Source organism: Triticum urartu, chromosome 1 (genome assembly GCF_003073215.2).
Source record: "Triticum urartu cultivar G1812 chromosome 1, Tu2.1, whole genome shotgun sequence".
In the NCBI taxonomy this organism is placed as follows: Eukaryota; Viridiplantae; Streptophyta; class Magnoliopsida; order Poales; family Poaceae; genus Triticum; species Triticum urartu.
Window position 1 is genome coordinate 471,318,109 of NC_053022.1, and position 72,089 is coordinate 471,390,197.

The window sequence follows — 72,089 nt, forward strand, 5'->3', positions numbered from 1 at the left end:
CGCAGGCTGCCTGAGGTGCAGGAGGTGCTGACATCTGGGCGGCACAGCGCGGCGCGGCAAGATTCGGCAGACCCTTGAGGTTCGAACACTGGGGTGCACGCGGAGATCTCTCCCCTACCGATCTACGTCCAATCTCCTCGCGTGATCTAAGCTGGAAACAACGAACAACACAAGGGACACGAGGTTTATACTGGTTCGGGCCACCGTTGTGGTGTAATACCCTACTCCAGTGTGTGGTGTGGTGGATTGCCTCAGGGGCTGATGATGAACAATACAAGGGAAGAACAGCCTCGCGAGAGGTGTTCTTGAGCTGGTGCGATGAACTGCTTGGGTGAGTTCAGTCGCCTCTCTCTCTCTCTGCTAGGGTTCTATCAGATCTCTAGCCCTCTGGTGTGTTGATCTCTCCCCGGGGGTCTCTCTACTTTGTGGTGGCTAGCTCTATTTATAGAGGCCCTGGGCCTCTCCCCAAATAATGAGCGGGAAGGGCGCCAACAATTGGCCATTTTGAAGGGGAACATCTAGTACAAGTTATCCTGACCAAAGGTGGTCTTCGGCTGCCAAAACTGGTGATGACGCCGTCTTGGGCTCCACGGTGACCTCCTCCTGCCGCTCTGCTGGTCTTGGTCTCGTTGCACCGGAATGGTAACCTTTGCCCGATGCCTTGGCCTGTGCTTGCCCCCTTTGCACCAAAGGGGAAACAAGGACACTGCGCAGGCCGGCGCCCGCCTGGTCTCGATCGTCATGGCTTGCGTCACGGGCTCCTCGCGAGGTACCCCTGCCTTGATCTCTCCGCCTCCTCGCGAGCCTGCCTGATGAGGCTGCCTCTGAGGAAGCTTCCGGTCGTCCGCCCCGCGAGGCTTGGCCCCTCGCGAGGGTCTTGAGCTTGAGCTGATGAAGATGGGCCGCGCTGGGCCCCCACTTGAGCCACGCCGCAGGCCGCAGGCAGCAAGTCTGGGGACCCCCGTTCCCAGAACACCGACACAAGGCCTCGCGGGGCGGACGACAGGAGCTTCCTCGGAGGCAGTCTCGTCAGGCAGGCTCGCGAGGAGGCGGAGAGATCAAGGCAGGGGTACCTCGCGAAGAGCCTGTGACGCAAGCCATGACGATCGAGACCAGGCGGGCGCCGGCCTGTGCACTATCCTTGTTTCCCTTTGGTGCAAAGGGGCAAGCACAGGCCAAGCATCAGGCAAAGGTTGCCATTCCGGTGCAACGAGACCAAGACCAGCAGAGCGGCAGGACGGAGGTCACCATGGAGCCCAAGACGGCGTCATCACCAGTGTTTTTGGCAGCCGAAGACCACCTTTGGTCAGGATAACTTGTACTATATGTTCCCCTTCAAAATGGCCAATTGTTGGCGCCCTTCCTGCTCATTATTTGGGGAGAGGCCCAGGGCCTCTATAAATAGAGCTAGCCACCACAAAGTAGAGAGACCTCTGGGGAGAGATCAACACACCGGGAGGGCTAGAAATCTGATAGAACCCTAGCAGAGAGAGAGAGAGAGGGGGGACTGAACTCACCCAAGCAGTTCATCGCACCAGCTCAAGAACACCTCTCGCGAGGTTGTTCTTCCCTTGTACTGTTCATCATTAGCCCCTGAGGCAATCCACCACACCACACACTGGAGTAGGGTATTACAACACAACGGTGGCCCGAACCAGTATAAACCTTGTGTCCCTTGTGTTGTTCGTTGTTTCCAGCTTAGACCACGCGAGGAGATTGGACGCAGATCGGTAGGGGAGAGATCTCCGCGCGCGCCCTAGTGTTTGAACCTCAAGGGTCTGCCGGAACCCGAAATCCGACAGTTACCCTGCTGCTGACCCTTGCCACCGCCATTTTTCTTTCCCCTGCCAGTCTGATCGTTATCCGGGGTAGGATCCTTCGTGGTATTCAACTCAGCATATCTGGTAAGGACATCCATGAGTTCGCCCATGTCTTGAACCGTCCGCTTGAGTCGCCCGAGCTTCTGAACGAGGGGGGGAAATGACAGTTTTTCTCCAAGATCAAGATGGCTTGAGCTTCTAATATGCTGTCTGAGAAGTGGGTGATATCCGTGACTCGGCAAGACTAGTGATGAGTTGATTCTCCCTTGTGCTAAGCACAATGCGGCAGATCGACAATGGTCATATTGGACACTTGCAGGATCCCTGGAAATGTTTGATGAAGGGCGCCTTCAACTCTACCCAAGTGTTGACGGAGTTATGGGGCAAGTTTTCAGCCAGGTACGAGTAGGACCTTCTAGCATCATAGTCAAATACTTGGCGCAAACCGCATCGCTGAGGTCCAACATGTACATGGCAATTTCATAACTCTCAATCCAAGCTGCCGACTCAAGGTTAGGCGTGTAGTTGGAAACCTTTCGAGGTCCCTTGAAATCCTTAGGCATATGTTCATTGTGTAGAGCCGGTACCAGGCACGTGATACGTCTCCAATGTATCTATAATTTATGAAGTATTCATGCTGTTATATTATCATTCTTGGATGTTTTACAATCATTTATAGCAACTTTATATCATTTTTTTGGACTAACCTATTGACCCAATGCCCGTTGCCAGTTGTTCTTTTTTGCTTGTTTTTTACATCTCACGAAATCAATATTAAACGGAGTCCAAACACTGCGAAACTTTTTGGAGATTTTTTATGGACCAGAACACCCATGATGGGACAGAGCAGCACCTGGGGGTGCCCCGAGGGGGGCACAACCCAACAGGGCGCGCCTGGGGGCCCAAGCGTGCCCAGGTGGGCTGTTCCCACCTAGGTGGCCTCCCGCACCCCCTCTTTACCCTATAAATTCCCGAATATTCCAAATACCCTCGGGGTTAACCTAGATCATAAGTTCCACCGCCGCAAGCCTCTGTAGCCACCGAAAACCAATCTAGACTTCATTCCAGCACCCTGCCGTAGGGGGAATCATCTCCGGTGGCCATCTTCATCATCTTGGCGGCCACCATGATGAGGAGCGAGTAGTCCACCCTCGGGGCTGAGGATTTGTACTAGTAGCTATGTGTTTAATCCCTCTCTCTCTCATGTTCTTGAGATGTCACAATCTTGATGTATCGCGGGCTTTGTTAATAAAGTCGGCTCATATGGTGTTTTCCCCTCTCCATCTTGTTGTGATGAATTGAGTTTTTCCCTTTGAGATTTCGTTGTTATCGGATTAAATACTTTTATGGATTTGAGAGCACTTGATATATGTCTTGCAATTGAATACTCGTGGTGACAATGGGGTATCATATTGATTCACTTGATATATTTTTTGGCACTCAACTCGCGGATTCCCGAGGTGACATTGGGGTAATCTATGCATAGGGGTTGATGCACGTTCTTGTCTTTGTTTCTCCGATAGAAATCTTGGGGCACTCTTTGAAGTTATTTGTGTTGATTGAGTATTATGAATATGAATTTGCTTTGGTGTTATTTTAGTACGAACTCTTGAATAGATCGAACGGAAAGAATAGCTTTGAGGTAGTTTCGTACCCTACAAACAAATTATTATTATGTTCTCCGCTAGATAGGAACTTTGGAGTGATTCTTCATCGCACTATGAGAGATAGTTATATTATCCAATTATATTAGCATTGTTGAGAGGTTGCACTAGTGAAAGTACGGACCTTAGGCCTCTTTTTCAAGCATTGCAATACCCTTTTTGTGCATGTTTACTATTTGCTACCTTGTTGTTTTTATTTATTCAGATTATAAAGATATATTTCTACCATCCATATTACAGTTTTCTCATCATCTCTTCGCCGAACTAGTGCACCTATACAATTTTCCATTGTATTTGGTGTGTTGGGTACACAAGAGATTTCTTGTATTTGGTTGCAGGGTTGTTTGAGAGAGACCATCGTCATCGTACGCCTCCCACGGATTGATAAACCTTAGGTCATCCACTTGAGGGGAAATTGCTACTGTCTTACAAAACCATGCGCTTGGAGGCCCAACACGTGTCTACAAGAATAAAGTTGGGTAGTAGACATCAAGCTCTTTTCTAGCGCTGTTGCCAGGGAGGTGAGTGCTTGAAGGTATATCTTTATATCTTGCAATCGAATCTTTTAGTTTCTTGTTTTATCTCTAGTTTGGTTTATAAAAAGAAAACTACCAAAAAATGGAATTGAGGTTGCATCATATTATTCATCTTTATAATATCTTTCTTGAAAATGATGGTTCGGAAAATTGTGCTCAATCGATAGAAGAAGAGTTCTATAAAATGCTTGGTATAAATGTTGAGCACGATTCAAATATTGTTAGTATGAATTTTTGAATATCCATGATGCCAATGATATGCAAAACCATAAGCTTGGAGATGTTACGTTTGATGAAGATGATATTTTTAGTCCCCCAAGTTTTGATCAGAAAATTTATTATAATGAAAGCATGACTCCTATTTATGATGATTATATTGATGAAAGTGGATTTAGAGAGGTAATGCATTTATTTATTGATGAATCCACCATTTTGGACGAGGCTTGCATTGACTATGATAACAAAGTTGATATCTATGATGATTATTGTGATGACATATATGCTATAAAGAATAATTGTAACCATGAAACTTGTCATCATGATTTTAATTTTCACTCTTATGATTGTTATTTTGTTGTGTATGCTCCCACTACTATTGATGAGAAGAAATTTTCTTATGTGGAGAGTAATAAGTTTTCTATGCTTTTGTGTCATGAAAAGAATGATTTATGTGATGGTTATATTGTTGAATTTCTTCATGATGCGACTAAAAATTATTATGAGGGAGGAACTTATGCTTGTAGGAATTGCAATAATACCAAGTTTCCTCTCTATGTGTTGAAAATCTTGAAGTTGTGCTTGTTTTGCCTTCATATGCTAGTTGATTCTTGTTCCCACAAATTGTTTGATCAGAAAATCCCTATGCATAGGAAGTGGGTTAGACTTAAATGTGCTTGCCATGTGCTTCACGATGCTCTCTTTGTGTTTCAATTCTTATCTTTTATGTGAGCATCATTGAAATCATCATGCCTAGCTAAAAGGCATTAAAGAAAAGCGCTTGTTGGGAGATAACCCAAAAATTTTACCTACTGTTTTTGTGTGTTCACATGATTGTAATACTGTAGTAATCATGTTTTATTGATTTTGTTTTAATAAAGTGCCAAGTAAGACCTTTGGGATTGCTTACGGTGATAGTTGATTTGATCTTGCCCAAAAACAGAAACTTTTGCACTCGGTAAAACAATTATCATTTTTAACAGAAGCATGATAAAATGTTGATTCTTTCTGCACTCGGTAAAACAAATTTCCCAGGTTTTCCTAATTTTTCAGAATTTTTGGTGTAGCAGAATTATGGTTGGAGTACAGATTACTACAGACTGTTCTGTTTTTGACAGATTATGTTTTCAATGCATAGTTTGCTTGTTTTCTAGATTCCATGGGTTATATTACTCAATATAAATTATGGAAATGATAAGCTATAGTAGGCATTGTGTTAGAACAATTATGAATCTTCTCTTTGACAGTACCAAAAGTGAAATGGTTTGCTCTTTATCATACTAACCTATCTCACAAAGTTCCGTTAAGTTTTGTGTGATTGAAGTTTTCAAGTTTTGGGTGAGATGTCGATATGAGGAGAATAGGGAGTTGACGGTGTCCTGGACTAGGGGGTACTCACCACATCGTCTCTCGACCAGGTGGATCGGGCCGAGGACCCCCATGGCGGTTCACTCAAGGGCCACTTCGGGCAGCCCATGCCGCATAAAAGGGGTATTCCACAAGACTTGGTGATAAAGAGAAGGACTCCTCTCCACCAATGTATTCGGCTAGGACTCTTGTTATCCTAGGCCTCTGGTGCATTATATAAGCCAAGGACAGGCTAGTCGATCGATGATTACCATGGTCATACAGTCTAGGATTTAGGTTTAGCCATTACGATCTCGTGGTAAATCAACTCTTGTAATACTCATATTCATCAAGATCAATCAAGCAGGAAGTAGGGTATTACCTCCATAGAGAGGGCCCAAACCTGGGTAAACATTGTGTCCCCTGCCTTCTATTACCATCGACCTTATACGCACAGTTCGGGACCCCCTACCCGATATCCGCCGGTTTTGACACCGACATTGGTGCTTTCATTGAGAGTTTCGCTGTGTGATCGGCAAAGAATCAATGGCTTGACTGCAGATCAACTGCGACGTCAGCCTCTTCGTTGCCGGCTCAACTGGTCACATTGGCTTGACCGAGGACTGCCCCCTACCTTCGATCATAATTTTAGGATGAGGGCTTTCATAAACATCAACTCCGATCTCTATCAAGATCATGAAGGAATCATCCATGGAGCTCGGGGGCTCAACGTCAACATTGCCCTCGGGCGACCGTGTTGTTTTACTAGACAGCGAACTTGTATCCACTGCTACCACCTCCTCGAGTGTTGGTTTAACGATTGCTTCAGTGGAATTGCGCGGAATTGAGTCTACAACAACCCTGGGAAATTTCGTCAAGTTCCAATGGAGGAATCTTTGGCAATCTACGATATACTGGAGCCTTGTCAAATCTGGACGGGAATCTGGACGAGTTTAGGGCATGATCACCAGAGCCCAGCTCAGAGGTCCTTTGGAAGATCCAACCATTCATCTGCTACGCAATTCCCATATCTACCACCCCTCAAAATTTAAGCTCAATCCGATCGTCCAAACTTCGGGAACCTTCCGATTAGTGCATCACTTTTTAGATCTGTTTTCTGCGCGAGAACAAATCTGACCCGAGTTCATCTTTTTTATGAACGGGATTTCGGACATCCTTTTTGAAGGAAGTTTTGTATGGGGTATTGTGTTTTGTTCCCAAACACATCCCTCCAAATTTAAAGTGTTTTTCAATATGATCTTCACCATCGTGTCGGTGGCAAACCAGCCCGACAACGTTGCTATACGGCTTCCGACTTGCGCTAGACACGTCGTCGCTTTGTTGAGCCGAGCTCAACTTCTTCGGATCATCATCTCTGCGAGCCGAACAAGAGTTCGGCATGGCGAAGAATAAATCATCACCAACATCGCCACCCCACGGACTACACAAAGCGGGCACACTGGCATCGCAGCACGGTCAATTCATCAAGCCGGCATTGACCATGTCATGAGTTACGAGCTGCACCGATGACCGCACTATTGCTTATTCAAGCCGATATCCATCACGCCGACCTACTTCAACACCTCGGCTGGACCGGGGGCTCCGCTATTTCTTCTTCAACCTTCTCCGGAGACTTCGGCATCACCAGCCGACCAACTTCGTTACGTTAGCTGGACCGGGGGCTTTGGCTCGGCGAGACAATCTTTGCCAGCATCGCCATGCCGTCGCTTCATCACCCATCAGGCAATGGGTGTGCAGATCGAGTCCCAATTTTTGTTTGTTTGGGAGTAACCTTTCTTCGAACTGCTACAACAAATAAACCAGGTGCTATTAATCCTAGCAATTTTTATTTGTTTGGGTTCATCTTTTCCAAGCAATTATTAATCTGGTTTGTTCCATCATCTGTACATAGGTCTATCAAATGGTGGTCATATTAACGACGGTCGCGTGGTGGTTCGGTCAGTTTCCGTACATAGTTCGGCGAAAGCCGCATCCGGAGCTCGGACCGACCTGTGAATTCGGCTTTGCCATGCCTTTACCGCATCATGCCGACGCCCTGCATCGAGATTGACTTCGGCGCCAGGCCACATATCTTTAAATAAATTATTTTTGTGAAAAGCAATTACGCAAGGATTATATATATATTATCATGGGGTCACTTTGGCAAGCCAACGTCATCGTCCCAATTGGCATAAATCGGCTCGCATGATCATCTTGTTGGTTGAATTGCCACACCGATATGCTCGGTTGCCTCGGGGACTTCGGCATCATCAAGAGGGTCCTACCTCGTCGTGTGTTTGGCGCACGGGCCATATTTCTTTTATTAATCACTTTGCATGAATTACTAATCATGCAACCTTTTTTATTACTGTTATCTCCAGCTTGCACTATCTTCTATGCATAGGTAAATGATCCGAATTGGGCAGCACTGTCACCTCGGCTAGACTGGGGGCTTCGTCATCACTTCATTAACCCACGCCGGGGACTTCGGCGTCACTCTGCCGGCCTGCATTGGCTCAGCCGTGTCACTACCTCGGAGTGCCGAACTCCTTGCTCAAACACCTTGGGCTTCGAGGCTGGGACATCGGCCATGCCGAGGACTGCGAACCTTGTCGGATCTGTCACAGATCAATGGGCATCTTCGTCCCGCCACAAGCCCGAATCGCGTCATCAACACCGATTACATTAACCAGCTAAGTCGCTTTCATGATAAAAAACTTTCAGTTTTAAATTTTGTTCGGTTCGACCAAGTATTATAGTTTTTGGCAAAAAGTTGTTTGTGAAAAATTCAAATACCCCGTTTATTTAGGGGCTTCCTTTATGAAGTGTTTCCTCTTGCATATGATTATACTTGTATGGCTTCGTTCCGTCTCCGTGTATTACACCACAATATGCACCGTGTTGACTTAAGTGTTTCACAAGCTGGGTTGCCTGGCTCATGTGCTTACCCCTACGTTCCCGATTGTTCGGCTAGGTGGTAAAGGGGGAACCTCTGTGATTGTTACTACCGGGTCATCCGATTTAGTACCTCAGAATAGGTGAAGCCGAAAGCTAGCGCTCTTATTGTTTTCAATAATGGTCGGCAAACAATGGAACTCATGAGTACAAAAAATCTGTTGCACAAGTCTCATAGTAACAATCAACAACCGAAGAAAGGTATCAGCGGGGGTACTATTTTCTTCGAAGATGCTTCTTACACTTTGTCAGTAATATAGCATAAGTTCCCTGAGCGTGCTTTTTCTGTTACAACCTTATGGCCTGATTGCTTGGTTATCGAAAACATCGTTCATATTCTCGACAGGTGGAGTACATAACACTTTTCGTCCCTTGACCGAAGACGGAGAAGTCGACGGTCGGTTAAGACGCGTTTAAAGTTCGGGTGAACACAGATATGATATAACTACTTCGGTACATACAATCATTATACATAAAATACTCTTACCCAAGTCACTTGGGGGCTCTTAAAATTTTTATGAGTTGTTTTATAGTAAATATTTTTTCTTCTTGGTCGTTGCAAAGTCTTTTTCTAAACTGACCTCAGAGAAGTACTCTGCCTTCGGGATAAGGAGCCTGAAGCCGTAGGTGGACCCGCGTGAAGTCTCGAGATCGGATGTGGCATGTTAAAGCAGGACAGAAGCACATTTTTTTCCAATTTTCGGATTGGCACCGAACATTTGATCTTGTTCAGATGTCAAGCTTTTACTGACGCTTTTTGGTTTTCCAAGCTTATGGCACTTTTAAACTATTTGTGTGTTTCCAGCATAAGTCTCGCAGTGCAACGCCGGACACCTTTAGAGATTCGGCAAAAACATTCTCGGATATTGCTATATATGCATCGTTTCAAATTGTGTCTTCGGTCAAATAGTTGGGTTTCCCGGCTCCTATGCTTGCCTCCTACGTTCCGCTTTGTTCGGCTAGGTGTGCAAAGGGAGAACCACTATGATTGTGCTTCCAGCTCGCATTGTTAAGCACCTCAATGGAGAAAGACGAAAACTGACTGTCACAATAAGCGTAAGCTGGTCAGCGATCCGATGACTATGTTAAATGATGGGACATTCATAACATTGGCCGAAGTGTTTACGGCTTGACCTCGGCTGTCGCCGAACACTAACCGGGGGCTCATAGCCAGCTTCCCCAGTTTAAAGCTTCTATAACTAAGTAAAAGTTATAAAGCCCGCATATCTGATTTCCTCGTTTCCGCTAACACAACCGCCTTCGGGCACCGAGACATCGACTAAGGGTTGTCTTGTTATTGCGGAGACACCCTGCGTAGTATCGACAAACGGGTAGAAGCCGGTGATGGGCCACTTTCAACTGATAAACGGTCGCAACGGAGTCAAAATAAAAATATCATCGTCATTCGAATTTAATATACAAGGGCTGCCTTCTGTAATCATCGTTATAAAGCCATAAATATGCATCAATTTGACCTAATTTTTTGCCAAGCTGGGTTGCTGGCTCCTGTGCTTACCCCTACGTTCCCAATTGTTCAGCTAGGCGGTAAAGGGAGCACCTCTGTGATTGTTACTACCGGGTCATCCGAGTTAGTACCTCAGACTGGGTGAAGCCGAAAGCTAGCGATCTTAAAGGATCACTTTGGTCGGCAATGATGGAAGTGAAAATTTTGGTTCATTAATACCATAGAGTTCGGGAACTTTCCCCGAACTAAATCCTCAATATTTTCCTCCCACATTGATCGAAGGTGAGGTTTCATGATCATGATAAGCATGACGACCCAAAGAAAGGAACCGATAGCAGGACTATTTTCCTTGGAAGATGTTTCTTAATATCACATATCTCTCCGCGTACCTTTGTTTATCAAACCGTATGACCGGATTACGTTGTTTGTCGTAAATCTTTGCTCTCATGAAGGCTTTATAAAGAAGGAAAAACACTCCCCGGCTGCTGGCCAAGGAGGTGCAAGCCGATGGTCGGTCAACAAACTTTTGTACAATGTGGATCCGAGCATTAATGATGTAAAATACTTGGATACATAGGATCATAAATTGCGAAGTCGATTTATTGTAGCTCATCTTTTAGACACCAAGCGAGCAACTTACATAAAGCTCTCCTAAATCCCAAGTGGCATCGATTTCCTATCTATTAAGCCCCTTGGGGCCAACCTTGGCGAGCCCAGCTTTCGCTGGCTCTAGCTCGTTTAAGAGATCTTTATTCTCTTTTCGAGAAGTTTGTGTTAAACACAACAAAAAAATTCAGATGGATCTTGATCCTTAATTCGGCCACCCATGCCAACATTAAGGCTCGAGGGCTACTTAGCTTTGCGCTCATTATTTATAAATACTAAAGGGGCACATCGATCCCCTGATCTGGTGTTGCCACCCGACCAGTGTCTCGGGGGCTACTGTGTTGCCTGTTTAGTGCAGAAAATTCAAGGTGCTTAGTGTTTGGCTCGACCGAACTATGGGCAAATGCGTCTTCGGACAACAATAGGTAACATCTGGACCTATCTGGCATCAAGCTGATATATTGCGGCAACTTCTCAAAACCCTCTCTCAAGGGCCCGTTCACCAATCACTATTATCTCTAATATATTACACTGCGTTTGTATTCCTACATATGCTGCCGAGCTAGGAGTTGATCCTTAGGGCGATTTTGCAAATCGACCTAAGTCTCAGGGGCTACCAGGATCAGCAGTTTTATGTTTTCCTTCAGGTGCACCTCGGGTTTAGACCGACACACACCTTCAGGGCTACTGGATATACATATACTGGCTACATATCTCTGCAGAGAGTGAATTGCACCAATCAAAAATATTCACAAAAATCAGCCCGCAGTCGGGGTGGTGCACCACCTCAGAAGCAGTCCGGCATAAAGCTCGGGTGCCAGTGGCTGGCTCCATAGAGGGCATTCTGGCATTAAGTTTGGCTGAATTCGTTCAATCTTTTAAAAGAACGAGGTAGTTTACAACACCTCGGACTCTGACCATCGTTGGAGCTCAAAAGTGGTCCGGCATAAAGCCTAGATTCGAATGGCTCATTCCATAGAGAACTTTTCAGCGTTAAACTCGGATAACCTCCTTCAAACTTTTTCAAGCCAAGGTGATCTATGACACCTCGGATATAGTGCGGCGTTGGTGCTTGGCTGCAAAAGACATCTCGAATGCAGTCCGGCGTTGGAGCTCGGATGCAAAAGGACACCGTCGCACAGGAACAACTTCAAACCCGAGGTGTGGCGTAAAAAATAATCCTAAGGCATTGATAAAGGTCGAGAACTTAAAGGGGATCCTCAGATAACCGATGTGTAAACCCTTCGGATTCACTTCAGCGATCCTCAAGATCAAAGACGAGAAGATTTGTCGAACCAGTTTTCAAGACCAATGACCGAAGATGAAGAACAGTTCGGAAGGATCATGGAGCGTCCCCAACTTGAAGACCGGTTCAGGGGGCTACTGACGGTGTCCTGGACTAGGGGGTACTCACCACATCATCTCCCGACCAGGTGGATCGGGGCGGACCCCCTGGCGGTTCACTCATGGGCCACTTCGGGCAGCCCATGCCGCATAAAAGGAGTATTCCACAAGACTTGGTGATCAAGACAAGGACTCCTCTCCACCAACGTATTCGGTTAGGACTCTTATTATCCTAGGCCTCTGGTGCATTATATAAGCCAAGGCCAGGCTAGTCTATAGATGATTACCATAGTCATACAGGCAAGGCTTTAGGGTTTAGCCGTTACGATCTCGTTGTAGATTACTCTTGTAATACTCATATTCATCCAGATCAATCAAGCAGGAAGTAGGGTATTACCTCCATAGAGAGGGCCCGAACCTGGGTAAACATGATGTCACCTGCCTCCTGTTACCATCGACCTTAGGCGCACAGTTCAGGACCCCCTACCCGAGATCCGCCGGTTTTGACACCGACAGGAGTGTCGGGGTAATTGACCACGGGTACCCCGAAGACGGCAAGACAATATTTCAAGACATCGGGGCTAGCAAAGCCCCTCAGTCCGACTGGTCAGGCCGCCCAGGAGGCCCCCTGTCCGACTGCCCCGGCCGACTCGCCACCCGGCCTGCTTCCTGTCCGGCTGCCCCAGCCAGCCGACTGCACCAACCAGCCGGCTACGTGAAGTCGACCACTGCACCGACAAGACCCCGACAAGATGGTCGTACTGTGACATCATCTACAGTGTACTTGTCCCCTGGCACTATTTTATAAAGTGTGCAGGGGACAACCAGCCATGCCACCATGCCTCACACATGGCTTGGTTTGTAAGCTACGCCAAGTAGCTTACAACCAACGCCATGTCACATGCCTACCTAGCTTACATCCTAAGCTAGCCACACATATATATATATAAGCTAGCCATCCATCCACTCCTCACTCTCACACGCATGCATACATGCTCACGCCACACCCACACTTGGCCGGCCACAATGGCTTCCTGGGAGTACTCCACTCCCACTTGCTAGCTAGCTCATACACACATATAAGACATACACAACGCCAGATGCCTATGGCACTGAGCTCAGATACAGCTCTAGGAGCACTCTGTACTGTAGATATACCACATATATTCAGACATGCTGGAGTAGGCGTATTATCTCTCCGGAGAGCCCTTAACCTGGGGAAACCAGCGCGTGCTACTCGCATACCCGTCCCCACTTGCTAGCTAGCTCATACACACATATAAGACATACACAACGCCAGATGCCTATGGCACTGAGCTCAGATACAGCTCTAGGAGCACTCTGTACTGTAGATATACCACATATATTCAGACATGCTGGAGTAGGCGTATTATCTCTCCGGAGAGCCCTTAACCTGGGGAAACCAGCGCGTGCTACTCGCATACCCGTCCCCGGATATTCCAGTAGCAGTCTTGCCCTCACCTCAAGCCACCCTATGACATCTTCCGCCCCCCCCCCCCCCCCCCCCCCGTGAGAATACCACGACAGTTGGCGCCCACCATGAAGCAAGCTGTTGTTGGAATCGCAGTCCGGGCAGGACCATCTTCGTCTTCACCGCCGTGGCGTCGCGCCGTCTCTCCGGTAGCGTTCGGGGGCTCGACATCGACACGCCCCCGGAATGACCGCACGGGACGGCACATCCTCGTCGTTGGCATAGCCCTTTTCGTCACCATCGCCGTGGCAGTGCCGCCGCCCCTCTGCCTGTGGTCACCCCCGAGGCTGCATGCCTCGTGCTGTGTCTCACTCCGGGGTGGTCATCCGCGCGCCTCCAGTCGTTTCGGTCACACGCCCGCGGCCGCCCTCTCCTTGACCACACCTCCACTCGTGGCCGAGCTGGCCAACCTCCGGTTCCCGCACATGCACGTATTCATGCATGGCTACCTAAGCTAGATAGTACACCCCATGGATTGGGCTACGTGCATGCTAGCTTCACTAGCAAACCCAATGGATGGTCCATGCATGCCTCAAGCTCGCCTGGCCTCGTCGCGCTCCGCCAACTGCGTGCTGCTCTTCTCCGCTCTGCGCTCGTGTCAACTGCTCTGCGCCGTCCACGTGACCCGAAAGGCCGGCTCCCGCCACTCGAATGGCCGGATCGCGCCCGCTTCCTGGACGGCCGGCTCCTGCCACCCGGACAGCCTGGGTCCTCACGCCCACTACCCGGCTGATCGTCAAAAGGAAGTGCCCGGGTGTTAAAAGAAAGAAAAATCAAGCCGGCTAAAAAGAAAAAAACTGTACGCCCGGCTACGTGGGCGGACAAAAGAGAAGAAAAGGAAAAACGTCCGTCTGTCCTTCCGCTTGCTTCGCCACTCGGACGGCCAGACGCGACCCGGACTTCCTGCCTGCGTTACAACCTGGGCCGGCGAAGAGCGTCGGCCAGGCCTCCTGTCGCCACGCCGCCTGTTTCGGTCGGACCCGAACAACCGGCCGGACCTCCTGTGAGAGCGCCTGAAGGCTCAGACCCGACTGCCAAGATCACCCTCCACCACAACTGCGCCAAAAGAAATGTGAGCTACCCTGATTTGGCGTGATTTGGCACCATGCATTACACGGAGTAGGCCCGAGCAATGCTCGCGGGCTATCTCACATTTATTTGCCTTAACCACTTTCGCCCCGCCAGGTGGGCTGTCGGTGCCGCCAAGTTGGGCCATTCTCTCTCTGGCGTTTGTTCCCACACACGGCTTAGTAGCGTGTGCGGTACCAAAGGCTCACTCTTAGTCACAGACCGCAGAGCAGCTGTCCGGCTAGCAAGCGTGAACGCTGGAGGCCACCTATGCAAAAAACGTCCGGGAAGAAAAACGGTTTGGGCGATCCGGCCATTTCCTTTATGAGTTTCTGCTCAGTCGAATCTGCTCCCAGAGTCTGAGTATTGTATGCTCCACTCCACGGCCCACTCTCGGCCACAGACCGCAGAGCGGCTGTCCATCTAGCGAGAGCAGAAGCCAAAGAGCGGAGGGGACATGAAAAAGATAGAAGGGGGCTCGGATGAAACCAAGTCGGCACCCTCCGCATAAAACTTAAAATGCTAAAAGTAGTCATTTGATACATCTGCGCAGACTAACTTTGTCTTTTGCATGATCATTTCCGTGGGGAACCCCCCCCCCCTCCTCGCTCGGAGGCTCGGAGGCTACACCGAGCGGGTGCGCTTGTGCGCCCCCACCGGAAGGCAGCCGACCGTCATCGACATCTTCTACATCAACACCCGCTAAAAAACCTCCGTCCAACTTTGCCAAGTTGCCCGGAGGCTCGGGGGCTACTGTCGGGGTAATTGACCATGGGTACCTCGAAGACGGCAAGACAATATTTCAAGACATCGGGGCTAGTAAAGCCCCTCAGTCCGACCGCTCAGGCCGCCCGGGCGGCCCCCTGTCCGACTACCCGGGCCAACTCGCCACCCGACCTGCTCACCGTCCGGCTGCCGACTACGCCAACCAGCCGGGTGCCCGAAGTCGACCGCTGCACCGACAAGACCCCGACAAGACGGCCGTACTGTGACATCATCTACAGTGTACTTGTCCCCTGGCACTATTTTATGAAGTGTCCAGGGGACAACCAGCCATGCCACCATGCCTCACACATGGCTTGGTTTTGTAAGCTACCCCAGGTAGCTTACAACCAACGCCATGTCCCATGCCTACCTAGCTTACATCCTAAGCTAGCCACACATATATATATAAGCTAGCCATCCATCCACTCCTTACTCACACACGCATGCATACATGCTCATGCCACACCCACACTTGGCCGACCACAATGGCTCCCTAGGAGCACTCCACTCCCACTTGCTAGCTAGCTCATACTTACACACATATGAGACATACACAAAGCCAGATGCCTATGGCACTGAGCTCAGATACAACTCCAGGAGCACTCTGTACTGCAGATATACCACATATATTCAGACATGCAGGAGTAGGAGTATTGTCTCTCCGGAGAGCATGAACCTGGGTAAAGTAGCGCGTGCTACTAACATACCCATCCCCGGATATTCCCGCAATAGTCTTGCCTCACCTCAACCCATCTTGTGGCAATCTGTCGCCTCCCAACCCCCCCCCCCCACCCGCCCCCGTGAGAAAACCACGACAGGGAGTGACAAGACCCTAATCTTGGAGATGCCCAAGGCACCCCAAGGTAATATTCAATGAATATCCAAGCAACTAAGCTTGGGGATGCCCCGGAAGGCATCCCCTCTTTCGTCTCCAACATTATCGGTAACCTTACTTGGAGCTATGTTTTCATTCGTGACATGATAAGTGTTTTGCTTGGAGTGTCAATTTATTTTGGTAGGATGTGCTTGCTGTTATTTAGAATAATGATTTGCATATTTTATTTCAATAAAAGTGGCAATTATAGCCTTTGCCATGCTTATTTTACAAGTCTACATGTTGCTGTTTGAAAACAGAAAGTTTACCGCTGTTGCAAAAATTCCCTAGAAAATTCAGGATGTGATAAAATGTTGAAACTTTTGGAAAATTCAGATCTGATAAATTTTGAACAGTTTGGTATTTTTTTCATAATTTTTGGAGTATAAGAAGTATTGATACTCTTGCATTCTTTACAGACTTTACTGTTTTGGCAGATTGCTGTTATGTTTGCATATGTTTGCTTGTTTAATGATTCTATTTGAGTATAGGAGTATTAAATATGCAGAGGCATTTAGTGTGCAATGTTTAATATTAATTTTAGTGATTTGCTACAATAGGTAATGATAAGGTTTGGCATGGTTTATTAACTAACTTATTCAACGAGTTCTTGTGGAGTTTTGTGTGAATGAAGTTTTTGAGATTTAGGAAAACCGTGATATGAGAAGAATTAAGGAGACACAAAATCTCAAGCTTGGGGATGCCCAAGGCACCCCAATACAATATTTCAAGAAGTCTCAAGCATCTAAGCTTGGGGATGCCCAGATTGGCATCCCACCTCTCCTCTTCAACAATTATCGTTTAGTATCGGTAGAGTCTAAGTTTTTCCTTCTTCACATGAGTTGTGCTATTCTTAGAATTTCATTTCATTTTCATTTTGCTTGCTGTTTTAATAAAATACTTAGATCTGAAAGTTTTTAAATAAAATAGAGTCCTCAAATAGTAGCCAGGGAGGCTAGGTAAGCGGCATTCACATCCCATCAAAGAAGCTCTTTTCTATGGAATTGCTCTAGTGCTGCACTTATATATTTTTGAGCATGGTGTGCTTTAGTATTTTTGAAGAAATTCTCTCTTTATTCACTTAAATTAATTTGAGAGAAAGAAATATTATGCTCATGATCTTCACTTATATCTTTTTGGAGTAGCTTGTCATTTACTCTTGTGCTTCACTTATATCCTATGAGTAAATTGTTGAATGAATTGAATATCATGAAGTTTAAATCTTATCATGCCTAGTGGTAGCTTCACATTGGGTTTAGAAAGTGAAATCTTTTGAGGCTTGACAATCACAATATTGGTCATACAAGCAATTCACGAATAATTAGTATAAGGAAGAGCACTTTCACATGCAAATACACTATCATGGAAATCTTTTGTGATTGTGAGCCCCCATCAAAATATAATATGCCAGAATTGTTAACGTTGGACAAGGAAGACAATGTAATGGTTTATGTTAGTTCATATTCACATAGAAGTTATATTGTCATAGATCATTCAACATGTGGTTCTTGCCTCCCAACTTTGCTAGCCAAAAATTCTGCACCAAGTAGAGATACTACTTGTGCATCCAAAAACCCTTAAACCCAAATCTTATTTGCAAGAGTCCACCATACCTACCTAAGGATTGTGCAAGATCCTTCAAGTAAGTTGTCATCGGTGCAGTAAGGCAATAAAATTGCTTCTAAAAGTGTTAGATCATTTAGTGTAATAGAAATTTGAGCGTTGTACGAACTTGTGATGGCAAAGAATAAAAGCGACAGATAAAGGTTGCTATCATAAGGGGCAATATAACGTGATGTTCTTTGCAGCTCTCTCCTCTTTTCATACAAACAAATAAGCGCATGGCAACATCTGCTTCCCTCTATGAAGGGCCTATCTTTTACTTTTCAGTATTTACTTTTATGCAAAGTGTCAAAGTTTTTCTCTCTATTCCTTTTTATTTTTCTCTTTTGGCAAGCATCATGTGGTGAGGAAAGATCTAGGCACATATATCTAGTTGGATATGGGTAGCATGAGTGATTATTGTTGACATCACCCTTGAGGTGAATACGCTGGGAGGCAAAATTTTAAGCCCCTATCTTTCTATGTGTCCGGTTGAAATGTTTTTCTCATGTGTATGCAGTGAGTGTTAGCAATCATAGAAGACTATATGATGGTTGAGTATGTGGAGCTCTTACTTAGACTCTGTTGAATAAGTTGAATTGCAATTTCTTGGTGAATGAGAACATAGGTTGTTGAGTTTCAAGAGAATTCATTGTTTGAACCTTAACATGTGAATTGGTTGCTACTTTAACATCAGAAGTTTTATAAAAAAGAATTGATGTTATGATGCTAGGAAAAGTGGTTGAAATTATCATTGATCAAACTTATGAACTTTGCTAGCATTCACACTTCATAAATTATTTATGAACTATTCATGTTGTTATACTATCATTATTGGATGTTTTATAATCTTTTTATAGAAACTTTATATAATTTTTTGGGACTAACCTATTGACCCAGTGCCCAGTGCGAGTTGCTGTTTTTTACTTGTTTTTTACATCGCGGGAAATCAATATCAAATGGAGTCCAAACACCGTGAAACTTTTTGGATATTTTCTATGGACTAGAACACCTAGGATGGGCTAGAGCAGCACCTGGGGGGTGCCCCGAGGGGGCACAACCCACCAGGGCACGCCTCGGTGCCCAGGCGCGCCCAGGTGGGTTGTGCTCACCTCGGTGGCCTCCCGCACCCCCTCTTTACCCTATAAATTCCCAAATATTGCAAAAATCCTCGGGGTTAACCTAGATTAGAAGTTTCGCCGCCACAAGGCTCTGTAGCCATGGAAAACCAATCTAGACTCTGTTCCGGCACCCTGCCGAAGGGGGGAATCATCCCCGGTGGCCATCTTCATCATCCTGGCGGCCACCACGATGTGGAGGGTGTAGTCCACCCTCAGGGCTGAGGGTTTGTACCAGTAGCTATGTGTTTAATCTCTCTCTCTTTCTCTCGTGTTCTTGAGATGTCACGATCTTCATGTATCGTGGGCTTTGTTAATATAGTAGGATCGTATGGTGTTTTCCCCTCTCTATCTTGTTGTGATGAATTGAGTTTTTCCCTTTGAGATTTCGTTGTTATCCGATTGAATACTTTTATGGATTTGAGAACACTTGATATATGTGTTGCAATTGAATACTCGTGGTGACAAAGGGGTATCGTATTGATTCACTTGATATATGTTTTGGCACTCAACTCACGGATTCCCGAGGTGACATTAGGGTAATCTATGCATAGGGTTGATGCACGTTCTTGTCTTTGTTTTTCTGGTAGAAATCGTGGGGCACTCTTTGAAGTTCTTTGTGTTGGATTGAGTATTATGAATATGAATTTGCTTTGGTGTTATTTTAGTACGAACTCTTGAATAGATCGAACGGAAAGAATAGCTTTGAGGTGGTTTCGTACCCTAAAACAATTTATGTTCTCCGCTAGATAGGAACTTTGGAGTGATTCTTCATCACATGTTAAGGGATGGTTATATGATCCAATTATATTAGCATTGTTGAGAGGTTGCACTTGTGAAAGTACGGACCCTAGGACTCATTTTCAAGCATTGCAATACCATTTTTGTGCCCATTTACTATTTGCTACCTTGCTATTTTTATTTATTCAGATTATAAAAATATATTTCTACCATCCATATTCCACTTTTATTACCATCTCTTCGCTGAACTAGTGCACCTATATATTTTTCCATTGTATTAGGTGTGTTGGGGACACAAGAGATTTATATTTGGTTGCAGGGCTGTTTGAGAGAGACCATCTTCATACTACGCCTCCCACGGATTGATAAACCTTAGATCATCCACTTGAGGTAAAATTCCTACTATCCTACAAAACTCTGCGCTTGGAGGCCCAACACGAGTCTACAAGAATTAATTTGCATAGTAGACATAGGCACGGTATCCTGATGGTTCACGTGCTCGACCCAACAGCTTGTGAAGCTAAGGGGGTCATGGGAGGCGACTGATGAGCCATTGCGTGGACCACCTCTCCCTCCCATCGTGCCCGAGACGAGTCGATGATTTCCTAGGCATTCAAAGCCCCCTACGAGGGCGGGTCATGTTGTTGCTCGCGTATTCGCCGGGCATTGTTAGAAACAGCTGGTGACTCTGCGTGGCGGTTTTGGCAGCGAGTCGGTGCGGGGTGGAGCGGAGTCGTTGCTAGCTGTGAGAATAGTTTGCCTGCTGGGCGACCACACTCTTTAGCAACTCAATAGCATGCAAAGTCTCTCTCTCTCCACAGGGGTATTACCCGTTATCATGAGTGTGGCAAGGTTGGTAGCTGATTGCTTGTATCTGCGTTGGTAATTCCCCGAAGAGGAGACGATGATGCAACACAACAAAGGTAAGTATTTTCCTCAGTTATGAAGCCAAGGTTAATAATCCAGAAGGAGAACCAAGCAACACTATGTAAACAACACATGCACACAAACAACAAATACTTGCAACCCAACGCGTAAGAGGGGTAGTCAATCCCTCCTCGGTATTGCGATAGACTAAATTGTATAGGTTTTGATAAATAGATCTAATGAAAACAGAAAATAAAATAAATAAATAAAAAGTGCAGCAAGGTATTTTTATATTTAATATGATAGGAAATTGAACCAGGGGTCATAGTATTCACTAGAGGCTTCTCTCAAGAAAATAGCATATGGTCGGTAAACAAATTACTATTGGACAATTGATTGAAAAGCGAATAATCGTGACGATATCCGAGGCAATGATCACGTATATAGGCATCACATCACATCCAAGATTAGTAGACCGAAACGATTCGACATCTACTACTATTACTCCACACATAGACCGCTATCCAGCATGCTTCTAGTGTATTAAGTTCATGGAAAAATGGAGTAATGAAATAAGAACTATGACATGATGTAGATAAGATAAAATCACGTATGAATAAACCCCATCTTGTTACCCATAATAGCAACGATACATGCGTGTCATGTCTTTTTCTGCCAATCAGATTAACCACCGCAAGATCGAACCCATCAGAAAGCACCTCTTCCCATGGCAAGAAAAATCAGTCTAGTTGGCCAAACCAAACCAAAATTTCTGAGAAGAAATACGAGGCTATAACAATCATGCATAAAAGAGTTCAGGAAAGACTCAAATAATATTCATGGATAGAATTGATCATAAACCCACAATTCATCGGATCCCAACAAACACATTGCAAAAAGGAGTTACATCAATAGATCTGCAAGCACATCAAGGTGAGCATTATATTAATGATCAAAAAGAGAGAAGAAGCAATCTAGCTACTAGCTACGGACCCGTAGATCTGTGGTAAACTACTCACGCATCATTGGAGGGGCAACAAGGAGATGAAGAACCCCTTCGTGATCATTACCCCCTCCGGCAGACTGTTGGAAAAGACCTCTAGATTGGATCTCGTGGTTCTGGAACTTGCGGCAGCGAGAAAAGTGTTTTGTTGACTCCCCTAGGGTTTTGGGGATTTTAGAGTATTTCTAGGGGTGGAGGTCGGTGGAGAAGCTTCCCGTGGGCTCCACTACCCACCAAGGTGCGTCTGGGCCCCTGGCCGCCTCCCGTGTGCTCCTTTGGCTCCATGGGTGTCTTCTATCAAGAAAAAACTCCAAAAATTTTAGTGTCAGTTGGACTTCGTTTGGTATTGATATTTCGCAAAGTAAAAAACAAGCAAAAAAATAGCAACTGCACTGGGCACTATGTTAATAGGTAGTCCCAAAAAATGAGATAAAGTTGCTGCTAAATGAATTTAAAACATCCAAGATTGATAATATAACAACATGAAATTATCAAAAATTATAGATACGTTAGAGACGTATCAACATCCCCAAGCCTAATTCCTGCTCGTCCTTGAGTAGGTAAATGATACAACAAAATTTTTGATGTTGAATGCTGCCTAGCATGTTCATCATACTTTCCATGCTAGATACATCATAGATGATTCCCAAACATAAAATAAAGTTTATTCCTTTTTCCACCATTCTTTCAAAATCCTGGCTAGCCGTATCCATAGGTGCCTTCCATACCAACACTTTCCAACGAATTTATTATTGACAACATAAATAATTTTATTCATTTCAGGACTGGGCATCCCTATTACGTTCTTGAAATGACAAGTGAATTAACAATCAACTTGAGAATAACACATCTAGCATGGAAAACATTGGCCACCCCCTGCCGCTTCATGTGCGATACGGGCACGCAAAAAGGAAATTCATTTTGAAAATTAGAGTTGGCACACACAAATTTACCTGGACCGGCATGGAAATACCACATATAGGTAGGTATGGTGGACTCATTTGGTACAACCTGGTTTAAGGAGTTTGGATGCACAAGCAGTATTCCCGCTTAGTACAAGCAAAGGCTAGCAAATAGATTGAGAAGAAACCAACCAAAAAACGAAAACGATCATAAACGAGCATTACACATAACTAACACCGAATAATGCACCACAAGTAGGATGTAACTTCATTGCAACTATTGACTTTCATGCTTGCATAGGGAATCACAAACCTTAACACCAATTGTTGGTGTCAAAACTGGTGGATCTCGGGTAGGGGGTCCCGAACTGTGCGTCTAGGCCGGATGGTAACAGGAGGCAAGGGACACGAAGTTTTACCAGGTTCGGGCCCTCTCGATGGAGGTAAAACCCTACGTCCTGCTTGATTAATATTGATGATATGGGTAGTACAAGAGTAGATCTACCACGAGACCAGAGAGGCTAAACCCTAGAAGCTAGCCTATGGTATGATCGTTGTTGTGTATGTTGTCCTACGGACTAAAACCCTCCGGTTTATATAGACACCGGAGAGGGTTAGGGTTACACAAAGTCGGTTACAATGGTAGGAGATCTGCATATCCGTATCGCCAAGCTTGCCTTCCATGCCAAGGAAAGTCCCTTACGGACACAGGACGAGGTCTTCAATCTTGTATCTTCATAGTCCAGGAGTCCGGCTGAAGGTATAGTCCGGCCATCCGGACACCCCCTAATCCAGGACTCCCTCAGTAGCCCCTGAACCAAGCTTCCATGACGACGAGTCTGGCGCACAGATTGTCTTCGGCATTGCAAGGCAGGTTCCTCCTCCAAGTACTTCATAGAAGATTTTGAACACAAAGATAGTGTCCGGCTCTGCAAAATAAGTTTCCACATATTGCCACAGAGAGAATAATTTTTACACAAATCTAATCTGCTGACGTATTCCGTAGTGTGACACACCACGACGGCAAGCCTTTATCCGAGTCATTTTATTATCCCACCTCAGCGTGTCATGCGAGGCGGTTTCCTTGGCACGTCTTGTTAAAGCAGAGATCGTGTCCCCTTATTCCGGATTCTCATCAATACGGGCGTGGGTAACCCAACCGCTTCTAGGACTCCTAGATTATAGGCAAGTCCAAACGGACACGGAGAGGACGCTTGATATTCACCCTCTTTATAAAGGGGACAAGGCTTTTATTTTTCCCTCCCGTGCTCAATCGAATCCTTCCCCCACCTCAAGCTCAAACGCCCGAAGTTCAGGTCAGGTGCTCCGAACCTTCAGTCATGTCCGGATCTAGCCTTCAAGGCCGATGGGTGCCTTCCTCCGTCACGGAAGAAGACATCAAAAAGTTGAGGGAGGCCAGATATCTGACCGCCGAGATTTTGCATCGGCGGCTCCCCGAGGACAGGCCGTCCCCACCCCTGAACCCAACGAGAACGTCGTGTTCGTCTCCCACTTCCTCCGAGGTCTAGGCCTTGCTCTGGATCCTTTCGTCAGGGGTTTGATGTTTTATTACGGGCTAGACTTCCATGATCTAGCTCCGGACTCCTTTCTTCATATCACGACATTTATTGTCGTGTGCGAGGCCTTCCTCCGGGTTACCCCTCACTTTGGCCTATGGCTCAAGACCTTTGAAGTAAAGCAAGATGATCGAGGGGCAACATGCAACGTGTGGAGGTGCCTCAATACGCAAGATGACGGGAGCTTCGTGGCCCAAAGGTTCCATCCCAGAGGTGTCTGAATTGTGGCAACAGGAGTGGTTCTACATCACGGCTCCTAGAAGTGCCAAGTGGGCGCCCCCCTGTTTTCCGCTCGGGCCCTCCACCACAGCTGATGTCATGGATCAGCAGAGGTCTGAGCTGGGGTCCAGCCAAGGACGTGCCTATACTGCAAAGCCGCATTCGAGATCTCTTCAATGGAGATTTCAGTTTGGTTGCGGTAATACAAGTTATGCTGGTTCGTCAAGTCTAGCCTTGCAAACGCCGGCCCTTCTCCTGTGGGAGTTCAATCCCGAGGGACCGCGCGTCATTCAAAATTTTCTCGCCTTACGCACGAGGAGATGTACAAGTCATTCTTCAGACCTCAGGTGGAGTGTCCGGAAATCACCGAGGACAGTGGGCCTGAGTAGTAACCGCGCCGCCGAACAGGTAAGGCATCTTCCGGCCGAACATTCTATCTCTCCTTTTTACAAAGTTATTTCTGAGAGTTCGCTTTTTGACCAGGACTGGCTAACAAAGGCGAAGTTGATTCGGTGTTCGGCCCCCCTCCCTGAGGGTTTGGAAAATCTGGTATTGGAAAAGATGCTCCAGACCGCACCTTGCCCGGAGCCCTTGAAGGAAGATACTGTGGAGGATAATATGGGCGGATGCGGGCCCCCAATGCTGCCCATCTTAACCGAGGGAGCGAGCGTCTCCATGAAGGAAGACGACCAGAAGAGGAAAAGACTGTGCCCGGGGATTCGGAAGCCGAAGCTTCCAAACGGGAGAAGAAGTCTCCCACAGAGGGTCCTACCTCGGGGGGTGCTTTAGCCGCACTAAGTCCGCGGGGATCAATTCTCCCGCGAGTTGTAAGTGACCCGAAATACTTTAATAGTACAGATATGCCATCTTTTTCTTCTGAGAGAATAACCACCGCATATATTTTTGCAGTTCGGGCCTTAGCCCCTCTCAAATGAGCTCGTCTTCGGGGATCTTCTTCCAGAGATGATGGAGAGCGAAACGCCTCCTCCAGACTCCTCCGCTCCGGAAGCGGGCGACCCTGAAGTGTCGTCGTGGAGGGCCTCTCCGAGTCCGGTGAGGCCGGAAGATAATCCCATTGACCCCCGAAGCTCCCAGTGTTCGGCTCCCGAAGAGAGCAGACAAAAGAGTTCTGACACCGTATAGTGTGCGATCGAATGTTCTGAGGGAGTTGGTGGGGCAAGCGACCATCTCAGATGAACACCATGTGCTGATGAATACGGTGATGGAGAGAATATCGTCCGCCGAAAGCGGATTGCATGAAGCTTTTATGAGTCTACTGATAGGCTTTGAGGTACGTAAAAGAATGTATGATAGTCCTGCACATGCTAGGTGTGCCCTGTGTAGATAGTAGCCCCTGAGACTCTGGTTGTCGTCGGAAACGACGACGAACAGAGGATCATATTCCCAGGTAATAACCATACTGCCTCTATGTGCAGGTGATGGAAGCTCCGGTGGCTAGCCGGACTAGCGAGTTTGCCCATTTAGAACGGCAGTTGGATGCGGCAGACGCCGACATCGAGCTTGTTAACAAAAGGCTTGACGAGGCACAGGGTAAGTGTCATTATCTGGTAAACGCCACAATAGGAAGAGCAGCATGATGCGCATCTTTAATATGTTGTGACTGCAGATGGAGCTGCCACTGTTGAAGCCTTGCGGGCAGAACTTGCCCGAGCCAAGGAACAAGCGAGGTTGGGTAATGCGGCTGCTTTGAAGGCGGCCGAAGAGTTGCAAGCCGAGAAGGCCGCGCATGGCGAGAGCCGAGACAAGATGGCCAAGATGGCCATAGAATTAAAAGCCGCCGCCGACCGTTGCCGGGTTCTTGAAAAGGAAAACCAAGCGAGGGCATCGGACCTTGAGAACGCTGCTGCGACGAAAAAATACCTCCGCTCTGCTATGAGGGCAAAGAAGGAGGAGCTGCGGGAAGCCGGGGATATTGTAGCTGGGAAATCCTTTATGTTGCGGAGGAAGTTTGGAGATCCACGGTATGATGGATTTGGCGGCGAGCGATGCCGATGCGGCCAAGTACTTCCAGGGTCAGACGGACCGTGAAGTAGACCAGCTGTTTTGGAGAAAATTCCATTCCCCCGAGCATCCACTTTCATTGACTAACCAATTAGCCGAATGGGCCAAACTAAATAGGTTGTCCGGACTCTCCATGAGGTCTGTTGTGGATCAGCTATGGCCGGAAAGGTCAAAACCGAACAACTATTTCAGCTTGGTGCAGCAGTTCCTTGACGTGGTGCCGCGCATTAATGCGATGAAGAGGTCGGCGTGCATAGAGGGCGCACGGATGGCCTTTGCCGTGTTAAGGCATACTGGGCGGAGATGGATGCTACCAATGTTGCAGCGCGGGATTCGGCTATAGGTCTAAAGGCTGCTGAGCACTACATTGAAGAAGTTCTTGAGGGTGCCCATTTGATAGAGACCCAGTGCTCAAAAAATATTATGTTTGAGTGATATGTAATCTCATTGTAACCGAAATGCTTTTATAAATTCTTATGAGGCTATTTTTATACTTTTTCCTGAAAGTAATATGATGCCTCCTGGGCGGCCGTTATGTATACATGTGTATAACCTGAAAGATTGCAGTCGTCGGCTTCAACCCCCACATATAATGCGGAGGTGCTTCGCAAAAACACGCGTTCACACTTAACCCAACGTCTTGGTCCTATTAAGGAGGTGATAGCGGAGTGAGCGAGGCAGACTGGGACTATAATGCTTTAGCACTTTCACTTAGCCATAGGAGTTTGACAGTGGGGCTACTAGATAGCCCCTGGTGGCTCCGCACTCTCCCGTTCCGGGGTGCGTACATGCCTGGCCGGAAAACGGCCCTTCGTTAAGGCGGAGGAATTCTAACATTCCCACAGGTCATCGAGTGGTTGACCAGTCTCACGCTATATCATGACAGTCAGTTTTCGGCTTTCTCTACTGAGGTGCTCGTCCGGATGAACCAGGGCACAATCGCAGTAGTTCTCCTGGTGCTACCTTAGCCGGTAAAGCGGAACGTAAGGCACCAAAACACAGGAGCCGGGCAAACCCAACATTTGACCAAAGACAATGATTCGGAGCTGATGCATATAGGGCCAAACTCGCGACGCCGAACACTCCCTAAGGTATTCGGTCTTTGTGGTATAAACCGGGCCTAAATAATGGCCTTTGTAAGAAGCCCCTTGTGTCCAGGTACGTGCATTGTTCTGGCGTGGCCACATGCCAAGACGTCAGCATCCTTCTCAACGGTGGATATGTATCAACAAGAGACAGTAAAAAAGGTTTACGCAGGGTCTTAATCTAAAAAGAATCCTTGGAGCGGGTCCCTGCTGCACGTCTGCGCCTGTGTCTCCGTTGTGCCGTATCCTGGACGGGTGTAGCACGATGATTGTCTGTAAAAGAGAGGAAGTTAAGTGAAAAAGTTGTCGTGCAAAAAGATAGTTTTTAAAGAAACCATGTATTAATTCAAGATGATAAGAAATTGCCACTTGTCTGCGCGCGTTGAGCCCCTTGTATTGACAAATAGGGGTGTGACCACTTATTTCCGTATAAATAGCGGCGCCGGACTTGATTAGTTGTATCTGAGGTCTTGACGACCTATTGGATGCTTTCGTTTGTCCGGGCGCCTTTAGTGTGCGGCGGCCAAGGCAGCCTCACTCTCTTCGGCGCGCAGAGATCGCTTGATATTTCCGTGCACTGTAATGATGCCACGTGGACCGGGCATCTTGAGTGTGAGGGAGGCGTAGTGTGGTATTGCATTAAAGCGAGCGAAAGCTTCGCGTCCGAGCAGTGCTTGATAGCCACTTTGAAACGGAGCGATGTGGAAAGTTAAATGCTCGCGACGGAAGTTATCGGGGGAGCCGAATATAACTTGTAGTAAGAGGGAGCCCGTACAACGAGCCCCTGGGCCTGGCGTTACTCCTTTAAAGGTAGTATTGCTATGGCGAATTTGTGTTGGGTCTAACCCCATCCTGCGGATTGTATCCTGATATATTAGGTTTAGGCTACTGCCGCCGTCCATCAAGACCCTTGTGAAGTGATATCCGCCAATTACTGGGTCTAATACCAGGGCAGCCCATCCTGCGTGTCGGATACTTGCTGAGTAATCGCGATGGTCGAAAGTGATCGGTTGAGATGACCAGTGGCAGGACTTCGTAGTGATAGGCACTTGGGTATACTTTCCTGGGAGTGCCGTATTGTTTTTTCCCTTGATTATGTGTAACACGTTTACTGTTTTGACTTCTGGTGGAAATTTCTTTTGTTCCGCCGTGTCTTGCTTGGGAGGCTCGTCCTCGTCTTCACTTGGTGTATCCTCCCCCTTATGTACGGCGTTGAGCTTGCCGGACTGCTTGAAGACCCAACATTCTCTGTGGGTATGATTAGCAGGTTTACCAGGGGTACTATGGATCTGACATACTTGGTCCAGAATTTTGTTGAGGCTGGACAGTTCATCCCTGGTGCCTTTAGGCGGCTTTTGACCTGGCCGAGAGCTTTTGAATCCGGCATTTACTGCCGTGCCCTTCGTGCTGTCTTCTTTATTCCGGCGTTTGTTATTGCTGTTGCGCCGTGATTTCCCGTTTCCATCTCTAACTTCAGATGTACTGGGGTCGCTGGTGCTGCATCTGGCTAGCCAGCTGTCCTCACCCACGCAAAAGCGGGTCATGAGGTTTGTTAATGCGGCCATCGTTCTCGGCTTATTTTGGCCGAGGTGTCTGGCGAGCCATTCGTCACGGACGCTATGCTTGAAAGCTGCCAAGGCTTCGGCGTCCGGACAATCGACAATCTGGTTCTTTTTAGTAAGAAACTTGTTCCAAAGCTTTCGGGCTGACTCTCCGGGCTATTGAGTTATATGACTCAAATCGTCCGCATCCGGAGGTCGGACATAAGTCCCTTGAAAATTTGCCCGAAAGGCTTCTTCGAGCTCTTCCCAACTTCCAATGGAGCTTTCGGGGAGGCCTTTGAGCCAGTGACGAGCTGGCCCTTTGAGTTTGAGGGGTAAGTACTTGATGGCGTGGAGATCATCTCCTCGAGCCATATGGATATGGAGGATGTAGTCCTCAATCCAGACCCCAGGGTCTGTTGTTCCGTCGTATGCCTCTATGTTTACGGGCTTGAATCCCTCTGGAAATTCATGGTCCAGCACCTATCGGTGAAACATAGGGGGTGTGCGACACCCCTGTAGATGGGTGTACCACGTTGTTCGGATGTTTGTTGTGTTGCATTGTATGCTGGGGCGCGCTTGCGTGGTCCATAGATGGATCTTGTTGCACCGTCCTTTGGGTGCGATCCCTCGCATGGGTCGCGTGTTGTATTGTGAGCGGCGTTGTACGCCGCTCTGTGTTGGTAGAGGTGTCGTCTATCCGACCAGGTGGCTGCTTTGATATTTGGTTGTGGGGGGTCTGAGGCCTCCTCATCGAATTCGGGTAGCAGCTTCCACTTTGGGTAGCTCTTGGAGGGGCAATTGTCGCCATACCTTGCTGCTGTGTTGAGTATTTTACTCCATCTGATTTGGAGTGTGTCTTGCGCGGCCTTGAGCCTTTGCTTTTGCTTTTTCAGACTCCTCGCGGTGGCAACAAGCCTTTTACGGGCAGTCTGCTGCTCCGGGTGCCTGTCCGGCGTTATATCGTCCGGACCATTATCCTTGATAGGATTTGTTTGTTCGGTTTGATTATCCGGATTGCCGTTGTCCGGCAGCGGTTCGCCCTGCTCCAGTGCTGGGTCTGTGTGATCGCTATTTCTGTCGAGGCGGGATTTGGGGTGGCGCTTGCGTCGCCACTTTGACTGCTTTTCGAGGGAACAAGCCTTCGGTGCGTCCTTCCGCTCCTCGTCGTCATCTTTTGGTGCGTCCACCATGTATACATCATATGACGAGGTGGCGTTCCAGGGCCCAATAGGCGCTGGTTCTTCATCGTCTCCTTCATCGGTGTCCATACCGTCGATGTCTTCGAAGTCGAAGTCGACCATGTCGGTTAAATCGTCGACAGTGGCTACAAAGTGGGTGGTGGGTGGTCTTTGAATTTCTTCATCGTCCGTATCCCAATCTCGCTGACCATAGTCCGGCCAGGGCTCTCCTGATAAAGAGAGAGACTTTAGTGATTTCATAATATCGCAAAAGGGCGAATGCTGAAAGATGTCCGCGGTAGTAAACTCCATGATCGGCGCCCAATCGGATTCGATCAGCAGAGGCGCGAATGGTTCGGAGTCCGGAGAGGAGTCCGGCTCCTTGGAATCATGAGTCTTGCGGAGTGCGGGGTTGGTGTTCGGATCGATCGCCGCTAGGATCGCAGCCCCCGAGGCGGCGTCCATCCACCCATCCTCGATCGGCGCAGTTGGCTCCGAATTAAGGGTCGAAGCCAATGCGGGTGCGGCCTTCAGGGCACTGTTAGGCGGCAGAGCTAGATCATGCTTGTCATGGCAGTGCGGCGCGCTCGGAAGTGGCTCGAATCCGTCGAAGATCAAGTCCCCGGGATGTCAGCCATGTAGTTTAAACTTCCAAATCTGACCTGGCGGCCAGGGCATAGCTTTCGATCTGCTCCAGATGGCCAAGTGAATTGGCCCGCAGTGCAAAGCTGCCAAAGACAGAGATCTGCCTGGGGAGACAAGTTTCACCCTGGACCGCATCACTATCGATGATCGTAGGAGCCATCAAGCCTGACGGTGACGACACAAAGGAACTCTCAATGAAAGCACCAATTTCGGTGCCAAAACCGGCAGATCTCGGGTTGGGGGTCCCGGACTGTGCGTCTAGGCCGGATGGTAACAGGAGGCAAGGGACACGAAGTTTTACCCAGGTTCGGGCCCTCTCGATGGAGGTAAAACCCTACGTCCTGCTTGATTAATATTGATGATGTGGGTAGTACAAGAGTAGATCTACCACGAGATCGGAGAGGCTAAACCCTAGAAGCTAGCCTATGGTATGATCGTTGTTGTGTATGTTGTCCTACGGACTAAAACCCTTCGGTTTATATAGACATCGGAGAGGGTTAGGGTTACACAAAGTCGGTTACAATGGTAGGAGATCTGCATATCCGTATCGCCAAGCTTGCCTTCCATGCCATGGAAATTCCCTTCCGGACACGGGACGAAGTCTTCAATCTTGTATCTTCATAGTCCAGGAGTCCAGCTGAAGGTATAGTCCGGCCATCCGGACACCCCCTAATCCAGGACTCCCTCACCAATATTCTTACTAAAGCATAATTACTCACCAACATGACTCACATATTACAATCTCCATATCGCAAAGATATTACCAGGAATCAAGTTTATAATATCCAATGATCTTCATGAAGCTTTTATTATATCCCTCTTGAATACCTATTGCTTTGGGACTAATTTCATATTACCATTGCTACTAACAAGCTCTCAAATAAATTTAAGTGAAGCACAAGAGCATAAAAATTTCTTCAAAATTTTCAACTCTCAAAATGATATGAGTGAAGCATGAGAGGGTATTTCTTTAAAATTTTACTAACTCTCAAAATAATATAAGTGAAACATGCGAGCATATTCCTTCAAAAATTTGACCACCACCCAGCTAAAAAAGATATAAGTGAAGTACTAGAGCAATTCCATAGCTCAAAAAAATTAAGTGAAGCACATAGAGAAATTGTAACAAATCATATCATCATTATGGCTCTCTCAAATAGGTGTGTCCAGCAAGGATGATTCTGGCAAACTAAAAAGCAAAACAAGCGAAGACTCATATAATACAAGACGCTCCAAGCAAAACTCATGATATGTGACGAATAAACATATAGTTCCAAGTAAAATTACCGATGGTCGTTAGAAGAAAGAGGGGATGCCTTCCGGGGCATCCCCAAGCTTAGTTGCTTGGTACTTCCTTAAACATTGCCTTGGGGTGCCATGGGCATCCCCAAGCTTAGGCTCTTCTCACTCCTTGTTCCTTCATCCATCGTGATCTCACCCAAAACTTGAAAACTTCAATCACACATACATAACAAAACCTTCATGAGATCCATTAGTATAATAAAGCAAATCACCACTTAAGTGCTGCTGCAAACCCATTAATATTTTATTATTGCATTGTACCTATTATATTCCAACTTTACCATGGCTTATACCCCCCCCCCCCCCCCCGATACAATCGAAAGATTCATCAAAATAAGCACACAATGCAACAAAAATAGAATATGTCAAAAATAGAATAGTCTATAGTAATCTAAACTGTAACCATACTTCTATAACCCCCAAAAATATAAAAATTTAGGACAACGTAGGAAAATTGTATATCAATCATGTGTAATAAAATTCAGGATTTTATCATTCTCAGACGAATTTGAACAATTCTTCTACCGGACGCACAAGTTTCTGTTTTCCAACAAGATCAAATCAACTATCACCCAACATGATCCTAAAGGCTTTACTTGGCAAAAACCCTAATTAAAACATAAAAACATAAGCATAACACTAGCATAATTGTGTAAACATAGAAGAACAGAAATAAAAAGTGAAAAAAATATTTTATTCATTGGGTTGCCTCCCAACAAGCGATATAGGTTGCTCTCATGGTTGACTCATATGGTGACTTAATTCTAGTTCTAGGGAGTGTTCCATTCCCTTTCTTAATGGAAAATGAAATTTAATATTCCCTTCTTTCATATCAATCATGACACCTATAGTTCATAAAAATGGTCTACCAAGTACTATGGGACAAGATGGATTGCAATCAATATCAAGAATAATAAAATCTATGGGCACATAATTCCTCTTTACAAGAATAATAACATCATTAATTCTTCCCAAAAGCTTTTTAATAGTAGAATATGCCAAGCTCAAATTAAGAGATCAGTCTTCTATATTGGTCAAAACCTAGGACATCACATAGAGATTTTGGAATTGTGGAAACAGTAGCACCCAAATCACATAAAGCACTCCTAAATTTTTATCTTGACTTCAGTAGTGGGCTCCCATTGGTCATATAATTTCCCAGGAATTGAAATCTCCAATTCTAACTTTTCTTCTAAAGCTTTCATCATTGCTTCAACAATATGTTTAGTAAAAGATTTATTTTATTCATATGGATTGGGTGAATTTCGCATGGATTGAAACAAAGAAATACATTCGATCAAAGAAAGACTATCATAATTAAAGTCTTTTTAATCCAAAAGAGTGGGCACATCACTAGTTAAAGTTTTTACCTATCCAAACCTACTTTTATCAATTTTTTCAAGAATATTTTCACCCTCCGAATTATGGGGACGCCTTCTAGCTAAAGTTGACTCTTCTTCAATCCCCTTATAATCAATTTTAATATTAATAAACAAGGAATCAATAGAAGAAACACCAATCATCTTAAGATCTTCATCACTTTTATGAAAGCAAGCGGGCGAAAACACTCTTTCCAAAAAATTTCTTTTAGCTCTGAACATAGCGGTTCTTTTCTGAATTTCATACATGGAAACAAATAAAGATTTAATTGATTCATTGACATCAACCTTGGGTGGTGTCGTGGTGCGCTCCAGAGGCGAGGTCGGCATGAGGGAGCGTGGGACGCAAGACATACCCAGGTTCGGGGCTCTCCGGAGAGATAACACCCCTAGTCCTGCCGAGTGTGGTTTATACGTAACAGTACAAAGTTGCTCCTAGAGCTGTATGGAGGAAGAAGGAAGGCAGGCCAAGGCTTAGGCCGCTCCTTCTCCTAGTGTGTGTGGCTAGTCTGATCCTATGCTTTGTTGTGTGATGGCTATCGTTCTCGTCGTACCCGTATGCAGGAGGGCTCCTGGGAGTTTTATAGGCCAACCCCTAGGGGTACAATGGTGATGTTACAAGGCCGTGGGGCTATGTTGTCATTGTCCGGGAAGCCGGCGCTCGGATCCAACGGGTGCCAGGGCTCGCCGGGTTCTCCGGGAGCGGGCCCCGTGTGCCTAGAGGCACTGTTTGCGATCTTGTCGATCATCATGGAGTGGTCGGGTTGAGTCCGCAACAGTGGTGCACCGTGAGGTCGCCGCTTGCTGGCGTCAGCAGTGATGACGGATGCACTGTTGCCATGTTGGCCCTAGTCAGCAGGTAGGTAGGGCATTGTTGCCACGCCCCGGCTAACTAGAGGCGTGGGCAGGGCACTGTTGCCTTGCTCATCCCTGAATGGAGACTCCTCCCATCATACGGCTGGGATGAGATGGGAGATGACCCATGGACGGGTCGAGGAAACACGCCAAAGGGGTAGCTGGCTTGTTGCAGAAGTCTTGGTTTGTAGGGTTTGACCGTCTTGTACCAGCCGTCGGGGCCGGGTTGAGGAGTTCGTCCGGGTCGAAGAGTTCGGCCGGGTCATGGGGCTTGGCCGGGTTGAGAAACCCGGCCAGCCGCGAGCAGAACTGAGGGGCGTCGCTGGCCCTAGTGCTTTTGAAATGGATCCGGGTTCTGTTGCCTGCTCGGGGTTCATCCCCCCGATAGTAGTCCCCGAAGCTATGAAGGTCCGCCATCTTCGAGTGGGAGAGCCTTCGTAGTTTCCCCCCGAGGAGGTGAATTTTGCGACCACCGAGCTCGGTAACACCCACTGTGTGCTGGCTTCTGGAAGCCGGATAGCGGCATCCCAGCGCGGGTGAGAAACCGAAGAGTCCGTCGAATCTTGAGGCTCTACGCAGGCATCACGTGGCGCCTGCGAGCCGGAGGGGCCTGACAGGCCACGCGCGCGACTTGACAGGGCGACGGGCTGGGGCCCAACACTGCGCGCCCTCATCCCACACGTGCGGATTTATTGCGGCGTCCGCGAGTCGGTTGCCATTCTCGAGGCAGTTATTGCGTGCGTACGTGCGCACTTATTGCGGGGAAGTGGAAAGGGCGAGCGCAAACGATCCCACTTCCCCATGTTTCGAACCATGGCTTATAAATTGGGGGGATGGGAGTGGCAGAAATCATTCTCGCTCGCACTTCCCACCTCTTCTCCCTTCATGTGCTTCTTGCGACCGCCGCGCGCTGCGATGCCTGCCGCTTTGATCAAAGCTCCATCACCATTCTTCTACACTCTTCCTTTTCTTCGTCTTGCTGATGGTGCGGTAGGTGCTTCCTTCGGGCTCGTGGATGGGCTCGGCCGTCACCACGGAGGACATCACGTACCTCTGCTCCTCCAGGCGCTTGTTGGGGGAGACGGAGGTCACCGTGCACCTGCCGCGGGGCGAGCAGGAGCCGCGGCCTGAGGGGACGGAGCGTGTGGTGTTCTACCCGCACTTCAAGCGCGGGTTCAGCCTCCCTGCGAGCAGCTTCTTCTGCAACTTCCTGGAGTTCTTCGGGCTCCAGCCCCATCATCTTCGCGTGGGCGCCATTATGCAGCTCTTCGGTTTCGTCACCCTCTGCGAGGGGTACCTGGGGGTCAAGCCCTAAATCGATCTCTGGGTGCGCTTCTTCGCATTGAAGTAGAAGGGCCCGAAGGCCAACAAGATGCCCGACTGCGGGGGCGCCGTCATCTACAAGCAAACGGACAGGGGCTGCCCCAAGATGTCGCTGGAGGATTCTGCCAAGAAGTAGCAGAACTCATTCTTCTATGTCTGCAACCTCGGCGCGGACCGCATCAACCTGCCGCCCTTCGTCGATGTGCCACCATGGGTGAAACAAAACTAGAACTACTATCCCCAGCACCGTCGCAGGAGGTGCTCAACTTATGCCAGCGGGTGTCGGAGATGAGGGAGCAGCAAGGGCTCACTGGCACCGACCTCATCACTGCCTTCATCAGGCGCCAGGTGCCACCCCGGTAGCAGCGCGCCCACATCATCGGTCTGATGACCGGCCTCCAAGACCCCAACCGCTCGTGGAACTTGTGCATGGGAGCGGACCAGGTCGCCCGCCGGGTCAACGACATTTCCAAGGCTGGGCTGCAGGAGGACTGGGAGTTCGGGAAGCCTCCGGACAGCTAGGCGAACCCGGCACCCGTGGTGAGTCCTTGGTCTTCATACTTTGCCCCTGCACATCTTCTTGTTCGTCTCGACGCGATGCTGGAGGTGCTTCTGAACGCCAGCCGACATCCATATGACCGAGCGCCGACGCAGGTGGTGTGGGCCGGCTCGGTGAAGCCCGTGGGCCATGGCGAGGGGGAGGAGGAGGCGGACGCCGACGTCGGCACAGGGCGCCGTGCAGGTATGTTTGTCTTCTATATTTCTTGAGTTGCCGGGCGTGAGGTGGCGCGGGGGATACTGACGCGAGTTGTTGATGTAGTGGCGCCGGGAGGAGGAGGCGGCAGCGCGGCTGGAGCCGGGTCGCCTTGGGGGCGGTGGCGACAAGCCGACCACATGGGGAGGACAATGTTGCGCCCCGAGGCCTGGCCATGAAGCGTGCGGCGAACCCGGCTGCTGGCACAAAACCGCCTGCCAAGAGGAGGTGCGGCGCTCCACAGGCGAAGCCGACGAGACCCGCCGTCCCGGTGGTGGCTGGGTAAGTTCTCTTTCTGCTGACTCCGAATGGCTAAGCCGCTCTGCTTGGTTCTTGTTTGTTTACTTCATTGAGCTTCAGGTCACCGATCTCACTGGCGCTGGCGGCGGCGAGTGCTGCATCTATCGAGGGCGTCGTGTTCGGGAGGACCCGAACCAGCCCCATTGACCGGGACAAGGCGAGGGTTGACCCGGACCTCTGCATGGATCTGGCCGACACCATGGCCTTGGCCTGGCGGGACCGGAACAGGTCCGAGGCATATCTGGAGGCGGCATCGACCCAGGCTTGGATCAACACTACAGCGGCGTGGGTGCGAGCCGGCGAGGAGCTGGCATGGCCCGAGATGCCGGTGGGGTTGGAGCCGGCGGCGACGGTCTTCATGCCGTCGTCGGAGGGAGAGCACGGACTAGGCTGTCGGATTACGGGTTCTGGCAAACCCTTGAGGTTCGAACTATGGAGTGCGCATGAAGATCTCTCCCTAGCTCGCTCTCGCAACGATCTCAAGGCCTTGCTCACCGAACCCAAGGAACAAGAGACATGAGGTTTTATACTAGTTCGGGCCACCGTTGTGGTGGAATACCCTACTCTAGTGTGGTGTGGTGGATTGCCTCGTGGGCTGAGGATGAACTAGTATAGTGGAGGAACAGCCTCCTCAGGAGAGGTGTTCTTGTGCTCGATGAGCTGGTGAGATGGCCTTGGTGGAGTGGATCTGATCCAAGATGAGCCGATCCTTGACTACGGTGGTGGCTAGTCCTATTTATAGAGGCCCTAGTCCTCTTCCCAAATGTTTAGGCTTGAAGGGATCCCACAACGGTCAATTTCAAAGGGAGACAACTAGTACAAGTTATCCTGACAAAAGGTGGTCTTTGCCTGCCAAAGGTTCTGGTGGTGATGCCGCCGTGGGCTCCGCGGTGACCTTCGTCCTACCGTCCTGCTGGTCTTGGTCTTGTTGCACCGATATGGTTGCGTGATGCCTCGGGACTCCTCGCCTGCGCTTTCCCCTTTAGCACCAAATTGGAAACAGGTACTATGTGCCCACTAGCACTCGACTAGCCTTGGTCGTCATGGCTCACGTCATGCGGACCTCACGAGGTGCCCCTTGCGTAGATATCTCCACTCCTCGGGAGCCAGCCTAGAGAGGCTGCCCCTAGGGAGGACTTGGTGTCGTCCACCTCGCAAGGCTTGGCCCCTCGCGAGGGTCTTGAGCGGGTACTGATGAAGATGGGCCGTACCAGGCCGTTGGTGGAGCCATGCCCTGGGCCGCAGGCAGGCAAGTCTGGGTACCCCGTTCACAGGACGCCGACAGTAGCCCCCAGGCCCAAGGCGCGCTCGGACTTGGCATCGAGGCGAATCCAAAGGGAAAGTGCTGAGCGCTGCGGGCCCCAACCACCTGCAGCCTTAATTGACGGGTGGCGATTGACGGGACGTGGGCGTCTCCGCTTCCCCATGCTGCCTCGGCAACTGCCTCACTTGACGAGACCCTGCTGCTTGAAGAAGAAAACCATCATTACCTTAGATCATGGAGGACGGCGCTTGGCCTCGCTCTGGCTATAAATGAGGAGAGGGGCGGAGCCCCCGTTGCTCATCTCTTCCTCCAACCCGCTTGATTCCTCTTCTTCCTCCTTGCTGCGTTGCTCATGGTGCCGATACAGAGGTTCTCCGCCACTGAGAAGGGAAATAACCCGTGCGTAGAGCTTGGGCCACTCCCACCAAAGAAGAGGCTGGCCCTCCCCTGTGACATTGTCGTGAGGCCAGAGGTGACGAGGCCTTGGTACGGGCAGCTTCCCCCTGGCTACCCGCTGCCCTTGTACGCTTAGGCAGACGGCTCCGGAGGAGGATACAGCGACCGGCGCCGCTTACACCATGGCCGCAGTGGCCGTGTTGTGGCGGTATGTGCTGTCGTCCTGCGAACCCACGCCGAGGGCTCCTCACGTGAACTTGTGGTGTGGGCAGCGATGCCACCGCGCACATGGATCCGGTTCCCGCCATTCTTTGCTGAAGAGATGTCGCCAAGGGGGGCGCTCGAGCTGTGGCTACAGCACACCGAGTGCGGCACCCCGGCGACGGGAGCAGAGGTCGAGGCCGTCTCCCTGAGCAAGATCTTCCTGACACGTGGATGGGGCAAGGTTGCCCGTGTCCGTCATGCGGAGGGGGCCCTCGTCATCCATTTTGATTGCAACTATGCCTCCATGATGTTCTCAAAGTCTTTGATGAGGAAGGTCGCCGCCTGGAGTGCTGCCCTGAAGGGGGTCTCCAAGACAGCGCAGGGGGAGGTGCTGGGCCCGCCCTTGGTCCTGCCGAAGACTCCTCCAGTAGCAGTGACGGCACCTGGGAGTCCAGCGACTCTCCCGAGCCTGACGAGACTCCAGAGACGAGCGGCGACAGCTACGAGCCCCCGAGCTATCGCCGCGCCCGGGGTGCAGCACCGACGTCCGCTCATCGTCGCCACTGATCTGGATGGGGCTGGCGCCGGCCCCTCGTGGCCCGCTATTGATGATGGCATCGGCGGCGACGCCTGTAGATAGGGCTCCTAGAAACTTCCTTCTTTTGTTCATTGCGAGGAATCGAGATGAACCTCATGGGGGCGTGTAAAGAATCAGTAACGCTTTTGCATCAATATCATTCTTATTGCGAAATTTGCGATTGCACGTCTTGCTCTGGTATTGTCCCCATTTTAGTGCTCGCAACAGCTTAGTGCTCTACGCCGAAAGGTCCCAGTCCCCAGGCAGGCTTCAGCCGTCGCCGGTATGCGAGGTCGCGATGCCGTGGTCAAGGCCAGGAGATGAGCGGCCCAAGGTCCGGTAAGAGCCCCTGAGTCGTGATGCTCAGGAGGTCCCCCTTGGCATCCAAGTAGCTCCCTAAAGGCAGAAAAGGAAGGCGGCACTGCCGGAGCAAGGCTGCGAGAGCTGGAAATCCTGGGTCACAACGCCGGGCTGGCTTGAGTGTGTGACTTATCTTAGCGACTGAGGTCGATTCCTCGCGTGGTGCACCACTGATGGTGTCACCGTCGAATTGTGTTCACGCCAGCTCCCCCATTTCACACTCTCCTGAGTGCTCTGCGTCCTTGGGTCCCGACCCTCGAGCGAGCTTAGCCACCGCTGGTATGCCAGGTCGCAATGCCGTGGTCAAGGTCAGGGGTGAGGGCTGGAGAGTCAGTACAAGCTCCTGAGGTGCGATGCTCAGGAGCCCTCCTTTTAACGCCCAAGCGAAAATCATGAAAGGGAGCAGCTGGCGTGGCCACCTATAGCTAGGCTCCGGAGTTTCCTGCGAGTTAGTGCGAGAGAGAGAGAGAGTGCCCCATACATGTGCTTGCTAGCCTGCCATTGCTTCTTCTGCGAGAAGATGAAGGCACTGTGGATCTGGTGAGGTGGCGTACACGGAGCGGGCCGCGAGCTAGAGCTTCATCTCATAGGTTTATCAGTGTTGCAGGGACGGACCCGAGCACAAGCGTCGTGCCAACATGTGAGTCTCCCGTTGCGGGGTGAGCAGGTGACCGATCAGCAGTGCGGAAGGCCGTGATGAGTAAGCACCAGGTGAGTAATGATTATAGAGCAATTCATGCGAGGAGGCAAACCAGTTTAGATTGATGCAAGAACGGTACATGCCACTGGGACGGACCCGAGCGGCCTGGGGATGATGCAACCCGTGAGGCGCTCCCAACAGCGTAAGCTAAAGATGCAAAAGGATACACACTGCAGGGACAGGCCCATGCGACTTGGGGATAATGATGCCCGAAGGGCGCCCCTAACTGAATGAACTAGAAAGAGTCACCTGATACCATAGCTAGAGTGGTGTCGGGGAAGTGCCTCCTCATGAGGCGCTAGGGTCCTGAGCCTCAGGAGGCCCTGGTGGCTCTTGAAGAACTATCGTGATCTCCGCCAGGACAGTGTGATGCCTGGCCTCCTGAGCCGCTAGAATGCTCCGCATGTGGCGCTGGAAGGTGACAACCGCGTTCCGTAGGCCGAGAGGCATGTGAACGTAGTTGTGAGGGGGACCTTTGCACAGTCCAAGGCACGAAGTCCAGAAACATCCCTGAGATGGGGCCTTTTTGAGCCCTAGAATGTTGATGCAGACGCGTAGCCCACCGTCCTTGCTAGGATGGGGATCTGCGTTGGGTGGTGGGCGATGGTCGCCACGTATCGTCCTTGCCTCTTTGAAGCTCCTGGATCGCCTTGGTGATGAACTCCTGAGCACCAAGCGCTCCACGCCTCATGCCCTCTTGAGGGCAATGTGCGGGGAAGCACGCCTCCACATGGTGCCCGAGCGCCTCCCTCGTGATGTTGGCTAGGTATGAGGCCCTCCAAAAGAGAGCCCCCGAGCCCAGTCTGAGGAGGGCGCCGGGTGCACCTTCCTATGCGAGGGAAGGAGGCGCCCTAGCTATGGGCGTAGATCCTGAGGTGGTGCCGCTAGAAACACCACCTTCCTGAGGCCCTTGGCGGAGTAGCTGCTTCTTCTTCTTGGGGTTGGCCTCAGGAGGGTACAGGGTGCCCCTTCGTTGTCGTGGTCTTTGGCCACTGCAGCTTAGTAAGCGTGCTCGAGGGAGCACGCCACATCTCTTTCTTCATAGGGGAGCGTGACGATGCAGCCGCTCCCTGGCATCTTGAGGACGTTGGAGCCATGGTGGGTCACTGCCATAAACTTGTCCAAGGCTAGATACCCAAGGATAGTGTTATACGGCAGGTGGATGTCGGCGACGTCGGAGTCGATGAGCTCGGTGTGGTAGTTGTCAAGCTGGCCAAAGGTGACAGGGAGGTGGACCTACCCTATCGGGGTGGTGGAGACGTCGGTCACTCCTGAGAAAGGCTTGATAGGGTGTAGCTGGCCGAAGGTGATGGCGCACTTGGACCACCTGAGCGTGCACGTGGCTTCGAGCCTGGGAAGGGCCGCATTCACCTCGCGAGCAAACTGCTTGAAGATACGCTAAGAGGCTGGGGCTTGAGCACCACCCAAGATACAGGCGATGGCGCGTGGCTCCTGGAAGCACCCTGCCCCCTCGTCTTGATGGTGGTCGTTGTTCCTTCTTGGTGGGGGCAGAAATGGAGGGAGGCCGGAGTTGCCCTGGGGGCGGTCCTCACGAGGCTGCTCCCTCCAGGGGCCCTCGCGAAGCTGGTTGAGGGAGTCCTGGATTAGGGGGTGTTCGGATAGCCGGAGTATACCTTCAGCCGGGCTCCTGGACTATGAAGATACGAGATTGAAGACTCCATCCCGTGTCCGGAAGGGACTTTCCTTGGTGTGGAAGGCAAGCTTGGCGATACGGATATGAAAATCTCCTACCATTGTAACCGACTCTATGTAACCCTAACCCTATCCGGTGTCTACATAAACCGGAGGGTTTTAGTCCATAGGACAACATACACATCAACAATCATACCATAGGCTAGCTTCTAGGGTTTAGCCTCCTCGATCTCGTGGTAGATCTACTCTTGTACTACCCATATCATCAATATTAATCAAGCAGGATGTAGGGTCTACCTCCATCGAGAGGGCCCGAACCTGGGTAAAACTTCGTGTCCCTTGTCTCCTGTTACCATCCAGCCTAGATGCACAGTTCGGGACCCCCTACCCGAGATCCGCCGGTTTTGACACCGACATTGGTGCTTTCATTGATACTTCCTCTGTGTCGTCGCCGTCAGGCTCGGTGGCTCCTACGATCATCGATAGCAATGCAGTCCAGGGTGAGGCCTTCCTCCCCGGACAGATCTTCATCTTCGGCGGCTTCGCACTGCGGGCCAATTCGCTTGGCCGTCTGGAGCAGATCGAAAGCTACACCCCTGGCCGTCAGGTCAGATTTGAAAGTTTAAACTGCATGGCTGATATCCGCGGGGGCTTGATCTTCGACGGATTCGAGCCACTGCCGAGCGTGCCGCACTGTCACGATGAGCATGATCTAGCTCTACCACCGAATAGTGCCCTAGAGGCCGCACCCGCATCGGCTCCGACCCTTAATTCGGAGCCAACTGCGCTGATCGAGGAAGGGCGGTTGGACGTCACCTGGGGGGCTGCGACCCCAACGGCGATTGAGCCAAGCACCAGCCCCGTACTCTACGAGACTCGTGACTCCAAGGAGCCAGACTCCTCTCCGGACTCCGAACCCTCCGCGCCCCTGCCAATCGAATCCGATTGGGCGCCGATCATGGAGTTCACCGCCACAGACATCTTTCAGCACTCGCCTTTCAGCGATATCCTGAAGTCACTGAAGTCTCTCTCTTTATCAGGAGAGCCCTGGCCGAACTACGGTCAGCAAGGTTGGGGTACGGACGATGAAGAATTCAAAGCCCACCCACCACCCACTTTGTAGCCACTGTCGACGACTTAACCGACATGCTCGACTTCGACTCCGAAGACATCAACATTATGGACGCCGACGAAGGAGATGATGAAGAACCAGCGCCTACTAGGCCCTGGAAAGCCACCTCGTCATATGACATATACATGACGGACACCCCAAAAGAGGGAGATGGCGATGGAATAGCGGAGGATGACCCCTCCAAGAAACAGCCTAAGCGCCGGCGTCAGCGGTGCCGCTCAAAATCCTGCCAAAACAAACATGGTGATTCCAGCACGGGAGATAATAATACTCCGGAAAGCGCCGAAGAAAACCCCCTCCAGCAAGATTTAGCACAGGAGGATGGAGAAACCAGCCCTCATGAGAGAGCGGCCGACAGAGAGGTCGAGGACGATAATTATATGCCTCCCTCCGAAGATGAGGCAAGCCTCGACGACGACGAATTCGTCGTGCCAGAGGATCCCGTCGAGCAAAAGCGTTTTCAACGCAGGCTTATGGCCACAGCAAGAAGCCTCAAGAAAAAACAACAACTTAGAGCTAATCAAGATTTGCTAGTCGACAGATGGACTGAAGTCCTTGCGGCCGAAGAGCATAAACTCGAACGCCCCTCCAAGAGCTACCGAAAGCACAGGTTGCTACCCCGATTAGAGGAGGAAGCACTGGATGTGGCCGACCGGCCACCTCGTGGTCACGACAGACAGGCCTCCCGGCCCTCCACTCAAGCCGCACCCCGTACCAAGGCACGGGAATATGCACCGGACTTACGAGACATGTTGGAGGACAAGGCAAGGCAAACAAGATCGATCTACGGATCGCGTGGGTGCCCCACGGCTCGAGACGGTAACCGTCACGCCGGCCACAAATTCGGCAGGGCCGAACACAGTAGACAAGGCTCATTGGAGCTACGTCATGATATAGCCCAGTACAGAGGCGCCGCACACCCACTCTACTTTACAGACGAAATAATGGATCATCAAATCCCCGAGAGTTTCAAACCCGTAAACATCGAATCATATGATGGCACAATAGATCCTGCGGTATGGATCGAGGATTATCTCCTTCACATCCACATGGCCCACGGTGATGATTTCCACGCCATCAAATACCTCCCACTCAAGATTAAAGGACCAGCTCGGCATTGGCTTAACAACTTGCCAACAGCATCAATCAGTTGTTGGGAGGACATGGAAGCCGCATTCCTCGACAATTTCCAGGGCACTTATGTGCGACCCCCAGAAGTCGATGACCTAAGTCACGTAATTCAGCAGCCAGAGGAATCGGCTAGGCAATTCTGGACACGGTTCCTAACAAAGAAAAATCAAATAGTCGACTGTCCGGACGCTGAGGCCCTAGCAGCCTTCAAGCACAATATCCGTGATGAGTGGCTGGACCGGCACCTTGGACAGGAAAAGCCGAAATCTATGGCAGCACTCACGACACTCATGACCCGCTTTTGCGCGGGAGAAGACAGCTGGCTTGCTCGTAGCAACAATATGACCAAGAACCCTGGTAATTCGGACACCAGGGACAGTAGTGGCAGGTCGCGTCGCAACAAGCAGAAGCGCCGCATTAACGGCGACAATGCTGAGGATACGGCAGTTAATGCCGGATTCAGAGGCTCTAAATCCGGTCAGCGGAAAAAGCCATTCAAAAGGAATCTTAGGGGCCCGTCCAGTTTGGACCGAATCCTCGACCACTTGTGCCAGATACATGGCACCCCCGAAAAGCCGACCAATCACACCAACAGGGATTGTTGGGTGTTCAAGCAGGCAGGCAAGTTAAACGCCAAAAATGAAGACAAGGGGCTGCATAGCAATGACGACGAGGAGCCCCGACCGCCGAACAACAGTGGACAAAAGGGTTTTCCCCCACAAGTACGGACGGTGAACATGATATACGCAACCCACGTCCCCAGAAGGGAGCGGAAGCGCGCGTTAAGGGATGTATATGCGGTAGAGCCAGTCGCCCCAAAGTTCAACCCATGGTACTCCTGCCTGATCACCTTTGATCGAAGGGACCATCCCACTAGCATCCGTCATGGCAGATTCGCCGCATTGGTTCTAGACCCAATTATTGACGGATTTCATCTCACTAGAGTCCTTATGGTCGGAGGCAGCAGCCTGAACCTGCTTTACCAAGATACAGTGCGGAAAATGGGCATAGATCCCTCGAGGATTAAGCCCACCAAAACGACCTTTAAAGGTGTAATACCAGGTGTAGAGGCCAACTATACAGGCTCAGTCACACTTGAAGTGGTCTTCGGATCCCCGGATAATTTCTGAAGCGAGGACTTAATCTTCGACATAGTCCCATTTCGCAGTGGTTATCACACACTGCTCGGGCGAACCACATTCGCTAAGTTCAATGTGGTACCGCATTACGCATACCTTAAGCTCAAGATGCCAGGCCCTCGAGGAGTAATTACAGTCAATGGAAACACCGAATGCTCCCTCCGAACGGAGGAGCACACGGCGGCCCTTGCAGCGGAAGTACGAAGCAGCCTCTCCAGGCAGTTCTCCAGTCCGGTCACTAAGCGACCGGACACCGTCAAGCGCGCCCGGAGTAACCTACAACAAGACCGCCTAGCACGATCCGAGCAAGCATAGCAATGGGGCCCCAACCCCAACCCTCGCAAAAAGGCGACGCCAATACTTCGCGTACATAACTACGCTCTAGAGATACCATGGGCACAGGGGGAGGGGCACCATCACGGCATTCCCAAAACACGGCTTAAACCGTACCTGGGGCTGCCGATTTTTTTAATTTTCTATTACTTTCAGGACTCCATCCTTCGGAAGGCCTGTTTGGTAGTTCAATTGCCGCGCAATAGATGCAAGAACCAGGGAAGCAGACAAGCCACGCCGCATTACGGAACTCCCAGGTGGTCTCTATCACGAGCAGTATACCCGTTCCGCATACTATTCCGCAGCTTGCCCCTAGAACGGACATGTTAACTAGTCCAACCTTCCACCTATCGCATTATTTGTATCGTTCGGCTTTGATCGCAGCCCTTTTTAATAAACAATGCATAGCTTTCATCCATTTTTGCATTACCTTTTTTCTTTATATATGTTTCTTAACGACATGTTGCACACGTACACGTTGGTACGGCCAAAATACGCCAAGGGCTTTAGTACCCCTCAATATGGTGTGAGAAGTCTGAACACTTTCACAAGTACGGCACCCCGAACTTATAGCATTATATGCATCGGCTCCGAATCATGTCTTGGGTCAATAGCTAGGTTTGCCCGGCTCCTATGTTTTGGTGCCTTACGTTCTGCTCTATCGGCTAAGGTAGCACTAGGAGAACCACTGCGATTGTGCCCCAGTTGAGCTGGGTCGAGCACCTCAGTGGAGAAAGCTAAAACTGACTGTCATGATGAAGCGAGAGCTGGTCGAGAGGTTTTTCGAGTCCCTAAAGACTTATGCCGCTTAGGGCGAGGAGCTGGCTCTGTCCGGCCAAGGCATGGATAGCGCCCCGAACTCGGTCTTCTGAATACCAGGGGCTTCACCAAAATTTAAAATTATAGAATTCTATGGCTAAGTGAGAGTGTTCACGCATTATAGTCCAATTGCCTTGTTCGTTGGGCTGAGCGCCTCCCTCGAAGGACCCAAACATGGGAAAAAGAGCGCTCAGATTTATCCACGAACACCCTAGCACTAGCGGCACGGGGGCAGAAGCCGACGACTCGCCATCTCTCAGAATTGATAAACAACCGCACAGAAGGTAATATTTTAAATTCCAACAGCATTTCTTAGCGCATATAAACAATTTTTCAGCGCACAGGACAAAACGAGCAAATTTCACTCAAAAATTACATCCCTAGAACATTCATCCGCCACAAGGCGGGCACCCTTCAGAACATCATTATAGTAATTCTCGGGCTTGAGATGCTCTTTCCCCGGTGGTGGCCCGTCCTTCACCAGCTTCTCAGCATCCAGCTTGCCCCAGTGCACCTTCGCACGGGCAAGGGCCCTACGGGAACCTTCAATGCAGACGGAGTGCTTGATGACTTTGAGCCTTGGACAGGCCTCCACCAACCGCTGCACCAGCCCAAAATAGCTCCCAGGCAGAGCCCCTCCATGCCACAGCCGAACAATGAGGCCCTTCATGGCCTGTTCGGCGGCCTTGTGGAGCTCGACCAGTTGCTTCAGCTGATCGCTCAGGGGCACGGGGTGTCCGGCCTCAGTATACTAAGACCAGAACACCTTCTCTGTCGAGCTGCCCTCCTTGGCTCGGTAGAATGCGGCGGCATCGGATACACTCCGGGGAAGATCTGCGAACGCTCCTGGAGAGCTCCGGATTTGGGTAAGTAACAAGTAACTCACGTTTATGTGTTTGCTTTGCATAAAGAATGCCTTACCCGCCGCTATCTTCTTCACCTCATCCAACTCCTGGAGGGTCTTCTAGGATTCGGCCTTGGCAGACTTGGCGTTTTCAATAGCCACCGCGAGCTCGGACAATCGCGTCTTTGAGTCAAGCTCCAAACTCTCATGTTTTTCCATGAGAGCCTGGAGCTCTTTCCGCAACTTGCCAACCTCGGCCTCATACTTCTCGCGCTCGGTGCGCTCCGAGGCCGCCCGCTTCTCGGCCTCGACCAGCGCCTACTTAAGGGTTGCCACTTCAGACGTGCCCCTAAAATAGCCACGATAATCCTATCATTCTTTGCAATTGCACCTTTTTATATATATTTAAAAACAAGGTATTTCTTACCTTCATTGTCCTCAAGCTGCTTCTTGGCACGCCCGAGCTCTTGCTCGGACCGCTCGAGGTTCTGCTTTAGCGTGTCCACTTCCGCAGTTAGTGCGGCAGACGCAAGCAGGGAAGCCTGCATATGCATATTGACTCATTTTGTTAGATTCCTGCAAATTCTATTTGATCCTCTATTCAGCTTTTCTTTCCGAACGCCAAACAGAGCATCAGGGGCTACTGTCTATGTGGTACTATTATTTACACATTCTTTACTTACCTCAAAGCCTGTCAAAAGGCTAGTACAAGCTTTAGTCAGTCCGCTCTGAGCGGACTGAACCTTCTGGACCACCGCATTCATAATAGGCGGTGCTCCTCATCGATGGAGGCGCCTTGGAGCGCCTCCAACATATTGTCCGGCGCCTCCGGTTAGACGGGGGCCACCGGCACGGCGGACTTGCTCCTCTTGGAAGGAGGTCCCCCGCCGGACTCTGGAACCTCTAAAGGTTCCGGAGCGGTGTCCGGCCTAGAGCCGGACTTGGAGCCCCGGGGGGTTTCATCCCCTTTACTCCTGGAGTCCGGGAGGTCGCCTTGCGGCGCCTCCAGGACCACCTCCTCCCGGCTTGGAACCTGTTGGGACAACACTCCGGTGTCATCCCTAGGGCGGGGGGAGGAAACCGTCGGAAGCGAGTTCACATCCGACGAGTCCAGCGAGCTGCTCGACGACGCGTCGAGCCGGTCTTTGGGTGGGCTGCATAAACATATTCGACGTAAGGGAAAGCTGTGCAATAAACGAATACTATGAATTACTCTGGCATCCGGATACTTACGATTTTGCCAGGGGCTGCCACTCCTCTCCGCCGACGTCGGCATCGGTGGAGCAGTTCGGAGGAAGGGTTTTCCCCTTCTTGGACCCTCCGGCCTCCCCCGAGAGGGCGGCCTTCCTTTTCTTCTCTGCCCCCGCTGGAGGGGGAGAGGTCTCTTCTTCTTCCTCCTCGTCTTCACGAGAGGAATGCGCCTCGGAACCGTCGGATGATGGATCCGATGCCTCCTGGCGCCAGGCACTCTTTCGAGTCCCCGCGGCCTTTTTTGCGGCCTTCTTCTCCGGCACCACATAGGGTGCCGGAACCAGCAGCTTCGCCAAGCGAGCATCCGCTGGGCCTTCGGGCAAAGGAGTCGGACAGTTGATCTGTCCGGATGTCACCTGCCAATCCTGTCAAAGGTAAGGGAGTTTAGATCCCGCATGGAATCAAACTATGAAAAACTGATACCCTATAAAAGGAAAAAACAGCTTACCGCGAGAGCATGACGCTGCGCACTGAATCCGCGATCCTCAGAAGCGGATGCGGGAGCCTCGGCACCCTTGAAAAGCACCTTCTAGGCATCTTCGTACGTCGTGTCGGAGAGCCTGCTCAGGGTTTGGTGTCGCGCCGAGTCGAACTCCCACAGGTTGAAAGCCCGTTGTTGACACGGGAGGATCAAGCGGATGAGCATAACCTGGACTACGTTGACAAGTTTGAGCATCTTGTCCACCAGGGTTTGGACACATGTTTGGAGTCCGGTCAGCTCTCCCTTCTTACCCCACGACAGGCCCGTCTCCTTCCAGGAGGTGAGCCGCGTAAGGGGTCCGGATCGAAACTCAGGGGGTGCGACCCATTCGGCGTCCCGCGGCTCGGTGATGTAAAACCACCCCGATTGCCACCCCTTCAGGGTATCCACAAAGGAGCCCTTGAGCCAGAGAACGTTGGCCATCTTGCCCACCATGGCGACTCCGCACTCCGCCTGGTTGCCGCGCACCACCTTCGGCTTGACGTTGAAAGTCTTGAGCCATAGGCCGAAATGGGGGCGGATGCGGAGGAAGGCCTCGCACACGACGATAAACGCCGAGATGTTGAGGACAAAGTTCGGGGCCAGATCATGGAAATCCAAGCCGTAGTAGAACATGAGCCACCGGACAAATGCGTGGAGAGGGAAGCCCAGTCCGCGGAGGAAATGGGGGAGGAACACCGCCCTCTCATGGGGCCTAGGGGTGGGGATGAGCTGCCCCTTTTCGGGGAGCCGGTACGCGATGTCGTTAGACAGGTATCCGGCCTTCCTCAGCTTTTTGATATGTCCCTCCGTGACGGAGGAGACCATCCACTTGCCTCCTGCTCTGGACATGGCTGGAGAAGGTTGAGGTGGGGAGTGTGGACTTGGGCGCTGGAGCTCAAGTGCGCAAGAATGGATAGGCGAAGGAGGAAGAAGACGTACGTGAAAAGGTGGATCCTTATCCCCTTATATGGGTGGACGGAACTACATGTCCCCACCAGCCTGGTAAAACTCGCTTATCTCCAAGCGCCGTAATCAATGGCGCGGTTGGGTTACCCATGCCCGTATTGATGAGAAACTCGGGATAAGGGGACACGATCTCTGCTTTAACAAGACGTTCCAAGGAAACCGCCTCGCATAACGTGCTGAGGCGGGATGATGAAACGACTCGGATGAAGGCTTGGCCGTGGTGTGACACGCTACGGAATACGTCAGCAGATTAGATTGGTGTGAATATTATTCTCTCTATGGCAATATGTGGAAACTTATTTTGCACAGCCGGACACTGTCTTCGTGTTCAAAATCTTCTATGAAGTACTTGGAGGAGTGTCGATGTCAAAACCGGCGGATCTCGGGTAGGGGGTCCCGAACTGTGCGTCTAGGTCGGATGGTAACAGGAGACAGGGGACACTTTGTTTTACCCAGGTTCGGGCCCTCTCGATGGAGTTTATCCCCTACTCCTGCTTGATTAATATTGATGATATGGGTAGTACAAGAGTAGATCTACCACGAGATTAAGGAGGCTAAACCCTAGAAGCTAGCCTATGGTATGATTGTGTATGGAGTTGATCCTCTACGGACTACAACCCTCCGGTTTATATAGACACCGGATAGGGTTAGGGTTACACAGAGTCGGTTACAATGGTAGGAGATCTTGAATATCGCATCGCCAAGCTTGCCTTCCACGCCAAGGAAAGTCCCATCCGAACACGGGACGAAGTCTTCAATCTTATATCTTCATAGTCCAGGAGTCCGGCTGAAGGTATAGTCCGGCTATCCGAACACCCCCTAATCCAGGACTCCCTCAGTAGCCCCTGAACCAGGCTTCAATGACAACGAGTCCAGCGCGCAAATTGTCTTCGGCATTGCAAGGTGGGTTCCTCCTCCAAGTCCTTCATAGAAGATTGTAATCACCAAGAGTAGTGTCCGGCTCTGTAAAACAAGTTTCCACATATTTCTATAGAGAGAATAATATTAACACAAATCAAATCTGCCGACGTATTCTGCAGTGCGCCATCACACTACAGCCAAGTCCTCTACTCGAATCGTTTTCACCTCAGCATGTTTTGCGAGGTGGTTTTCTTGGCATGTCTTGTCAAAGTAGAGATCGTGTGCCCTTTTTACGGGATTCTCATTAATACGGATGTGGGTAACCCAATCGTGCCCATTAGCATGTTTTCTCGATTAAAGGTGAGTCCCAAACGGTTACAGGGAGGGCTCTTGGTATTCAACCTCTTATAAAGAGACCAAGGCCTTACTCCTTTTTCCAACCTCAAACGAGTTCGCCCGTCGCCTCGAGTTCCAACACCCTAGGCTTCAGATCCCAGGCGCTTCAGACTTTCCACAATGTCCGGTTCCGACCTTCAAGGCCGATGGATGCCCTCCTCCGTCATGGAGGAGGATGTGCTAAAGTTGAGAGAGGCTAAGTTCCTGACCGCAGAAATTCCGCATAGGTTGCCTGCTCAAGGGCAAGCTATTCCCAATCCCCGGCCCGGTGAGAGCGTAGTGTCCATGTCTCACTTCCTTCGGGGGTTAGGCTTCCCGATGGATCCCTTCGTGAGGGGGCTGTTGTTCTATTACGGGCTGGAATTTCATGACTTAGCTCCGGAGTCCATCCTCCAAATTTCCTCATTCATCGTCGTGTGCGAATCGTTCCTCCGCGTTACTCCTCACTTCGGTTTATGGCTCAAGACTTTTGGAGTGGAGCCGAAGATGATCGAGGGACGGCACGCAGAGTGCGGAGGTGCCGTCATAAGTAAGAATGCTGATGCTCCATGGCCCGAGGGCTTCTTTCAAGAGGTGCTCGACTTGTGGCAACGAGAATGGTTCTATATCACCGCTCCCAGGAGCGCCAAGTGGGCGGCGCCTCCTGCCTTTCGCTCGGGTCCCCCATCACGGCTAGCGTCATGGGTCAACAAAGGATTAGATTGGGGTTTGCCCAAAGACGTGCCCCTACTACAAGGCCGAATTAAGGATCTCTTGGAAGGAGACCTTAGTTTGGTCAAGGTGATGCAGGTCATACTGATTCGCCGAATATTGCCCGGCAAACGTCGCTCCCTTCGTCTGTGGGAGTTTAATCCGGAGGGACCCCGAGCTCTCCAGCATTTTATGGGAGCAACGCCCGCGGAGATGTATAGACTGTTCTTCGGATCACAAGAAATGTGTCCGGATTTAACCGAGGACGCAGGCCTAAGTTGCAATCGCCCGGATACTCAAGTAAGCAACCTTGTGCCCGGACCTTCTATCCGTATAATCATCGTAAACTTGCCCCTAAAAGATCCGTCCTTTTAAACAGGAGTGGATAGCGAAGGCGAAGCTGATCAGGTGTCCGGCTCCCCTTCCTGAAACCAGGCCGGATCCTGTGCTAGTCAGGATGCTGGAGATAATGCCTTTGGAGGGGGAGGACAAGGAAGCTACGGCATCCTCGAAGGAGGCTGCTCCGAAGAGAGGAACCGACAATTCCTCTCCTAAGGGGAAGAAGAGAGCCGCCTCTGACGACCCGGAAACCATGGCCTCAAAACGATGGAGAAAATCCTTTGTCAGAGGGTCCAACGCCGGGGAGTTCCTCGGCCGGACTACGTCCTCAAGGGGATCATCCCTCCAGCGAGCCATAAGTGGAGAAAAGGTTTTCCTTTTGAGGGATGAGAGAAATCCTTGATTTTACATCTGAGAAGATTAACCAAAATTTTTACCTTGTAGCTCGGACCTCAGCCCTTCTCAGCGGAGCTCGTCTTCGGGGGATCTTCTTCCGGAGATGATGGAGAGCGAGACGCCTCCCCCTGCTGTACCGCCTAGCGAAGCGGGCGACCCTGAGGTGTCGTCGCGGAGGGTTTCTCCGAATCCGGCAGGGGTGGAAGATATCTATGTGGCCCCCCGAGGCTCTCCGTGTCCGGCCTTCGAAAAAGGCCATAGGACGAGTCCGGCACCGTCTGGTGCTCGGCCGGAGGAGCTAAAGATTTTGCTGGGGTGAGCTTCTATCTCAGAGGAGCACCGTACCTTGATGGGCATGGTGATTGAAAGGATTTCATCTGCAGAAAGTAGATTGCATGAGGCCGTCAAAAGTTTACTGATGGGTTTTGAGGTATGTTAGATAATGTACACTTTTGTCAGTTGCGCATAAATAAGATGCGCCCTATGTAGGTAGTAGCCCCTGAGACTCTGCGTGTTGTCAAGAAATGACGGCACATAGAGGATCATAATACCAGGTCTAAGATGTCGCCTTTGAATGTAGGTGGCGAGGTGTCCAGAATCAAACCGGACTAATGATTTGGCCGAACTAAAGTGGCAACTGGACGTGGCAGATGCCGACATCGCGCTTGTCAATCAAGCGGCTTGATGAGGCTCAAGGCATGTAATTCTTCGGATGGCATTAGGTAAGAGGAGCTTCATGCCAGTGTCTTACAATGTGTGCGCTTAACGCAGATGGTACGGCCGCCGTGGAGAATCTTAGGGCAGAACTTGCCCAAACTAAGGAGCAAGCCAGAGAAAGCGATGCGGCTGCTAAGAAGGCTCTTGAAGAGCTGAGAGCCGAACAGGCTGCTCACTGCCGAAGCAAAGAAGAGATGGCCGAAATGGCCGAGAAGTTAAAGAGCGCTGCAGACCGTTGCAAACTTCTTGAGAAAGAAGATCGGGCGAGACAGACGGACTTAGAGAAGGCCGTTGCCGATGCCAAGGACGCTCGCTCTGTGATGAGAGCTGCGAAAGAGGAGCTGCGTCAAGCCGAACAGATTGCAGCTGAAAGCCCTTTATGCTGCGGAGGAAGGTTTGTGATCCAAAGTTTGCTCCGTTGGACCGGATGTGGAGTGTGAAAGACACCAACTGGACTTGGCAATGAGTGTCGCTGATGCGACCGAACACTTTCGAGATCAGAAAGATTGCGAAGTGGAAAAACTTTTCTGGTCGCAGTTTCATAATCCAGAGCGTCCACTGGCAGTGGATGATCGTTTGGCTCAATGGGCCGAACTGAATAGGTTGTCCGGACTCGCCATGAAGTACGTCATGGATCATCTGTGGCCAGGGAGATCGGAGCCGAAGAGTTATTTCAGCTTGGTGCAGCAATTCCTTGACGCGGTGCCGCGTATTGATGCAATGAAGAGGTCAGCATGTATAGAGGGTGCAAGGATGACTCTTGCCCGTGTCAAGACATACTGGGCAGAGATGAGACCACCATTGTTGCGTCCCGAGATTCGGACCAAAGCCGAGTACCTTCCGAGCACTATTTTCAGGAAGTTCTTGAAGGCGCTCGTGTAATAGAGACGCAGTGCCCGAAAGATGCTATGTTATGATAGCATATGTAATTATAAATTAATATTTTGATAAAGTGTAGTGGCTGATTTTATACTTGTGCCTCCAAGTATTGTAAACACCTTCTAATCGGCCGTTTTAAGATATATATATATATATATATATATAGAATCTGGAAGATGGCAGTCGTTGGCTTCAGCCCCCATGCACATAGTGCGGGGGTGCTCGCGGAAGACGCATTCTCACACTTAACCCAACGTCTTGGTCCTACAAAGGAGGTGATAGCGCAGCGGGCCAGGCAACCGGACTATAATGCTTTAACACTTTCACTTAGCCATAGTTGTTTGAAAATGAGACTCTTTAGGTAGCTCCTTGGTGGCCACTGCGCTCGTCCGAATTCGGGGCGCGTATGTGCCTGACCGGGAAGCGGTCCTTCGTCAAGGCGGAGGAATCCGATAGATTCCGATCGGTCATCGAGTGGCTGACCAGTCTCACACTACATCATGACAGTCAGTTTTCGGCTTTCTCTACTGAGGTGCTCGCCCTGGCCGAACCGGGGGCACAATCGCAGTAGTTCTCCTGGTGCTACCTTAGCCGATAGACCGGAACGTAAGGTAGCCGAACTCAGGAGCCTGGCAACCCAACATTTGTCCAAAGACATGATTAGGAGCTGATGCATATAATGCCAAAACTCGCGACGCTGAACACTCCCTAAGGTGTTCGGTCTTTATGAGTGCGGGCCAAACAGCACTCTTTATTGAAAAAGCCCCTAGTGTTCAGGTACGTGCAAAAATTCTGACGTGGCCACATGCCAAGACACCAGCCTCCTCCTTGGTTATATTAGAAAGAAAAACCAGGGGATGTATAGCAACCAGAGACAGTAAAAAAGGTTTACGCAGGGTCTTAATCTAAAAAGAATCCTTTAGGACGGGTCCCTACTGCACGTCTGCGCCTGTGTCTCCGTTGTGCCGTATCCTGGACGGGCGCCGCACGACGTTCATCTGTAAAAGAGAGGAACTGAGTTGAAAAACGGGTCGTGAAAATTTTTAAAATAAGCAAAGTATAAAGTAAGATATGTAAGTTTGATCTTTATTGTCTCTTATTTGTGTATGCGTGGAGCCCCTTGTGCGAGGGTATATGGCTTCTAGGCCTGCATCAATGATGATTTTGCACCGAACTCGTCTATCCGCGTTCGTGGTCTTTAAATGACCTACTTTGAAGTTTTTTGGCCGGTGAGGCCATTTTGCTGTGGGGCTGTTAAAGCGGCCGCACTATCCTCCGCTTGGGGAGGCGCACTTTAGTGCTTCCCCATCAAAGAGATGATGCCTCGTGGACCGGGCATCTTAAGGTAAGAGATGCATAATGTGGTATTGCGTTAAATCGAGCGAAAGCTTCACGTCCCAGTAGTGCTTGATAGCGACTTGAGAACGGGACGACATGGAAGGTCAGCTTTTCGCGGCGGAGGTTATCGGCAGAGCCGAATGTGACTGTGAGCCGAAGAAAACCCGTGCAATGGGTGTCCGGGCCAGGTATTACCCCTTGAAAGGAGGTTTTGCTGCGGCGGATTCTTGTTGGGTTTGTCCCCATGTGATGTATTGTATCCTGATATATTAGGTTTAGTCCGCTGCCGCCGTCCATAAGGACATTTGAAAACTTAAGTCCGCCAATTATGGGATCAAGGATCAAGGTAGTCCATCCTACATTCCAGGTATTCCTAGAATAATCTAGCTGATCGAAGGTGATCGGTTTTGACAACCAGTGGCAGGATCCTTTGGGGATGGGCCGTGTGGTGCGTACCTTTACGGGCACCGCACGTTTTTTTATGTGAAGTGAGTTCACTGTTTTTACTTCTTGTGGGAAGTTCTTTTGTTTCCTGGTGCTCTGCTGTTGGGGTTCGTCCTCGCCATCGCTTGGTGTGCCGAGCCCCTTGTGTTCGGCATTGAGTCTGCTGGATTGTTTGAAGACCCAACAGTCTCTGTGGGTATGGTTAGCAGGCTTCCCAGGAGTACTGTGTATCTGACATATCCTGTCCAGGATTTTATTTAAGTTGGATGGATCGTCCTTGTTATTCTGGGGGGGCGATTTTCCCTGATTTTGTCGTGAGCCTTTGAATCCGGCATTGACTGTCGTGCTCTTCGGACTTTTGTCCTTAGTCTGGCGATGGTCTTTGTTGCGTCGCGGTCCTCCATTTTCATCCCTGGTTTCGGATGTACTTGGGTCGCTGGGGCTGCACCTTGCCAACCAGCTGTCCTCCCCTGCACAAAAGCGGTTCATGAGGCTTGTTAGTGCGGCCATTGTTCTTCGCCTTTCTTGGCCGAGGTGTCTGGCGAGCCATTCGTCTCGGACGTTATGTCTAAAAGCTGCTAAGGCTTCAGCGTCCAGACAGTCGACTATCTGATTCTTTTTAGTGAGGAATCTATTCTAGAATTGCCGAGCTGATTCTCCGGGTTGTTGAGTTATGTGACTAAGGTCGTCTGCATCCGGGGGGCGGACATAGGTCCCTTGAAAGTTTGCTCGGAAAGCATCCTCGAGCTCTTCCCAGCTTCCAATTGAGTTTTCGGGAAGGCTTTTAAGCCAATGCCGGGCTGGCCCTTTAAGCTTAAGGGGTAGATATTTTATGGCGTGGAGATCATCTCCTCTAGCCATGTGAATGTGGAGGATATAATCCTCGATCCAGACTCCAGGGTCTGTTGTTCCATCGTATGCCTCTATGTTTACGGGTTTGAATCCCTCTGGGAATGCATAGTCTAGGACCTCATCGGTAAAACATAGGGGGGGTGCGGCACCCCTGTATTTGGGTATGCCGGATTCTGATGATGGCTTCGTAGCATTGCTTACGAGAGCTTGCTTTCATGGCCCATAAATGGACCTGACTGGGCCATGATGCGAATCTTTAGGAGGGTCGCATGCCGATTTAGGTGCGGCGCCGCTTGTTGCCTTATGGGGTCGTCTATCCGACCGTGTGGCTTTTTCATTTTTTGAATACGAGGGCTCTGAGGCCTCTTTGTCGAATTCAGGCAGTAGCTTTCTTTTCGGATAGCTTTTAGTGTGGTGACTGTCGCCGTACTTATCTGTGGCATTGATTTCCTTGCTCCATCTGATCCGGAGTGCATCTTCCGCTGTTTTTAGCTTCTGCTTCTGCTTTTTTAGGCTGCGTGCAGTTGCAGCGAGCCTCTCATGGAGATTCTTCTGCTTCATAGGTTTATTTGGCATGCGGTCGTTCGGAAAGCCGTTTTCGCCGGGGGAGGGATGTTCGGTTTTTCTATCCGTGTGGCCCTGTTCGGACAGTTGCTCTAAGGCCTGTTCGTCGTCGACCGGCTCGTCCTGCTCTATGGCTGGGTTTTTGTCGAGGCAGGGCTTGGGCCGGCATTTGCGCCGACGCCTTGATTGCGTTTTGGGGGGTCGATTACTCGTCCTATCCCCTTTTTCCTCGTTGTCGTTTCCCTTAGGGGTATCCACCATGTACACATCGTGAGATGGGGTGGCTGTCCAATGTCCCATGGGCGTTGGTTCGTCGATATCTCCTCCATCGTCATCCATGCTGTCGATGTCCTCGGAGCCGAAGTCAGGCATGTCGGTTAGATCGTCGACAGTGGCTACGAAGTGGGTGGTGGGTGGGTTTTGAATTTCCGCACAGTCTGTATCCCACCCTTGCTGACCGTAGTCCGGCCAGGGCTCTCCTGATAAAGAGAAAGACTTAAGAGAATTCAGGATGTCGCCGAAAGGCGAATGCTGAAAGATGTCCGCTGCGGTGAACTCCATTACCGGCGCCCACTCGGATTCGATTGGCAGGGGCGCGGGGGCTTGGAGTTCGGAGAGGAATCCGGCTCCTCGGAGTCACGGGCCATGCGGGCTGCGGGGCTGGAGTTCGGCTCGATCTCCTCTGAGATCGCAGCCCCTGAGGCAGTGTCCAACCGCTGATCCTCGATCGGCGCAGTAGTTTCCGAATCAATGGTCGAAACCGATGCGTGTGCGGCCTCCAAGGCGCTGTTCGGTGGCAGAGCTATATCGTGCCCATCGAGATAGTGCGGCACGCTTGGCTGTGGCTCGAATCCGTCGAAGATCAAGTCTCCGCGGATGTCAGCCATGTAGTTTAGGCTTCCAAACCTGACCTGATGGCCAGGGGCGTAGCTTCCGATCTGCTCAAGGTGGCAAAGCGAATTGGCCCACAGTGCGAAGCCGCCGAAGACGAAGATCTGTCCGGGGAGGAAAGTCTCACCCCGGACCGCATCGTTGTTGAAGATCGAAGGAGCCATCGGGCCTAAAGGCGACGACACAGAGGAACTCTCAATGAAAGCACGAATGTCGGTGTCAAAACCGGCAGATCTCGGGTAGGGGGTCCCGAACTGTGCGTCTAGGTCGGATGGTAACAGGAGACAGGGGACACTTTGTTTTACCCAGTTTCGGGCCCTCTCAATGGAGTTTATCCCCTACTCCTGCTTGATTAATATTGATGATATGGGTAGTACAAGAGTAGATCTACCATGAGATCAAGGAGGCTAAACCCTAGAAGCTAGCCTATGGTATGATTGTGTATGGAGTTGATCCTCTACGGACTACAACCCTCCGGTTTATATAGACACTGGATAGGGTTAGGCTTACACAGAGTCGGTTACAATGGTAGGAGATCTTGAATATCGCATCGCCAAGCTTGCCTTCCACGCCAAGGAAAGTCCCATCCGGACACGGGACGAAGTCTTCAATCTTATATCTTCATAGTCCAGGAGTCCGGCTGAAGGTATAATCCGGCTATCCGAACACCCCCTAATCCAGGACTCCCTCAGTAGCCCCTGAACCAGGCTTCAATGACGACGAGTCCGGCGCGCAAATTGTCTATGGCATTGCAAGGCGGGTTCCCTTGGTGGAGTGGATCCAATCCAAGATGAGGCGATCCTTGACTACGGTGGTGGCTAGTCCTATTTATAGAGGCCCTGGTCCTTTGCCCAAATGTTTAGGCGGGAAGGGATCCCGCAATGGCCAATTTCGAAGGGAGACAACTAGTACAAGTTATCCTGACAAAAGGTGGTCTTCACCTACCAAAGGCTCTGATGGTGACGCCGTCATGGGCTCCGCAGTGACCTCCATCCTGCCATCCTGCTGGTCTTCGTCTTGTTGCACCGATATGGAAACTTTTGCCTGATGCCTTAGGACACCTCGCCTGCGCTTGCCCCTTTAGCACCAAAGAGGAAACAGGTACTCATGGCCCGCTGGCGCCCGCCTGGCCTTGGTCGTCATGGCTCACGTCACTCGGACCTCGCGAGGTGCCCCTTGCATAGATATCTCCGCTCCTCAGAAGCCAGCCTAGCGAGGCCGCCCCTGGGAGGTCTTGGTGTCGTCCGCCTCGCGAGGCTAGGCGCCTCGCGAGGGTCTTGAGCGGTTGCTAATGAAGATGGGTCGTACCAGGCCGTTGGTGGAGCCATGCCCTGGGCCATAGGCAGACAAGTCTGGTACCTCTGTTCCCAGGACGCCGACAAAGGCAGCTACGCAGATGTGATGGACCTCGACCGGGAGGTCTTGGTGGTTGAGGACGACACCCCGCCGCGGACCGATGAGGTCGAGCAGGCGGTGGCCGAGGGAGGCGGTGATGACACCATCTTCGAGGAGGCGTCGCGGACGGCGCCAGAGGGAGCGCCTCGAGCGCCGATGGGCAGGACGCTGCCGGTGGTGTCGCCGCAAGCTACTCCGGCCGTGGTGCTGGAGAGGGTGCCGAAGAGGGCATCGGAGAAGGTGTCGGAGAAGGCGCCGACCACAGAGGAGGCAGTCAGCGAAGAGTACGCCCTGGTGCCCAGGCCAGGGGGTCGATGGGCCGTTGGGTCGCAGCCGGCTCGAGCCAGGGCTAGTGAGATCTTCTTCGAGCCGTTGACCCAGGAGGAGGCGGCAATGGCCGCCATGAGCCGGTGCCTTTGAGGGCAGACGGACATGATCCAGGTCTTCGCCCAGGATGAGATGGAGCAGACGCGGGAGCTAGAGCACGCCGTGTTCGTAAGTTCCCCCTTGTCTTCTATTTTCTCTTTTTTCTGCTTCTTTTAGTGGTGGCGTGTTAGCGCACCCACTGGGTGTAGCCCCTGAGATTCGGGCCAACAACATAGTAGTTGGGTCGAATCTAAAAACCGCTCGTCGGATTTCGGGTTCCGGCAGACCCTTGAGGTTTGAACACTGGGGTGCGCGCGGAGATTTCGCCTCCTACCAACCTGCTCCCCTCTGCCTCGCTAAGATCTAAGCTATGGAAAGAACAACATGAGAGACACAGGGTTTATACTGGTTCAGGCCACCGTTGTGGTGTAATACCTTACTCCAGTGTGTGGCGTGGTGGATTGCCTCTTGGGCTGATGATGATGAACAATACAAGGAAGAACAGCCTCGCAAGGGTCTGCTCTTGGCTGGGGCGATGAACTGCTGGGAGGAGTTCAGTCACCCTTCTCTCTCTCTCTCTCTCTCTCTCTCTCTCTGCTCTTCTTCTTCTCCCTCTGATTCTCGATTCCCTCTGATTCTCGATTCCCTCTCCCCTGGGGGCGGCTAGTCCTATTTATAGAGGCCCTGGTCCTCTTCCCAAATATCGAGCGGGAAGGGAGCCAACAATGGCGGGCTAATTTGAAGGGGGACAGCTAGTACCAGCTATCCTGAAAAAAGTAGTCTTCGCCTGCACAAAGCTCTGGTGGTGACGCCATCTTGGGCTCCACAATGACCTCCATCTTGCAGTCCTCCTGGTCTTGTTTTTGTTGCACCGAAATGGCAACCTTTGCGTGATGCCTCGGTACTCCGCGGCTGCGCTTGCCCCCTTTGCACCAAAGAGGAAAGGAGGACACTGCACGGGCTGGCACCCGCCTGGCGCCCTTGGTCGTCATGGCTTGCGTCATGGGCACCTCGTGAGGTACCCCGCCTTGATCTCTCCGCCTCCTCGCGAGCCAGCCTGATGAGGCCGTGCCTGAGGAAGCTCCGCGTCGTTCGCCCCGCGAGGCTTGGCCCCTCGCGAGGGTCTTGGGTCTGTGTTGGTGAAGATGGGACATGCTAGGCCCCCCTTTGAGCCACGCCGCAGGCCGCAGGCAGGCAAGTCTGGGGACCCCCGTTCCCAGAACGCCGACAGTAGCCCCCGGGCCCAAGGCGCGCCTGGACTTGGCCGTGCAGGGAGGCGGAAGGGTGAGGGCGAAGCGCCGCGGGCCCTAACAGCCTGCGGCCTTGGGCTCCGCGTGGCGGTTGATTGGACGTGGGCGTCTCCACTTCCCCATGGCGCCTCGGCAACTGCACGGATTGGACAAGTCCCTGCATGCAAAGCGGGTCATGATTACCTGCGATCGTGGAGGTCGGCGGTTGGCCTTCACCGGCTATAAGTACGGAACGGTGCGCGCCCTTCCAGTCCATCCCTTCTTGCTTCTCCTTCTTCCCGATCCTTGCTCCGTCTTGCTGTGATGGCTCCGATCCGCCGGTTCTCGACGGCAGAGAAGGGAAAGGCTCCCCGAGAGGAACCAGACCCGCTCCCGTCGAAGAAACGGCTCGTCCTCCGTGGCCCGGACGAGGGGGCCCATCAGGTGGTGTCGAGGCCTTGGTGCGAGCGGGCACCGCCGGGGTTCCCGCTTCCCTTGTATGCCCACATCGAGGGCCCTGAGGGAGCTGATGCTGATCACCATGGGCGGCCCCGCCGTCGGCGCCGACGGGTCACGAAGGTGTGGGTCGTCCCCCCTGGGGTCCACACCGAGAGCTCGTGCTCCACGTCGCCATGCCTCCTCAGTCTTGGATTCGCCTTCCTCCCTTCTTCGCCTCCATCGTCCCCCAGGGAGAGCCCCTGGAGCTTTGGCTGCAGCACGCCGGCTGCAGCACCCTCGCGACCAAGGCAGTGGTCGCGGTCGTTGCCCCGGGCGAGGTCTTCATGACTCGAGGCTGGAGCGAAATCGCTCGGGTTTGCAGGACAGGAGGCGCCTTCGCGATCCACTTGGAGTACGACGGTGCTTCGGTGATGTTCTTCAAGGTCTTCGATGCGAATGGGCGCCGGCTGGAGTGCTGCCCCGGGAGAGGTGGCCGGGACCCTGCTACGGCGAGGACTGGGCCCGCCGACCGCTCCCTTGGCGGCTCCTCAGGCGGTGGAGGCGTCGTAGGTTCCAGCGACTCCGGCGAGCTCTTCGCGACTCCGGAGACGAGCGATGACAGCTACGAGCCCCCGAGCTGGCGCCGCTCCTGGAGCAGGGCGGGCTCGTCAGGCCGCCGCTGACTCTGATCTGGATGGGGTTGGCGCCGGTGCTTGATGGCCCATTGTTGATGATGGCGTCTTTTGCAGGGGCGCGTGTAGTTAGTGTCCCTTTAGGATCTGTTCCCTGCAAGGAATCAAAGACGCATCCCGTGGGGGCTTGTAAGGTGCCTGTGATCCTGTTTTGTTAATATAACCCTTGTCGTAGAATTGTGCGAGTTGCTCATTCCGTCTTAGCTCAGTTCTCCCTTTCTAACCTCACGAGCGCTTGGTGCTCTGCGCCGACAGGTCCCAGTCCCAAGGCGGCTTCAGCCGTCGCTGGTATGCCAAGTCGCGATGCCGTGGTCAAGGCCAGGAGGTGAGCGACCCGGGGTCCGGTAAGAGCCCCTGAGTCGCGATGCTCAGGAGGTCCCCTTTGGCGCTCAAGCAGCCGTCGTTCGGTGAGAAAGGAGAGCGGCGTCGCTAACACGGGATTGCATTAGGTGTGGGGATGGTGCCACGGAAGCTGGCGCTTCCGGGTGGTGACTTATCTCGAGAATCAGGGGTCGCTCTCTGGTGTATCGCCGGGTCCGTGCATCGGCAGGCGCGAGGTCCCCGCGTGTCCCTCCCCTCTTGCCTTTGCTCCCCTTTCTGCTCTACGTCCTCGGGTCCTGGCCCTCGAGCGAGTCTCAGCCGTCGCTGGTATGCTAGGTCACGATGCCATGGACAAGGCCAGAGGGTGAGGGCTAGAGAGCCAGTAGGAGCCCTGAGTCGCGATGCTCAGGCACCCCCCCCCCCTTTAACGTGCAAGCGGTTCGCGCGGATGAGAGTGAAGGAGACACCGCAAGGGCCTCGCCTGACGCAGCTCGTTCAGGAGATCCTGTAGACCCATCATAGAAAAAAAAACGAGGGGTTGCCATGACAATTGACAGTCAGCCGTTGGTTCCTTCTGAGGGGTACGAGGCACTGAAGGCTTGACGAGGTGGCGCCGTGCGGGGCTGCCGCGGCCAGAGCTCAGCCATTCAGGTTTGTCGGTGTTGCAGGGATGGACCCATGCGCAAGCGTCGTGCCGTTTGAGAGCAGTTCCGTCAGTTGGCGTCAGTCGAGCGGGCAGCTAGGTCGGCATGGAGAAGAAGAGGTGCCATGGACCGGCATCAAATAATCAAGCATGGTGGGCATAACGCATAACCGGAAATAAATGCAAATGAGATACATGCCGCTGGGTCTGGCCCGAGCGACTTGGGGATGATGCAGCCCGAGGGGCGCCCCCAACAAGGTAAGCTAACAACATGAAAAAAAGGGGTACATGCCGCAGGGACGGACCCACGCGGCCTGGGAATAATGCAGCCCTGGGGGGCGCTCCCAGCTAGAAGTGAAACTTGAAAGATGTCACCTGATGACGTTGAGGACGAAGGGGTGTTGGTGTAGCAGACTCGGTGGGCTGCGGAAGCCGATCCTCACGAGCCCCCAGGCCCGGGGGCCTCAGGAGGCTCTGGATGTGCTGGCGGCTCCCCGCGGACCATCTCCATCTACGCCAGGGCTGCGGAACGCCTAGCCTCTTGTGCCCCCATGATGCCCCTCATGAGGCGCTGGTACGTGGAAGCCGCGTGTGGCAGGCCGTAAGGCATGCGAACATAGCTGTGGGGTGGACCTCAGCAGCGCCCCACTCGCGAGGGCCAGAGGCGCTCTAGAGAGGCGACTCGGTTGAGCCCTGGTATGTCGATGCAGACGCGCAGCCCACCATCCTCGCCTGGATGGGGAGCCACTGCTGGTAGACGGCGGCCGCCTTTCATGACCCTTGACTCCTGTAGCTCCTGAATGGCCTTGCTGACGAACTCCTGAGGGTCTGGCTCTCCTTGCCTTACTCCTTCTTGAGGGAAACGTGCTTCGAAACACGCCTCCATGTGGTGCCCAAGCGCCTCCCTCGTGACCCTAGCCAGGTCGGCGGCCCTCCAGGGGAGAGCCCCCGAGCCCTGCCTGAGGAGGGCGCCGGGCGCGCTTTCCTATGTGATGGAAGGAGGTTCCCCTGGGCAGGCACGGGCCCAGAGGGGCCTGCCTCCTGAGGGGCCGGGCCGGACAGTGTCTTCTTCTTCTTGGGGGCGGTCTCGGGAATCCTCCTGCTTCCGCGATCCGGGTCTTCCAGTGACGTGGCCTGAGAGGCTCGTTCCAGGGAAAACACCGCGTCCGTCTCTTCATAGGGCACCGTGATGACTCCGCCACTTCCTGGCATCTTGAGGACGTTATAGCCGTGGTGAGTTACGGCCATGAACTTGGCCAGCGCTGGGTACCCAAGGATGGCGTTGTACGGCAGGCGAATGTGAGCGACGTCGAAGTCGATGAGCTCGGTGCGGTAGTTGTCGCGTGCCCCGAAGGTGACAGGGAGGTGGACCTCCCCAATCGGGACCATGGAGCCGTCGGTGATTCCGGAGAAAGGCTTGGTTGGCTGAAGCTGGCTGTAGGGAATTTGGAGATTGTTGAATGTTTCCACGGACATGACGTTGACCCCTGCCCCGCCATCGATGAGGGTCCTGGTGACCACCACGTTGCTGATGATTGGGGAACAAAGCATTGGGAGGACTCCGGCTGTAGCCGCACACTTGAGCTGATCTACTGAGCTGAACGTGATGGCGCACGCTGACCACCTGAGAGGGCACGTGGCTTCAAGCCTGGGGAGGACTGCATTCACTTCGCGGGCGAACTGCTTGAAGATGCATTGAGAGGCTGGGGCCTGAGCCCCGCCCAGGATGCAGGCGATCACGCGCGGCTCCTGGAAGCCCCCAGCCCCCTCGTCTTGGTGGCGGTCCTCGTTTCTCCTTGGCTGCGGTGGCAGCGGGGGGAGGCCTGCGTTGCCTTGCGGGCGATCCTTGCGAGGCTGATCCCTCCAGTCTCCCTCGCGAGGCAGGTCTGGCCAGCAATCCTCGCGAGGTTGATCGCGCCACCCTTGGCGCGGGCCACGGTCTTCCCAGCGTCCTGCGTTCCTTCCTCCTCCTCGACCGTAGCCCAGGTCACCGCGGTCGGGGCGACGGCCGATCCTTCCTTCCCGCATGGCTCGGAGCTCTTGACATTCGTTGGTGTTGTGGGTGTGGAGGTCGTGGTACACACAGTACCGGCTGCCCTTGGAAGGTTCGGGCTGATCTCTGCCCCGCTTGGTGTCTGGTTCTGCCGCGAGCACGGCAGCCCCCTTGCGCTTCACATCCTTGGCCTTGGGCTTCTTCTCTTTTGGGTCTGCGGCAGGCAACTCGAGGAGGGAGAGACGTCCTTCCTCAGCCCTGGCGCACTTGGTTGCCAAGTTGAACAGCTCCAAGGAAGTGCACAGGTCTTCATGCATCGCGAGCTCCTCCTTCATCTTGACATCGCGCACGCCGTCGGAGAAGGCTGAGATGATGGCCTCCTCAGTCACCTTGGGAATCTTGAGGCATGCGTTGTTGAAGCGCTGGATGTACTTCTGCAGGGTCTCCCCGGGTTGTTGCTTGATGCGGCGCATGTCGCTCACAACGGGTGGCCAGTCGCGAGTACCTTGGAAGTTGGCGATGAAGCGGGTGAGCATCTCGTCCCAGGAGGAGATCGTGCCTGGAGCCAGGTTCAGGAGCCAGTTGCGGGCCCCGTCCTTGAGTGCCATGGGAAACCAGTTCGCCATGACCTTCTTGTCTCCGTTGGCAGCTTCGATGCCCAGCTCGCAGAGCTGGAGGAACTCCACAGGGTCAGCCGTGCCGTCGTAATAAGGAGGCAGGTCTGGCTTGAACTTGCCGGGCCACGCGACGCTGCGCAGCTCGGTGGTGAAGGCACGCTAGCCTGCTGTGGCCACGGGAGGCCTTGGGTGACGGAGAGCTTGGTCTTGCATGTCCCCACGCGCTGCAGCTGGGTCTTGACGTGCGGGAGCAGGAGCATGGTCGCGACGTGCTAGAGCAGGGAGCGCCCGGGCGGCTTCTTGCGGGCGAGGGACTTCCTGGCAGCTCTGCTCTTGCTGCGCTGGCACCTGACGGAGCGGGTTCCGCCCAGGGGCCACGCGCCTTGGAGCCATGGCGCCTTCTTGAGGAGGAGGCGGCCGGGGCGCCGCCGGAGCTTCGCCGCCCGCGCGGAGCGGGGTGCGGTGCAGCGGAACGGACGGCGCAGGAGAGCCCCCCGCGGCGCGGACGAGCTCGGCGACGCGGTCGAGCCATTCTTCGTAGACGTCGTCGACAGGACGGTAGCGCAGGAGCTCGTTTGCCGCGATGAGCGCAGCTCGAGCCTCCATGGGTGCGCGGAGCACGCGGGACGAAGAACCAGCTGGGGTGAGCGAGGGTGTTGTGGTGCGGCCGTCTTGCCGCACGGACGGATGCTGAGACGATGCTTGCTGCTCGTCCCCCGCCGGGCCGGTGGCGGCGTTGATGGCAGGTGACGGGGAACGGCGAGGACGCCCGCCGACAGGAGCCATCTGGGCGACGCGGGAAGCGAGAGCGGCCCAGCGCTCGGCGCGGGCCCGACGAGGGTCAGACATGGGTGCGATGGTCGGAGGAGAACGGGGCGGTGGAAGATAAATTCCGGTGCACCCCTACCTGGCGCGCCAAATGTCGAATTTCGGGTTCCGGCAGACCCTTGAGGTTCGAACACTGGGGTGCGCGCGGAGATTTCGCCTCCTACCTACCTGCTCCCCTCCGCCTCGCTAAGATCTAAGCTATGTAAAGAACAACACGAGAGACACAGGGTTTATATTGGTTCGGGCCACCGTTGTGGTGTAATACCCTACTCCAGTGTGTGGCATGGTGGATAGCCTCTTGGGCTGATGAGGATGAACAATACAAGGAAGAACAGCCTCGCGAGGGTCTGCTCTTGGCTGGGGCGATGAACTGCTGGGAGGAGTTCAGTCACCCTTCTCTCTCTCTGCTCTTGTTCTTCTCCCTCTGATTCTCGATTCCCTGTCCCTTGGGGGTGGCTAGTCCTATTTATAGAGGCCCTGGTCCTCTTCCCAAATATCGAGCGGGAAGGGAGCCAACAATGGCGGGCTAATTTGAAGGGGGACAGCTAGTACCAGCTATCCTGACAAAAGTAGTCTTCGCCTGCACAAAGCTCTGGTGGTGACGCCGTCTTGGGCTCCACAATGACCTCCGTCTTGCAGTCCTCCTAGTCTTGGTCTTGTTGCACCGAAATGGAAACCTTTGCCAGATGCCTCGGTACTCCGCGGCTGCGCTTGCCCCCTTTGCACCAAAGAGGAAAGGAGGACACTGCGCGGGCTGGCACCCGCCTGGCGCCCTTGGTCGTCATGGCTTGCGTCACGGGCACCTCGTGAGGTACCCCGCCTTGATCTCTCCGCCTCCTCGCAAGCCAGCCTGATGAGGCCGTGCCTGAGGAAGCTCCGCGTCGTCCGCCCCGCGAGGCTTGGCCCCTCGCGAGGGTCTTGGGTCTGTGTTGGTGAAGATGGGCCGTGCTGGGCCCCCCTTTGAGCCATGCCGCAGGCCGCAGGCAGGCAAGTCTGGGGACCCCCGTTCCCAGAACGCCGACACCGCTGTCTTGTGCTGATCGCTGTTCCTTGTAGCAACTGGACTCCTACCGGGTCGGTGTTTTCAACTAGCCCCTGGAGAAGCACCGGTAGCTCAAGGAGCAACTTGCCGCCAAGGAGGAGGCGCTCCATGTCGCCATAGGTATCTTTTCTTGCATGCCCTTCTTAGTGGGGGCGCGCTAGCGCACCCACTCTGTGTAGCCCCCGAGATTCGGGCAAACTACGTAGTAGTTGGGTCGAATCTTAAAGTAGTCCTTTGTTTCCGAGTCTTTGTCACGCGGCCTACTGCAGCTGAGGTGGCATATTGGAGAACCCAGCTGTTCCGAGCCGGTTACCATTACGACAGGCTCATTGCTGGCATTGGCTGGCTTGGGGCCGAGGTGGCGAAGGATAAGGCGAAGGCGAGAGGAGCCCGCTAGGCGCTTGACGAAGTCGGCCGGCTACAGGAGCAGCTGGCGGGCAATAAGAGCCAGCTCGAGGCTGAGGTGGACCGCCTCAAGGCGGAGGCGGCCAAGGTCATGGAGGCGCAACGGGCCCTTGCCAAGGACGACCAGCAACGTGACAAGCTGGCCGATGACAAGGGCCAGCTCCAGGCCGAGGTGGAGGGCCTGAAGGCGCTGGGGACCGCGGTGGAGAAGGCCCTTCAGGCGGAGACCCGTCGCCGTGAGGAGTCCGAGAAGGCAACCGAGGCCAAGGACGCCGAACTAAAGGGGGACCTTGCCAAGGTCGTCGACTTGGAGAAGACGCTCCAAGAGCACGACCGCACCATTGCCAGGGAGCGGCGCGGTACGTTTCTTGAAGCGCATCAGCTAGACGAATCCTTCGCCTATAAGTGCTTTATTTGTGTTATGCCGAGTTGGGAAGCCGTCTTGCTTTTACTTGGTTATTGATTTGTATTGCTCTTCTTTTTGGCAGGGCACTTCCTAGAGACGTGCAGGGTGGCAGAGGAGGCCGTCCGTTTCCAACGTGATCTACAGGGGGAAGTGGGCTCCGGGACCGATCCCTGGGTCGCCTGGACCTTCCCGAAGATCGTGACTGCAGCCGAGGCTCGCCTGCGAGTCTTGGGTGAGCAGATGGGGCGGCTCTCTAAGGCCAGCATGGTGATGACGGTGGCCCTCTGGCCCGGTGCCATCGAGCCGAATAGCTTTACACGACTGGCGCGGCGGTTGGAGGCGGGTCCACAACAGCTCCACGCGTGGCGTGTCTCCGCGGCCCATGCCGGTGCCAAGATGGCGCTTAGTTCGTGAAGTCTTGGCATACGGATCTGGCACTGGACACGCTGATGGGCCAGCGAGCCGGCGTGGAGCACTAGCTGCAAGCAGAGGCTAGACGGATCGCCGCTCGGGCCAGCTATATTGTCGGGTTCGCCATCCATGACGAGTTACGGCCAGAGCGGACGGACGATGGTGGAGTCATCCCCGCTGACGACTATGGCCTACTTCTGGATGGCCCAGAGGGGAGCTCCCAGGAGATGGGCATATATGGCGATGGGGACACCGAGGCGGGAGGCACCGGTGCCTCCGTGAACCGAGAGGCCACCGAGGTGGAGCCGACGGCTGCGCGACCCGGCGCTGGAGATGCCTGAAGCTGAGGTCGTCCCGCCTTCTCTTAGTAGAAAATTCTCTTAGGTAGCAGGTCCACACGCCCACTGGGGGTGTTTGGGTGTAACGTAATGAACTCTGGCCTTGGGCCTCTTTAAATTTATGTTGTAAATATTTCGTGAATGTTTGCGCTTCTGCTTTTCGTCTTTTCAGCCATTTTCTTGCGACCTTCCCCTCTCGGGCCTCCCCCCGCGAGTCAAACGGCCGGGCTTCGGTCCGTGACAAGGAGTTCGACCTATGAGAGGGATGCGTGGTACTTAGGCTTTCAAAACGTTGAGCGCAAGAGAAACACCCACTGGGCCGGCTGGCGGCAATCTGGCAAAGTTGGTTGGTGAGCAGCCGGCCGTGCGGCAACTTAATGTGACGGGGCCGGGTTGGGCAATCCGACGGTCTCCCCTTAGTATTCGTCGCGTGCTGGCGCTTTAGCCCCCTTTTCTTGTCGGCTGACAGCCAAAGCCGGTTCTTGGCGTAGGGCGTCGTAGGGGGCCGTGGCGACCCGAACACGCCAAGAGTTGCAAAGGAAAGTGGCGGGTGATGACCAAGCCGGCCAGCCCCCGAGCCCCCGGGTCGAGCGAGTCAAACCGGTGGTGGCGGTTTTCAAGAGAAATTTTGTGCAAGTGTAGGAGACTCAATAATATTGGTCGGAAAGGGCAGCCCTCGAGCGTCGTTCGGGGACTCCATAGTTTTCATACGATTACAAAAGGCAGTGATACATACGTGCAGATGGCTAACTGTAAAACTAGCGGAGGAGCTCTGCATTCCACGGCCGGTTGTTTCTTCGCCGGCGGTGTCTCTCTTGCGCTTGTTTGACTTGCGGGCATCGATGAGGTAGTAGGCGTTGCGTTGCACAAGGCCTTGCTGACGATGAAAGGGCCTTCCCATGGGGAGGAGACCTTGTGCTGGTTGGCTTGCTGCTAGACGAGTCAGAGGACGAGGTCTCCCTCGCGGAATGGGAGGGGCTTGATCTTCTTGCTGTGGTAGTGCCTCAGGCCTTGCTGGTAGATGGTTGACCAGCTGAGCGCCAAGAGGCGTGCTTTAATACGTCTTCAATGTATCTATAATTTTTTATTGCTCCATGCTATATTATCAACTGTTTTGGACATTATTGATCTTTATTATCGACTTTTATATTATTTTTGGGACTAACCTATTAACCGGAGGCCCAGCCCAGAATTGTTGTTTTTTTGCCTATTTTAGGGTTTCGAAGAAAGGGAATATCAAACGGAGTCCAAACGGAATGAATCCTTCGGGAACGTGATTTTCTCAACGAACAAGACCCGGGAGACTTGGACCCTACGTCAAGACACAAAAGAGGAGGCCACGAGGTAGGGGGTGCGCCTACCCCCCCCAGGCGCGCCATCCACCCTCGTGGGCCCCCTGTTGCTCCACCGACATACTCCTTCCTCCTATATATACCTACGTAACCCCAAATGATCATATACGGAGCCAAAACCCTAATTCCACCGCCACAACTTTCTGTATCCATGAGATCCCATCTTGTGGCCTGTTCCAGAGCTCCGCCGGAGGGGGCATCGATCACGGAGGGCTTCTACATCAACACCATAGCCTCTCCGATGAAGTGTGAGTAGTTTACCTCAGACCTACGGGTCCATAGTTATTATCTAGATGGCTTATTCTCTCTTTTTGGATCTCAATACAATGATCTCCCCCTCTCTTTTGGAGATCTATTCAATGTAATCTTCTTTTTGCGGTGTATTTGTTGAGATCGATGAATTGTAGGTTTATGATCAAGTCTATCTATCAATAATATTTGAATCTTCTCTTAATTCTTTTATGTATGATTGGTTATCTTTGCAAGTCTCTTCGAATTATCAGTTTGGTTTGGCCTACTAGATTGATCTTTCTTGCAATGGGAGAAGTGCTTAGCTTTGGGTTCAATCTTGCGGTGTCCTTTCCCAGTGACAGTAGGGGCAGCAAGGCACGTATTGTATCATTGCCATCGAGGATAACAAGATGGGGTTTTCATCATATTGCATGAGTTTATCCATCTACATCATGTCATCTTGCTTAAGGCGTTACTTTGTTTTCATTAACTTAATACTCTAGATGCATGCTAGATAGCGATCGATGAGTGGAGTAATAGTAGTAGATGCAGGCAGGAGTCGGTCTACTTGTCTCGGACGTGATGCCTATGTACATGATCATACCTAGATATTCTCATAACTATGCTCAATTCTGTCAATTGCTCAACAGTAATTCGTTCACCCACCGTAGAATACTTATACTCTTGGGAGAAGCCACTAGTGAAACCTATGGCCCCGGGGTCTATCTTCATCATATTAATCTTCCATTACTTAGTTATTTCTTTTGCTTTCTACTTTGCTTTTATTTTACTTTGCATCTTTATCATAAAAATACCAAAAAATATTATCTTATCAGATCTCACTCTCGTAAGTGGCCGTGTACGGATTGACAACCCCTTATCGCGTTGGTTGCGAGGATTTATTTGTTTGGTGCAGGTACGAGGGACTCGCGCATAGCCTCCTACTGGATTGATACCTTGGTTCTCAAAAACTGAGGGAAATACTTACGCTACTTTGCTGCATTATCCCTTCCTCTTCAGGGAAAACCAACGCAGTGCTCAAGAGGTAGCAAGAAGGATTTCTGGCGCCGTTGTCGGGGAGTCTACGCAAAAGTCAATATACCAAGTACGCATCACAATCGCTATCTCCCGCATTACATTATTTGCCATTTGCCTCTCGTTCTCGATCCTCCCTCTCTTTCTATATTTGCCTCTTTTTACCCTTTGCACCTTTTG